At 39.1% G+C, this 72,089-nt stretch overlaps 2 protein-coding genes across 4 annotated transcripts in view; one reads left to right on the top strand and one right to left on the bottom strand.

The window, feature by feature from the left end:
* Cldn16 (claudin 16) overlaps window positions 1-13,868 on the top strand; it is a 19,296-nt gene extending 5,428 nt beyond the window's left edge. Inside the window, 4 exon segments of the mRNA NM_131905.2 lie at window positions 5,667-5,769; window positions 9,202-9,366; window positions 11,950-12,141; window positions 13,253-13,868. Coding sequence (NP_571980.2) covers window positions 5,667-5,769; window positions 9,202-9,366; window positions 11,950-12,141; window positions 13,253-13,386 — 594 coding nt within the window. The 3' untranslated portion in view covers window positions 13,387-13,868.
* Window positions 13,869-25,835: 11,967 nt separating this feature from the next.
* On the bottom strand, window positions 25,836-53,262 carry Tmem207 (transmembrane protein 207). Of its 3 annotated transcripts, NM_001432562.1 has the most exon segments (6): window positions 32,904-34,147; window positions 43,098-43,240; window positions 44,257-44,301; window positions 44,944-45,146; window positions 51,199-51,236; window positions 53,071-53,262. In NM_001432562.1, coding segments are annotated over 4 exon segments (447 nt in total). In that variant the 5' UTR covers window positions 45,072-45,146; window positions 51,199-51,236; window positions 53,071-53,262; the 3' UTR covers window positions 32,904-34,016.
* Between the last annotated feature and the right edge of the window lie 18,827 nt (window positions 53,263-72,089).

Raw genomic sequence — 72,089 nt, 5'->3', positions numbered from 1 at the left:
GAGATTGACGAATGAAGTTCCGGTCTTATTTTTGCTATTGATTTTCTTAGAGAAATGTTGTTTATTTCTCTGGGCAATGATTTGCCAGGCTTTGTACTTATGAGTGATTATTGCTTGACTCAAAGAGCAAGGCAGAAAATGGAGTCCCTTAGCAGAAGTTATCTATCTACCAATGAATGCTCACAGCGAACGAGGGTTAGGAGGATTAATCACATTATTATGATGCTAACTGTCTTGTAGGATATGTAGTTAGTTCTTTTCTTGCAGGGTTAGAAACAATACTTTCTTAAGAAAGTTGCTGGCCTCTCCATTATCAGAAGGGAAAAAATGTTTGCGTAGGATGATTCAATTTCCAGTTAATTTTTTGTTAATTATTTCCTGGAAATTGCTATACTCCGAGCACCATTATGATTAAATTTTTATTACTTCAAAAGAAGGTTGTTCACAGTAGAATTTATTTCATCCTCATAATCAGGTTTTCTCCCAGGACTTCTATTTGCCTTGCTGATGTTATAATTCTTCCAGACATAGAGTAAGTATTAGAATTCTTATGTATAATATGTGCTCTGATTATTTATATACCAATTTTGGGTCCTGTTTGATTTTAAGTTGTTTTAGCAGACATTTGAGACTATGAGTGGACTCTTATTTGTCTCGTGATTTCCTACAGTTCTGAGGTTCATGTTACAGGAGCTCAGGATGCATTTAGGCACATGAACTCATGGAGAAGTTGTTATGTATGTGTCAGATTACTGAAAGAATGAACAAAAGATGATTTTGAAGAGTCACATTAAACCCTGAATAAGAAGTATGTCTGTAGTGAAATGACCATCTTTTAAAAGGCTTGGTCTTATACCTTGCTACAACAAAAAGAATGAATACATGCAATTGGATCATCTTTTTAATAATAAAAAATTTAACAAAGAATTCTAATCCCCTAAAGTGTTTAATAAAGTTGCTGAAATAGTGTACTTGGACTAAATGGTGAGGTTTTTCTGCTTTGTACCTTGAAGAAAAAAGTCTTTATAAAGAAAGGAAAAGGCATCTAATCATTATTGAAATACAATTCGTGACCTCTGACATGGGTCAGTTAGCATTACTGATTGTGATGCTATGCTTTCTTAGAACAGCGTTGTAATACATGCAACAATAGTCTTATATCAAAATCTAAGGTTTCTATAGGTTCTACAATGTATGTCATGTCATTTAGCAACAAGAGTTCTGGTGGCCGGCGCTGTAGAAGATAGAAGCCTTAAGGGGCAATTGCTTTGAGATTACAAATGGTCAATCCCAGGATCAAAGACTAGTTTATGACACTATAGCTAACTGGTAAGAGTCTTCATTGATATGATTTCTAAGGGATTTCAGAGTGATGCCAGGTCAGTATAAACTTTACAGTTTGAAGAGTCATTTCAGCTCATGGATTTAATTATTGTAGTTTGCTGATTTTGCTTAGAAGCACATATGTACCCAGGCATGGGGCTCTAGCTTTGTAATTCGAGAGCTCATGAATTTTAGACAGAAGGATTACTACAAGTTCTAGGGGAGTTTGGGCTACTGACTCTTTGTTGCATCAATCCAGAAGAAAGCAAAGAATTAACAGATGAACATATATGTGCATATGAAGCGAAAAGCTCGTAGTGTCATGTTGACCACCTTGCACTTCAGATCAAAGCAGAGTTAGCTATCCATTTATGTGGATTAACAAAAATCGACAGACTTTGTCTCCAGTAAGTAACTATTGAGCATCTGTTGATTATCAGGATTGGGGGTGATAGAATCCTTGAAACATGGAGCCATATCTACCCACCTTGCTGCATTGCCAGCTTTAATTGGTATGCCAATTAGAACTTGACAAGAATTCAGTGACACAGATTAAAATGTAGCCTTGTAGACAAAGTCCTGTGGAACCACAGGTGGAGGAGATAAATGCCTGGTAGCAAGAGCATAGAGAGTTGTCTTATGGAAAAAGGAATGCCTTTGAAATGAGACTTGAGTTCCAGGTAGACATTTAACACACTGAGAGCAAAGGACATTGTTTTTAGTATAGATAATGTTTGAATAGCTCAATGACCTGAGGAACCGGATCTGTGCATATGTGAAGTGGTCTTTGCAGGGGTAGTGGAAACATGTTGAGAACATTCACATCTAGCAGCAAGTAGCCACTAACTGTGGCTATGTGCTACCATCCATGAAAAGGTCAGGAAACAAAGCTGACCAAGCAGACAAGGTTGGAGGGAAACCCAGGCGTCTGGCTTGTCTGTGGTATCTCTCCACTTGGAGTATCAGCAAGCAGTCAGGAGATAGATTAGGCCTTCTGCTTTGTTGGTGTTTTGGAAAACTTCATGTCTCTTGGGAGGGAAATGATCCATGTCTTACTCTCCAGAGAAATGACATCCCTGGACCATAAATACCTTCAACATTGCCACCTGTGTTATTCATACCCATACCGATTGCATGTTAAAAACAAAGAGCTCAAAATTAGAATTTTCTATTTCAAATGGCCCCATAAAATTAAAGTCATTAGTTCCTATTTTACAGTTTTCACCCTTTCAGAAAGGTTAGCCATACTATTTAAGCACTAGTTAGCTTTTAAGAACCTTATTTTAAGATTTCTAAGAACTTCGTTTGGCTTGCTTTACAAAACAGTTCCTAATAAGCCATGTTATCACAGGCAATGAGGTTGACCAAAAGCAATAGACTATAACACAGAAGGCTTTCCTAAAATGACAAGATAAAAACTTTAACCTTGTACTTGGTGCACAAAGGCACCTTTAAGGGTCTCTACAGTGAGTGGTGTATTAAACACACCGGTTTAGTTAATTGCAACCGCTCTTCTCACGTACCTTAGCTGAGTGTGAATACCAAGCAATTTAATAGTGTGCCCCTGGGCATTAATACCTAATGAAATTAGATTCCTTGTTTCCTCTAATGACCTCATTGCTTTTCCAAATATGGCCATGGCAGGTAAATGATCAATAGCCTTGAAATTGACACCCATACCGGACCATAGCTGAACAACCTAGTTGTTAAGGATTGTGTGGGAGTTACACCGTGCATAGCAGGATTGGTCACCTATAATGTAACAAGAATGTTTCCCCAGCTGATTTGGACAGTAGGAAAATGTGAACCATCATTGTTTGATTAGAGTGCCATGGTTTCATATCCACGGTGCACCTTTCTAATTAGGATAAGCTGAATTTATGAGCTGAGAGACCAAGTACATGGATACTACCAAGCCCTGCTTTTCATCATAGTATAGCGGGCCCATATGCGCCCTAACTGTATCAGGTTCCTAAGACTCCATAACAAATGACCTTAAGGAAATAATTTTCTCATAGTCTTGAATGCCAGATTTTTAAGATCAAGATCTTTGCAAGGTTCCATTCATTGTCTCTGTAGCTCCAGGGAGAACTGCTCTGGTACGTCCAGATCTTCATACTGTGGGTTGTCCATGACTTGTGACTGTGACCCTCAACACTACAGTGGTCCTGTAGCTCCATTACTGTCTCTCTGTGCTTTTCTGTTGTAAAAAAATATGATAAGGACACATGATCCATTAGCTCAGAGTCCACTTGTACAGCTGACACTCTTACCAGGCCTGTAACTCAGATGTATCTACAGAGTCCTAGTCATAGGTTCTGGGGATTAAGACAGGCTTGAGTCTCTTAGAAGGCTGTCAATTATTTCATTATGTCCTCATTTTTACCGCCATCATTTTTAATGAAAGTACAGCCAGTATTTAAGGCCTGGTATTTAGAAAGCTACCATAATTTTCATTTGAGCTAATAATTTATACTATACATTAGCAATTTTTAATATTTTAAACCACTCTATCATTATCTTACTTATACAGATGAGGAAATTGAAATTCAAACCAGAGAAGATCTTGACAAAGGTTACAGCATAGCTATTAAAATGTCAATCTGTGCTTTAAAATAATGGTCATGTGTGTGTATATATGTGCACGTCTAGCTTTGGAAATCAATGTGTCAGGTTGTACAAGATGAATTTTCCTCATTAGAGTTTTGACCTCCGTGTTTCTCTAGGTCTGATAATAAAATCAAGAGCATTATATTTTCAGACTTAACAATAGGGACCACCTGCCAAAGTGGTGATTTGAAGATAGAGCATTTGCATGAGAATCGAGTTAGGATCACTTCACTGAAGGTTGTCTTTCAACATCCAAGTACCAAGTCCAGGATACCTTAGCCTGCAATAGAGTTCTTAAATAAGTTGTAAGTACTCCATAAGCAAGACGTGGGAATCACACATGGGCCGCTCAGTTGGAGCCTTGTCTCCTGCATTGTTACTGACTTTGCTGTTACAGTATTTTTTCTTCCCTGAGCCTCCAGTTCTTTGTTTGTAAATAGACCATAACAGCTCATTAACGGTCTTTAAGAAACAAATGACATAATAACATACTTAGATAGTAGATACTTCAAAGGATATACTCAATATAATTGTTAATCATTACTAATTGTAAATACTTTACATACAAGGCAATAATGAGAGTATCAGGAGAGCTTCAGCAAGCCCCAAATAGGACACAGGGTAAGAGTTCCAGAGTGCTCATGTTACTATGTCTCAATGCTCACATAAAGATGATTTTCTCTGTTGAAAAGTGTTTTTCTGTCCTTTCCATACCTCTAGATAACATTTCAACACCTCTCCCTTTGCAACTCTTTCCTGCTCTATTATCTTATTTATTCTGTGGGGATGGGGTTTGGAAATTGACTTTCCACAATAACTGTGAAGATTTTCCAAGCTAGTTTCAGATTTCCAAGGTAATGGGATCTGTAATTGAGTCTGAAGAAACAATGATATTGTCTCCTCCTCCATATTCACAAGCTCTGTCAAGAATACTTGAAACTATTATCTGCTGAGATGTTTATTATTGTTTTAAAAAAGTTTGAGGTGACTTACAGTCCACCAATAAAGGATTGGAGGGGTCAGGACACTGATACCTTTTAGCTCTAAGTGGACATCATCATCTGCGTGCCAGCTCCAAGTAAAAGTGCTTTACAACTCTCCAATTATATTAGATTACATCCCAGTTCCTTTATGTTCATGCCATAGCTTAAAGGTTTGCAATATGTCAGGATAGCAGAGAGGAAGACAATTGTGGATGCTCAGTCATTTATCCTTGCCCTTTTTCATTTATTGGTTTTCTTTGCTAATTTTAAATTTATGAACCTCATATAAAACAGCATCTTTCTTCATGAAAGTCAATGTCTGTAATGAAGATGAATTAATGTGCATTGTGAATAGACATGAGACATTAACATTATCATCTATTGTTTTATAGATTTATTTATGAGTAAATGTTAGCACATAGAAGTGAAATAGATTGCCTTTATGTTAAATCACAACTCAACATCAGAAGCATATATTCAGTTCTGGTTTTATCCCCTCAGCCATGACTTATTTTTCCACACGACGTTTCTAATCAGGAAGCAAACTCATTTCTTGGCCCAGAAAGTCTTTAATTGGAAATGTCTCAGAGAACATACTCTACAGGCATTGCCTTATATAAAGAGAATTCTAGTTATATTTGTAACCACTGTACTCTGATAGCAAACATGATATCTGAGTGTCCATTTGATCAAGAGGAAATGGAGTTGGCTTTGCAAGGTGGTTCACACAGTGTATTTTCCAACCTCCAGGTGAGCACTAAATGCAGAGGTCTCTGGTGGGAGTGCGTCACAAACGCTTTTGATGGAATTCGTACCTGCGATGAGTATGACTCCATATATGCAGAACACCCCTGTACGTATACTCTAAACCTTTCTGTTTGCCAGGAAAAGTGTGCCAAGGGATCCTGAACTAGATATCCATTTGTCTGTTGTATGCTATCAAGGCTTTTAGTTTGAAATATTGGCAATTAGAAATGGGTACCATTTTGAAATATGAATTGAAATATATTGTATCATATTTCACCTTTCCCCCTGATTTTGTAAATCCCTTTATGGTCTCAAGGAACTTGACACAATGCCTGATTCATAGTAGGCTTATAGAAAATATTTCATGAAATGGGAACTTATCCTTTGGTATTCTGATTTTATCATAGAATTGCCAACCTACATGAATAGCATTCATTGATGTGTTTCAACTATGACTTACCTAAAGTTGAAAGTTTATTACTCTTTTTAATTGAAGGTTTGCTAGACAGACTAGCAGAGGCAGAGAGAAAAAAAGAGGGGGAGAGGGAGAGGGAGAGAGAGGTTAGAGGAAACTGAGGATCTGGGGTCCTTATATAAGAATGCCAGCTACGTGGGGAATCATTAGTCCAATGTTGGAGACAACTCTGTCATCTTCCTCCCTTTTCTCTCTCAATCCCACCTAGATATCAGCAAAGCTATGTTCCTATGAATAAAACGATCTTTTAAATTAACAATCCATTATTAATACCCTCAACCCTTCTTCACAGCATTGACTTATTTACGTAGAACTTTGAACTATGCCAAGAAGCACCAGTCTGCTGTTAAAGGAAAGTGCTTCTATGCTTTTTAAAGCCCGTGATGGGTGGTGGTGCCATGCGGCATCAAGATAAGTTAAATGTGGGTCTTGTGGATTGTGCCTTTTCTTTCACGCATCTATTTCAGTACAGGAAGAAAAAAAATACTTTTAAAAAAAGCAATCTTCAAAACATCTTCGTCTGCTATCTGGGAGTTCAGTGTCTGAGATAATTTTTGCCATAATTTATAAGGCATTTTAATTAATTTTTTGCTGAGAAATTTTTAAAACTTCTTATTTTCCTCACTATATTCAGCTCATTCTGTCTATGCACATGAACACACCACACACACACACACACACACACACACACACACACACACAGACAGACAGAGAGAGAGAGAGAGAGAGAGAGAGAGAGAGAGAGAGAGAGAGAGAGATCCTGATTTGGCGAAAAGGAAGAAATATATGCCAGGTTCTCATTCTATTTTAAAAATGAGATGTGTGGATCAAGCTCAGAAGACAAACATTAATTATTTATTTATTTACTGGTTTCTGTATGCACGTGTGTGGGCATGAGCATGCCCAGGTGCAGTTGTGGAGGTTAGAGAGTCAGTTCTGTCATTCTTCTTGGGTTCTGGGGTTTGAACTCGGATCTTCTGGCTTGGAAACAGACCTTTGTGTGCTGAGCCATCTTCTGGGTCTAGAAATCAAGCAAAAGTTAAAGCTTTTCAAATGTGAATGCTGGTATGCACAATCATGGAAAAGGCTTTAGAATCATTCATCAGGAAAATGAATGTTGATGTTTTAATATGCTCCTGCTGAAGCTTTACCTGTACTCTCTCATATTTGTCCACTATCCTTACGTATTGTTTACAGATGGTAAAGAACTTTCACACGTAAACATATGTTTAAAGACAACAATAATAAAGATGTGTTCTAGAAAAATAACATCTCTAGGTCCTCTTGGTTAGGAGGCTATCTACAAGGTGTAGACATTTCTTTTCATTTTCTACTAAATTCCTAGAACCAACGTAGATACCTTTTGCAATTTCTCCTGTATCCCCAGGGCCTGTGGCACCTGATGGATATTTGTAATTGGCGCTTCTTTTGTTAAAAGTGGTTTGAGGAACCCCAAGTATGGATGCTAACTGTTCTGGAAGCCAGAATTCAACCCTCGGAAAAAGAAATTCTTCCATAGACTGCACGAGCATTTCGCTTGTAACAGATATGCCCTCCTGTAACCAGACTAACCACAGGGCTCAAGTCCTAGAGCTTCATAGACACCCTCCATAGGAAACAGAACACGCAAGAATCTGTGGAGGAAGAGGAAAGCAGGGCCAGTGTAGATATGCATGAATATCTCATCCTAATGCACTAATGTAGCTATGCATGAATATCTCATCCTAATGCATCAATGGCTTCGGGTGGGCCAAAGTTTTCTTATTAGTAGAAGGCCCACGTATGTATTGAGTATTGAATTAAAGAAAAATTAAAAAAAAAATCTAGCATAAAAAGTTTATTCTCATAATGTTTCTCTTAGTTTATTTTTGGAAAATATAGATATACATTTGAATTTTTGGAAATAATGACAATTTTTAAAATAGGAATTTCAAGCCTCAGGATACACACATACTCATGTCTTGCTAATGCTCTTGGTTGCTTTTACAGTTGCTGTAAGAAAACCTTCTGACAAAAGCAATGTGGAGGACAACAGCTTTCTTTGGCTTACAGTTAAAGGGTTCAACCATGATTGTAGGAAAGTCGATGTAACAGGGACTTGGGGCAGTTGCTCACAATGCACTCGCCATGGGAAGCAGAGATGAGTGAATGCTTGTGGCCAATTCACTTCATCCTTTATATATAGTCCGTGACCCAAGCCCAGGAAATGGTGCCACACAATTCTAGCATGTGTTTTTCCACCTCAATTAATTTGGCTGATGAGTGTTTCACAGGCATACCTAGAAGCCAAATGATCTCTTGAAGGTGTGTCTAAGGGCTGTACTCTAGGCGATTCCATATCCTGTCAAATGCACATTAGTAGTAACATCATAATAATACACGGATATATAGAGTGTTTTACCTGCTGATAAGGTAAGAGGGAGTTTCATGTATTAATTTTTTTATCTTCAAGTCTATCATATGCATCTTCAAATTTTAAACAGGGAAAGTTGCCTAGATCTCCAATACACACAAACCAGAGTTCTATCTCCTCATTGAAAAAAAAACATAAAAGCAAGAGAAGGTCCCAGATTGTTATAAAAATAAAATATAAATAGTATAAAGTGAAAGAAAATATATTAATATTTTCTATGATTTAGGTAATGGAACAGCAGTTCATACTCTATTTGTGATGTAATTTTCATTCTTTCTAGCATGTCAGATCAAACATAAAGTCTCCAGCATGCCAGTCCATCGTTCTGCTCCTCAGCTCTGCCCCCAAACTGTCTTGTGCAGAACTCTGTGTAACTGCCACTCAGAGTTTTGATTTCACAATTACAGCTGCTTTATGGTAGTTTTGAATCCCATAAGGAATTATAGGCATCCATATTAACACTTGTATAGATAATAAATTCAGAATTCTATGTATGGCCTTATATTGCTGTGTCCAATCTTGTGTTCTGTGATGTTCCTGTGGGAGTTAACATGTCTGTTCCTCCTTCCCCTCTTCCTCCTTACACCGTTCCACATTCTACCTCCCTCTCCTCCTCCCCCCTTCCCTGCTCTGATTCCATGGTCTTGCAGTGAAGCTGGTGGTGACTCGGGCACTGATGATCACAGCCGACATTCTAGCTGGCTTTGGATTCATCACCCTCCTCCTTGGACTTGACTGCGTGAAGTTCCTACCGGATGAGCCACACATTAAAGTCCGCCTCTGCTTTGTTGCAGGGACCGTATTACTCATCGCAGGTACTGGGCTTGGTCTATTGCAGGTACTGGGCTTGGTCTATTGCAGGTACTGGGCTTGGTCTATCTGATTCAAGAACCCTGAGTCCCTGATAATCCATTGGTTGTGCTACACAAATTTATCATTTCTCCTCATGTAAGACAGTCTATCCACATCCTGTCTCCTCACAGTGTACAGCTCTTATACATATAGTTATGGTATATATATATATATATATATATATATATATATATATATATATATACATATATATATCAGTGAGTATATTTAACAAACAAACATACTTTTGTTTTGTGGAAAAAATCTTTAACACCACTGAATACTCTTTTTATAGATCAATAAACAAAAAGTCAAATTACTGAAGAAAATCTTTGTGGGTGTTACAGAAAAGGTGATCAAACTAAATGGCTTAAGATAACTGAGGGCTGAAACCATTACCTACAACTTGTCTGCCATACATAGATTTTTAAAGCATGCATTCCATTTTGTAGTTTTGGTTGTTTTTTTAAAAAATTTTTTTTCCAAATTAGTTAGTAAATGTAACAATGTTATAAAAATGGATGGTAACTTATACCTTTTTATAATGGTTACATGTTTGAATAATGTAGGTGAGCAATTAGAGTTATCAATCCAAATAATGTTTAAAATAGACATATACCAACTTTCCAGGAGTTGGAGTTAGTAATATGCTCCCTCTCCACCCCAAGACGGTAAGAATTTTTCAAAATGCCCTCTCAACATACTTCATTGGCTCCCGGTTATCACTTTTCTCTCTTATATCTGGCCTATGTTATACAATTTGTACTTAAAATAGTGGACCCAATATGTTATCATTTCAAGTGAGTCAATGTTGACTGTACGTCTGGGCAGCATGTATTGCAGTTAGGGCTACTATTGTTATGAGGAAACACCATGACCAAAGGCAGGTTGGAGAGGAAAGTGTTTATTTGCCTCTTACTCTTCCATATCCTAATTCATTAGTGAAGGAATTCAGGACAGGAGCTCAAACAGGGCAGGGAGTTGAGTCAGGATCTGAAGCAGAGGCTATGGAGGGGTGTTGCTTACTGTCCTGTTCATAATAGCTTGCTCAGTCTGTTTCCTTAGAAAATCCAGGACCACCAGAGACAGCATCCCACCCACATACTGGGCTGACCCCTTTATCAATCACTAAGAAAATGCCCCACAGCTGGATCTTATGGAGACATTTTCTTCTTTAAAGTTCCCTACTTTCAGATGACTCTAGTTTATGTAAAGTTGACATAAGACTATGTCAACACAGAGCCATTATATGTTCGACACTGAATTTGTGTTGGGAACAGCATAGCTTACGTATGCATGCTAGCGGTGTATCTGGGACAACATCATCATTTGGCTATTGACTGTTTATCTGGGTCAGCACAGTTTACAGTAAGGTACTTGGAATAGTTTCAGTCACAGGTCTTGGAAACACAGAGTTTTTTTTAAAGCATCATGTACTTTGAATTAAAAATTAATGTAGAAAGCTTAGTCTGTGGTGGCACATGCCTTTAATTTTAGCACTCAGGAGGTAGATGCATCTCCGTGAGTTTGAGGCCAACTGAATCTACATAGTACATTCCAGGACATCCAGTGCTATGTAAAGAACCCTGTCTCAAACAAAACAAAACACCCCAAAACTTAGAAGAAAATTAATTTAGAATGAAAAAGGTGATCTATGTTACTCATGTTTCCAAGTCTCCTCTATTTTCAAATGTATTTTAAGTAGTTTCATTTAGGAAACTGTCATGAGCCACGTACGACATTCTGTTGAGGGACAAGCCATGTATATAACGTGAGCCTCATGACATAATAATGGAGCTGATCGTTTCTTTTACCCAGAGATGCAGTAACTCCTTTCATTATAGCATAGGGGACTACTCACACATTTGTGGCAATGTTGACCCAGATGAACACAGACAACTCCGGCACATGCTACGTGGTGATGGTGATGGATGGTATGCTACAAGAGAGTACATTTAATATAATATATTTTATCATTATTTTAGGGTGCACTCCATTTACTTTAAAAACGTGTTTTCTGTAGAGTGTTGTAGCCTATTACAGCTGACTCCTGTTGCTCATGGATACTGAATTTCCTCACTTCATTATTTTTCTCTTGATATCGACCTTAATTTCATATTGTCTTGTTCACTATGGCCTTGGGAGAAATGAGCCATGATATTTTTGTATATGTGTGTATGCACATATGCATGCCATGTAGCTCAGGTGTACAGCATGTCAATCACACAAATTTCTCTGTTAAGTGATATGTGGCTGTACAAAAATGACTTTGGAGAAATGAGAAAGTTGTAAAGAGATATATCATAGTGATCATTTTAGAGTTACACAAGCAGATGAGCACTGTGTTATTTCGTCTCGGTGCTTTGTTTTGTAGAGAGAGAAGCTGAAAGGCAATGATAGACTCTGTCCAAACTTCTGTTGCCCATGAATCACTAGAGCAATATTACTGCTTAATCTGGCACCATGCACCTCTAACAGGAAGCAGATCCTTGGACTTTAACTTGGAAAATGCTCTGTGTCATCACTGAACCTCTCCTTTCTTTCAGGTACCCCGGGAATCATTGGTTCTGTGTGGTATGCTGTGGATGTTTACGTCGAGCGCTCCTCTCTCGTTTTACACAATATATTTCTCGGGATCCAATATAAATTCGGTTGGTCCTGCTGGCTCGGAATGGCTGGGTCTTTGGGTTGTTTTTTGGCTGGAGCTCTCCTCACCTGCTGTTTGTACCTCTTCAAAGGTAAGGATAAAGCAGAGGACAGGTCCTTCTTTTACTTTTACTTCTTTCCCAGTCCTAAGGAAACAGGACTCATCAGACCAAATAGCTCCGACTCCCGTTGCATTTACATTTGTTCAAAGACAGCTAAATTGTAGCACTCAGGGTTGGTTCCTCAGCCATTGATATCAGTAGAAAATGAAAGCCAGAGTTGCATCTTTGTCCAGTATTCAAACATGCACCAGTAGTTAATGTACAACAATCATTGTTGTGCATCTAAGTTCACTAAGTCAACTCCACTTAATTTTAGGGTTAAGTGGACAACTTGCCTGAGAGTCAGTCAATGTTTGTTGGTAAAGAATGTAATGTATGGTATTAGTTTTCTAAAAGTCTACCTAAAATACCAGGATCTCTTCATAATAAAACGGAGGAAATTATTCACCACATTTTCTTTTGGTTCTTTTTTTTTTTGGTTCTTTTTTTTTTTTTTTCGGAGCTGGGGATTGAACCCAGGGCCTTGCGCTTCCTAGGCAAGCGCTCTACCACTGAGCTAAATCCCCAACCCCCACATTTTCAATAAAAAAAGAATTTTCAGGTTGAAATACTCAGAACTTCATCTGAAATTTAGGACTCCTACATGATTCCATCAGAGATTTCTGTGTGTGCTGTGTGTGTGTGTGTGTGTGTGTGTGTGTGTGTGTGTGTGTGTGCTCGTGCGTGCATGTGTGTATGTGTGTATGAAAATGAGAATATGCATGTGCATGTATGTGAGTGTGCATGAGTGCAAGTTTTCATGTGTGTACGTGCATTTGCATGTATATACATATATGCATGTATGTGAGTGAGTGTGTGTTTCTGTGATAAAAGAGAATATATGCATATGTCTGAGTGCATGTCTTTGTGTGAATGTGTGATTATGTATACATGTACATATATGTGTGTGCATGCACGCATGTGTATGTGTGCCCATACATGAGCATGCCTGTGTGTGTGCGAACATATATGACCATGGCTGTGTGCATTGATGCATGCATATCCTTGTCTATTTTGGAGAAGAACATATAAAATGACTCTTTTTTTTTCATTTTTGAAAGTTAACTGGTTGTACGTATTTTCATTTAACTCTTTCAAACAGATGTTGGACCTGAGAGGAACTACCCTTATGCCATGAGGAAGCCCTATTCAACTGCAGGTGTTTCCATGGCCAAATCCTACAAGGCCCCTAGGACAGAGACAGCCAAAATGTACGCTGTAGACACGAGAGTGTAAAATCTGCCAAATATTAATCTGTGTTCCTGTGTTGTTTAATTACTCAATCAATGTGTTCAAGTTAATAAAATAAATGATCGACTTTGGGGCATTCATTTACATTTCCGATTCAAACTAATTAATTGCTGGTTCAATCAAAATGTTTGATTGTGCTGTCATGTCTCCTATGGCTTTCTGTACTGCACCCCCCCAAGTCTGCATGCATTTCAAGTTGACATTGAGAGAATGTAGAAATGTGTTTCAGGTATCTTTATTGCTTTTGGAGATTATGGCATAGTAATATTAAAGTGAAGTGATGCTTCAGAAATGCATAGCAATTTTAAGGAGGTTCAAGTCCTAATTTTGAAAGGATAGAGGAGCTCTTAGCTCACCCTGACTCGAAGCACAATTTTAATTCTCTGAGGGTATTTATCAATGACTTGAAGGAAGGTTATTGTTCTAAATTTAAACTTGTATATCAGAATCTAACATACTCAAATATTATTAAAATAGAAAAAGAAAATACCAGCCTCATGTACTTCCTTCCAGTGGAAGCTGCAAATAGGAACCTTCCCCTTCGCACTCTAAATGTCAAAGGCAAATGCTAAATTAACATTGGAGTCAAGGGTGATTCTCCTGACTAATGCAAGAGATCAGGGTACAATTTTCATAGCACCCAAAATCTACCTAGACACTGACAAATTCCTGTTTTATCATATAATAAGTTGACCAGAGAGTCACTCACATGTAGATTGAAAGTCCAAAATGTAGCACATTAGAATTTACCTGTTAAGATGTCCACACATCTCTAGATGCTCAGAATCCAGCTGCTTACGGCCCAGTATGTTATAAAACATTAAAAAAATATTGACTCTAATATACTACAGTTGATCCTCAAATCTATTTAAGAAAGTTCTCATAAAATATACACAGTCTGTTTTTTGGAAAAACAAAGAATAATATAAATGCATAAAAGAGTCAGTGTAGACTCTAAATGAGACACACGCGTCTTTACAACATAATCATTTTGAAAATTCTAACTCGTTGAGTTCTTTGAGAAGCTAGAAAATGTAATATCAAATTATTTGATTTCTTCTAATTCAAAAAGATAATATTAATACTCTTCTATTACCCTAAAAATTACAAAAGAAACTAAAATTTAGTTCTTTGTGGGAAAGAAAAGAGGGAAAGGAAGTTCTGAATTCCTGGACCCCTCCCTCGAGGTTGTGCTTATAACTCTAAGGACAATGAGAGCATGGAATGATGGGACCTACTGTGCATGATGAACTCATGGAGATGTCACTGGGTATCCTTGTACTACTGTCTTGTGGGGAGATTCTAATCTACTCTTACCATGAAGAACAGCTGACTCCTCCTAAGGTCTCCGTGGATATCATTAATGGGTTGGTTGACAGGTAAAACCTTGTAGATTATAGACAGTACCCACATCGATAGTCTATGAATTTCAAAATACTTTGTGCTTTTTTCCCCCTCAAATCTGTTTTCTTTTTAATTTTGAGTGTTAGTTGGGGGTGAGTGGATATACACCTGTGTGTACATATATAGTTGTTTTTAAAGTGCTGGTACCAACATCACTTCCATAGATGTATGAATTCTAGGTTCTACTCACCTGTGTAATCAGAGGCCAGAGGACCATGTCTGTTGGAATAGTGTTAATTCTCAACTTGACACAATTTGAATTCATCTGGGAAGGGAGTCTCAAAGCTGGATGATGTAGATCAGGTTGGCCTGTGGGCAGGTCTGTTGTGACTATGTTGACTCTATTGACTGAGATGGAAAGACCATCCTATGTGGGTGAAATCATTCCCTCAGCAGGGCTTCCTGAACTGTAAACGAGATGAGAAAGCAAACTGAGCTCAAGCATACATGTGCTAATTGCTTGACTTCTGCGCTTGACTCTAGATGTCATGTAACTAGCTACTCCATGATCCTTCAGCCTTTATTTCTCTACAGTGATGCACTGCAAACTGGAATTTGGAGCCAAGTAAACCTTCTAATAAGCTCTTTGGTTGGGATGCGTTACTACACCAACAGAAAATGAAACTAAGGTATCAGGTGCTCTTTGTCAATCTTGTTGCATTGGAACAGGGTCTCTCACCGAACTTGAATCTGGAAACAGCAATTCACAACAATCCCCCCATCACTGCCTCACATTGCAACCCTCCCTCACTGGGGATGGAATCAGGTGTGACCACTCCCAGGTGTGACTTTTACTTGTGTGTTGGGCACTCAATTTAGGCCTCCATGTTTGAGCAGCAGGTGTTCTTAGTCACTGAGCAGCTTCTCCAGGCCTTCAACCTTCTTATTTTTTTATTTTACTTTAATTTTGTCACAGTATCTATTATGTTTTTGATAATATAACAAGTTTCTTACAATTTTTTCTGAGGAAAGACCTGGAAATTAAAGAGATCTCTGGGCTAATGTATGGTTTTGAACTTTAATGATTTCATTTGTATGAGACTATTTCAAAGACCAGTTATAATTCATATGCAAAACTATTTTGAAAAATTTTCTTAATTAAAATGCTTTGTATGGTGTAGAAGTAATATCTGCATTTTGGACTTTGAAAGTTATTTGAAATATGTATTGTTAATGGACTATATTTAATAAAACATCACAAAACTAAGCATAAATTATTTTTGCATAGTTACAGAATTAAAAGATATTAAGTAGTTAAGAATTAATGTGACAAAATGGTTGCTCAAAATGCCAAGATACAAAAGGATACATAAGCCTATGTGTACACACACGATACTAACAGTTCAGGATGAGAACAGTCAGGAAGATGCTGAATTCGAGCATTCAGTGTGGCTGCTTTTCACAATAGACGGAGTGGGATAAAACTTTGCAGTGTTTTTGACCTCTCCCACCACATACATTAAAACTTCTCTTTTACATTTATACACTTGAATATGCATTACATGAAGATGTAAACTAAAGAAAATTGATAATACATTTTATTTAAATTCTATGTTGGGATTATTTTCGCTAAAACCAAATAACTGAGAGAAGCACAACAAGAGAAGCTTTGTTCATTTTGGTGCTGCTCCATGTTTATAGGTGTCAGTCTATCCCTACAGGGAAAGCACATCAGAGCAGACAGACTTCATCCTGATCATGAAGCAAAAGTTAGAAGAACAAGATGTAGATGCCAAGGACACAATTCCAGAGACACATTCTCAGGGACACACCCCAGGTCACCTTCCAACAACTCATCATCCAAATTGGGACACTCTAACAGGAAAAGTGAAAGCTGCTGATACTCAGAGGAGGAGGACTTGGGGATCACAGGAAGATTTGTTTCTTCATCAGCTGTAAAGAGTGATATGTGCAGGGTTTCAATAATATCCATTTTAAAATATCACTGGAGACACAGGTTTTTTTTGATTGAGTCTACTCAAATTATTTTATTTCTTAAATTATTATTCTTTGGTCAGTAGGGGCTTTATGAGCTTCCTCATATTCTTCTATTTGTGTTCCTGTTATTGATTCTTCAATAATGTTGATATTGAAGCACATACGTAAAAGAATACTTAATGGCCAGATAATCGCAGTGCGAGTTTTCCTATGTAGTCAGGACGATGCTATGTTAGTCACTCTCTTGCGCAGTGACAGAATATCTGAAAACATCTATGTGCTTTCATTTTGACTTTCAGGAGGGGTTCATTTAGACATTCAGTTTCAGTCCCTTCTTGTGTGGCAAGCCTCCTGGAGCCGAGTAGCTCAGGGCAGGGTAGACAATTACTCTCTTTAGCTTTCTCCTTTCTCACATATAGAGTAAGCCTGCCCAGATTCAGGGCAGGGTTTCCCTCCTAAGGAATCCTCTCAAAAAAAACATCCTCACAGGCACACCTAGAGATGGGCTTCACGATGTCCTTGGCAGTTCTCAAGTAGGTCCAGTTTTCAATCAAGATAAATTATCAAGGGCCCAAGAAGAGACAATTATCCAACAAGAGGTTCTGATTCTGTCCTCCAGCCATTACCCTCTTCATTCCTGGGGTAACAACCTGTTTCAAACACCACAGATTAGTTTTGTCAGCTTTTGAATAGTTGCCTATTTATCATTTCTGTCTGGCTTCTTTCCCTCAGTATCAGATTATGTGGTTTAAAATAAATCCGCATGTAGCATGTAGCATGGAGCAAGGCAGCTAACATAATTTAGGCTGTTAGTTTTGCAGTTTTACTTTGGTGCATGAACGTGATTGCAAACTCCACTTTAGCCGTGAGAGATGTTTGAGAAGCTTCCAGTATCCAGTATCTTCCTCTAACACGTGACGCTTGTGATGAGCATTCCTGATTGTGGTTTTGGTGACATCTGCATTCGCTTTCCTTGGAAACATACCTGGGAGGGAGGTTGCTCTATCAAAAGAGCCTGTGTGCTCATCTGTAACAGAATTAGTTTTCTAAGTGGTGGCACCAACCTCGGACTCACAATGTGTGAGAATTCCAGTTGCTCCACATCTGTATGAACACCACTGTTCTCCCTATAGCCATTCTAGTGCTTATATAGTGCCACAGAAAGACAAAATTAACATTATACTTAATTCTAGTCTCCCTACTCAGTAGTGGACTACTGTCTACTTTGTAAATTGTTGGTCACTTGGATATTATAAAAATGAATTTAATACTCAATGTATTTACAATTTTTCTATTGTGTTTCCAGGTTTTAATATCTTATTGAAATTTAACCAGCTATCACCTACTTTTGACATAAGGTCATGATCAGGGATATAAAACAGAAACAGATTAAAAATTTTTTTAAAACTCTATAAATGGTGCTACTGAATGAAATTATTTTTAACACAATCCGTCTCTTTATACTTCTTTAGTAGATTAGTTTTTTGTGTTCAAATTAAATGTTCTTGACTATCTGAGGCTATTCTCTGCTTTTTGATTTCCCATTTTAATAATCTTTTACATTCTATTTAATCAAACTGCAATATGTTTACAAAAGTTTATAAGTCTGAAGTTCATTAAATATTACTTTTAATAAAACTAACGTACTATATAATTAGCTTTGAGATATAGGAACAATAATAGAGTAAAACTCCTGACTTATTATTTATATGCATTCTGCATAATTACTATATAATATGGTTAACAACTGACTCAAATTTGAAAATCATGTTAAGTAGCTGAGAGAAGATAATTTCCATGAAATTGCATTGTTGTACAACTGCACAATTTTCTTTGTATACTCTTTGCCTTTAATTTCCTTGTTTACAAAATTATGAACATTACATTTTTGAGATAATCTGAATTACAATGTAATGATAGCATATAGTTCAGCTAAATGTATTATTTAAAAAGGTGATTGAATACAAATACACACATGCAAATCCATATACATACTTGTGTTGTTTGTATTAATGTTTTGTAGAGTGCTAAGTCTATAGTATAAAGACAATTTCTTCAGTGTGCATTGTTAACACCTTTGATAATTTGCGTTAGAGAAATTCTTCATACATCATAGAGCCAACATTTTATTTTATTTGAAAACACAGCTGTTTGATGAGGCAATCCAGTCACAAAAGAAAACATATGGTGTGCACTCACTGATAAGTGGATATAAGCCCAAAAGCTTGGAAAACCCAAGATACAATCCACAGACCACATGAAACTCAAGAAGGAGGAAGAGCAAAGTGTGGGTGCTTCAGTCCTTCTTAGAAGGGGAACAAAATACTCACGGGAGGAAAGATGGAGACAAAGTGTAGAGACTTAAAAAAGCGCCATCCAGACACTGCTCCACTTGGAGATCCAGCCCATATACAGTCACCAAACCCAGACACTACTGCGGATGCCAAGAAGTGCATGCTGACAGGAGCCTGATATAGCTGTCTCCTGAGAAGCTCTGCCAGAGTATGACAAATTCAGAGGCAGATGCTCGAAGACAACCGTTGGACTGAGAACAGGGGCCCCAATGGAGGAATTAGAGAAAGAACTGAAGGAGCTGAAGGGGTTTGCAACCCCATAGGAAGATGTAGATGACATCATTATGCAGCAAGGCAGGTCCAGCCTATCACTGGATGACAAGGAAGGTCAGACGGGGAAAAGTCTAGGAAGGACAGGGGAGGAGGAGTGAGAGAAATCAAGGTGGAAACAGAGGAGAAGGACTATTCCAATCGATGTGGTCTAGGTCAATTTTATCTTGTCAAGGTGGGAGGTTTCTATCTTTATTATTTGCCAGTGAATTTATTCTGTGGATATATTGTGGATTGAGTAACATATAAACATCTAATTGCTAAATTGCAAGTTTTGGCACCTTTGATTTTACCCGCCAAGAGGACAGTGTGTGAAAGCAGCTGGCAGAGAAAGCGCTGGGCTCCTATAGATCCGCTCCGTGTGAGAACTCACAGCTCAGGAACCCGCTCTGGCTCCGGCTCTGGCTCTGACTCTGGCTCCGACTCCCCCACATTTTTAATCTTAGCACAACAGAAAGAAGAACAATATCAAACAACCAGACCCACCAGACCTCCCGGCAACAAAACCATCAACCAAAGAGTACACATGGAGAGACCCATGGCTCCAGCTGCATATGTAGCAGAGGATGGCATTGTTGGACACCAATGGGAGGAGAGGCCCTTGGTCCTATGAAGGATTGATGCCCCAGTGAAAGAGAACGCTAGGGCAGGGAGGCAGGAGGAAGTGGGTGGGTGAGTAAAGGAGGACCGTCATAGAAGGGAGGGGGTTAGATGGGGGGTTTGGAGGGGAAACCGGGAAAAGGGATAACACTTGAAATGTAAATATAAAATCCAATAAAAGGAAAGAAAAACTATCATTGTTGTTATTACTATTAGAAGAGAAAGCATGCATGGCACCCTGTGAAGGTCAGAGGATAACTTCATAAAGTCAGTTTTCTGTTCCAAATTTTATATGGGTTCTGGGGTCAAACTCAATTTGTCATATTGCCAGGCCCGTTTCTGTTTAGGTATGGTTGAAATCTCAACCATGAATTTTTTTTAACACTCAAGTATTCTGCTTGGTTTCAACATGAGTACATTTTAATAAATTTATTTAGAAAACGAGTGGTTCAGTGATGGTTTGAATGATTATGGCCCCCATAAGCATCTATATTTGAATGCTTGATCACCAGGGAGCACCACTACATTAGAAGGATGAGAAGGTGTGTCCTTGCTGGAGGAGGTGTGTCACTGGAGGTGGGCTTTGAGGTTTTAAAAGCCCATAGTAGTCCTGTGCTGTTCTCTCCATTTATGGATCAAAATGTAATTCTCAGCTACTGCTCAGTGCCATGAGTGCTACTATGACCCCATCAAAATGTAAATGAACTAGCCCTTGAAAACTGCAAGTAAGCCTCAGTTAAATTCTTTCTTTTTATGAGAGTTGCCTAGGGCATGGTGTCTCATCACAGCAACAGACCAGTGACAAGGACAGGTTCCATAGCTGAGGAGCATAAATTCTCAATTCACCTTAACCTTTCAGCTTACACAATGGAAAAATAAGAATATAGAAATATGCAAAAAAGGAAGACACAGTTCTTCTTAAGTTCCTTTAATAAAATATGATGTGGGTATTATCTGTTTTGTGGTAGCCTACCACATGACGTCTCTGTTAAATATTTACAGAACCTTCACATGATACTTACTTAGGAAAGAAATGATCTTTTTTTTCTTTATTAACTTGAGTATTTCTTATTTACATTTCGATTGTTATTCCCTTTCCCGGTTTCCAGCCCAACATCCCCCTAGCCCCTCCCCTCCCCTTCTATATGGGTGTTTCCCTCCCCATTACCACCCATTACCCCCCTCCCCCCAACAATCATGTTCACTGGAGGTTCAGTCTTAGCAGGACCCAGGGCTTTCCCTTCCACTGGTGCTCTTACTAGAATACTCATTGCTACCTATGAGGTCAGAGTCCAGGGTCAGTCAATGTATAGTCTTTGGGTAGTGGCTTAGTCCCTGGAAGCTCTGGTTGCTTGGCATTGTTGTTCATATGGGGTCTCGAGCCCCTTCAAGCTCTTCCAGTTCTTTCTCTGATTCCTTCAACGGGGGTTCTATTCTCAGTTCAGTGGTTTGCTGCTGGCATTCGCCTTTGTATTTGCTGTATTCTGGCTGTGTCTCTCAGGACAGATCTACATCTGGTTCCTGTTAGCCTGCACTTCTTTGCTTCATCCATCTTATCTAATTGGGTGGCTGTATATGTATGGGCCACATGTGGGGCAGGCTCTGAATGGGTGGTCTTTGTGCCTTAGAAGTAGGAACAAGCATCATTATAGGGTGTTTAACATGCTCTTCACCAAAAAATAAATTAGCACAAACACTTATTATATATTAATAGTATAAGTAATAGCCAGAAATCCAACTTTTTTTTGTCATACTTGAAAAACATAAAAGAAAAAAAGTTGGAGAAGACTCTATTTAATGACTTAGGAGTACAGAACAATATCAATACAGCAGTGGACAGAGGTTTGAGGTTGTCTTATTTAATACTCTGATTTTATAAAGGTGCTCTCTTGATATTTTTATGACATGATAAAGTAATTTATAAGATTTAAAAATCAATATCACACCCAATCATACTGTGTCTAAATACATAGGAATCTGAGCATGATAAATGAGACGAAATTGCAGATACATTATGATCAATTGGGAAAATCAACAGGTATTCCTGAATTCTCCTATCGCCTTCCTTTTTATTTAACAAAACATTATGCAATTATGGTGGTTTGAATATGCTTAGCCCTGGGAGTGGCATTATTGGGAGGTGAGTCCTCATTAGAGGAAGTGTGTCACTGTAGTGGGCTTTAAGACCCTTGTCCTAGCTACCTGGAAGGCAGTCTGTTCTGGGTTTCTTTCGAATGAAGATGTAGAACTCTTAGTTCCCTCTCCAGTGCTATGACTGCCTGGATACTGCCATGCTCCTGCCTTGATGATAATGGATTGACTGAACCTGTGTGCCTGTAAGCCAGTGCCAATTAAATATTGTTCTTTATAAGACTTGCCTTGGTCATGGTGCTTGTTCACAGCAGTAAAACCCTAACTAAATCAGCTATAGACTCTAACTCTTTCAAAACCTACTTAACTATTTCCTAAGCTCACACCATTATTTGTATCCAAGTCCCAATCCTTTTCTCTTTTGCCATTGGATACAATAGCCTCTTTCCCCACTTCCTCTAACCCCTGCTAAATGTTGCATACAAGTCACATTCCATTTTTTTCTTGGCATAAGGTAGCAAAATTATAGGCATGTCCCTTGGCTTCTCCTTTTACCTCTCAGTTCCATTTCTCACTCCATATGGGAGGCATCTCGTCTACTTCCCTTGCCTCTTGCTCTAGAACGCCTCTCCTGCTTATTTTCCACCAGGCATCTGACTCATCTTTAACAGCACATCATTTTAGTGAGTTAGCCCTTCACTGGACTGAGTTGAGTGCAAGCCCCTAACAGCCCAAGGCTCTCTTTGAACTTAGGAGTAGCTTACTTGTGTTCCATTTCAACTCTAGAAGGGTGTTAGTTTCAAAAGGGCAAATCACTTTCCTTGTTACTGCTTCATCCTGTGTCTGCCTTGATGCCTAATGTCTGCCTTTGATGTCTGCCTTTCAATACATATTTTGAATAAATGTGTTAATGAATGACAATAATATACTGACTGTGACCATCTGTCATATACGATGATTTGTTTAATGGATCATTCCTTTGTTCATACATACACTTGTGAAATTGTATTGCAGTTCCCACCTCTGTGTTTTCAAGCAGAATAAGGCACAGATAGAACAGAGGCACAAGCTGCCTGTCATAAAGTATTTGTGTGTGTGTATATATATATATATATATATATATATATATATATATATATATATGCTTCCACAAGACTATTTCTACACGTTTTGTAGAAGAAAGCTTCAGATAAAAAGGGAGCCTTTTTTAAACACAGGAATATTATAGACATTTTCAAAGCAAAGAAGATAAAGGGAAGAGTTTTATGCTAAAACAACAATGCATACAAAGGAAACAGACTCAACAGAAGCAACTTAAAATGTGTAAAACTACAGGCAGTTCCTCATTTTCAGAGTACAAGTAAGGGAAGTGGGCTTTGACAGCCACGATTAAATTGCAACGAAGACCATGACAAAATAGTATTCCTATTCTTTCTTATATAGAAAGATTGAGGCTAGAGTATTTATGTAAAACAGCTCAATATCACTACCTGGATACAATCTGGACCATGTGTCTGTATTATCCATGTAGCAAATTCTTCTTAAGCCAGGTTTTACCATCAAGGATGAAACTCTGATTCCCTAATACATCACCTCACCATATGCATTCCTTTATATTTTAATCTTCTTAGAAATCAATTCTTTTATCTTTTTGTTTGTTTTTTTTTGTTTAGCTTAACATTCTCCCAGTAAGGGAATAAACTTGAAATTAGATGTAAAACCATCCCTGGAGTAGGTTTTGAAGCCCTTCAGCTCATAATCTATTGCTCTTGTATAAGCCAGACCCTGAGAAGCAGTAATTACCTAAAAAGTATTAAACACAATCAGCATTGTTCATATTTATATTTTTAAAAGCTGGTGATTTAGTCATTATTAGATTTTTCTGAAGGCGTATTTATTTCCCTAAAGTGTAAAATGATAAAGTACAAAGTAAATTAATCCAACCTTATCGGCTTCATTAACAGAAGAAATAGTATAAACACAAGGTGTCTAAATGAGGCTCAGGGCATTATAGCAGTATTATCTCTCTTACCCATTCCAAGCTCCTCCCCAACACCTCTCTCTCAAGAGGTTTACCTGCTTCTGTTTTCTTATATCCTCCCAAGAAATTAAATAAAATCACGGCACTGTAGACTCTTTGAAATTGCAAATACTGTATCATTACTCTATATTTCCCTTAGTGATAAAACTACTAATTAAACATGTATTGTGGTCTTTTCTATTCCCTTCTTTGTTGTGGTTGGAGCTCTCACTTCACATTTATTATTCTTTACCTATTCTGTCTACTCAAATACCTACATCACTGAAGGATTTTGCTGCCACAAGCAATGTTAGAGTGAATGTAATTTTTAATATATTCCTTCTCTTTTTAACATGAACTATGGGTCACATATTATTATATTACAATTTTTATACTGCCATTCAAATGAGTCTTTCTGAAGATGGAAAATACATGTATGTTGTTTCAGTCTATGTTCTTTTGCTGTAAAGATACACTATTCACATGTCCATTCTTATAAAAGAAAGCCCTTATATCGGGCCGATCCACAACTCAGAGGGTGAGATGGCACGTAGGCAGGCATGGTCGCTGAGAGGTCAATATCTGGATCCGAAGACTTCGCAGTAGACATTTCTGGTTTCTTTGGAAACGCAGTTGTGTCACGTGATGTTTGTCTGAAAGCTGTCATATGAGACAATGTTTTGCGTGGCAGACACTTGAGAAGATGTGTGATCTTTGGAAAGAGGATAAGTAGAACCCAAAAGACAGTAAAAAACACGTTTCCTTCGGTTCGCCTTGCCGTGCTTTGCCTGTCTTTGTTTATCTTTATTTGTTGTGACTTTGTAGAGAGAAAGGCGCCGCAGAACTTCCTGTGGTGTTCCAGCTGCTTTTTGCCCCTTCTGTGGACTCCTGCCAACTTGGCAGATTCTAGCAGATTCTTCTGGATTGAGGTGTGGCTACTGATTCATGTTTTGGAATTGCCCCAAGAACTACTTCCAAACAGGTCCCCACTCCCCCCATCCTACTAACCATCTTCCTCCCCACCTTTGGTAGTGGGCTGGAATGGAGGTTGAAGCATTTAAGAACCCTTATTAAAGTGGGCTTTAAAAAAATCTAGGCCTTATAGGGCTTGACTTGGGGTTTTGAAACCCCAAAGCCCAGCACTAGTAGCACACTTCTACGAAGCCACACCTACTCCATTAAGGCCACATGTCCTAATACTTTCAAATAACACCACTGCCTGTGGGGGCATTTTCATTCAAACCACTGCAATTTTTTTTCTGTTTTTATTTCTACTCTTTGCTGTGTGTCCAGTTTTAAAAACGTGAAAACTGAAAACCTGACACGTATGGGCATGGTGTTTGAAATATGTTCAGGTCATTCGATGTTCAATTTTATAGTCACCTATTTGTTTCCATGTGGATTTGGAAGAACTGCCAGTGTTTTCTTTATGATATGGCGTAGAGTTTATCTTGAAACGTATTAAAAATTGAAATGTATTAAGATGTCTTTCAGTTTCCTTGTGAGCAACTGGAGCTTGAATGTTTAATGAGTTAATTCATATTATTCTTATGACAAAATAATCTCTACAAAAGTAAGAGAGTTTATTAATTCCCATTGCTCATATAGAGTTATAAGTTAAGATTAGTATTAACAAGCGTAAGCAGATTTATGCTAAAATTCAATGCAGAACAATTATTAAGAGCCAAGAAGTAGGAAAATAAAAATATTTATTTGGTTACTTAAACCAATATCAGAAGCCATTTCATATCATGCATAAATATGTCCCTTTCTTGAAAGGAGTTAATAACATGGCTAGAACATCATTGTCACAGCTAACAGTGGTAACATTCAACATTTCCTTGCATGCATTATTTTTCCCAAGTGTTTGTTCTGATCTAAGTATCTGAAAAGTACCCTTGTCGTTGTATGGAAGAGTCCAATATCTAACATGGCCCATTCTTTGGAATCAATAGGACACAAATGATACATTGTAATTTCAATCTCTGATTTAATTGAACCGAGACATAGTTAATCAACTTAATACAGTGGAAAGTGAAGTTAATGAGACTAGTCACAAAAAACATTGTGGAAAACTAGGAATCTACGTAGAAGAGGATGCAGAAAGATTGTAAGAACCAGAGGTGGTTATGCAGAAAACAGCTTCTTCCAGACATCACAGGACTGATGCACACACGAACTCGCAGAAACTGTGGCAGCATGTGTAAGGCCTGGACAGGGTCAAACCAGTCAGTAGTCCAGCACAGCAAAGAGGTGGTTGTCCCAAAATCTCTCTCTTAACAACACAGTTATTTGCAATTAGAAACGGCTGTGAAAGAGGAACTCGGTTTTCACCAATGGAGTGACACTGCAGGTAGACAGCCATGCTCTAGCAGGCACCATGCTCAGGCATTGTTGACCAACACACAATGGACGCTGGTTTTTTATTGTGCTTTTGTTTTGCTTTGATATCTTTGTCTTACTGATTTTGTTTGCTTGCTTTCTTGCATATCTTTCTCTTCCCCTCTCTCTCTCTCTCCCCCCTCTCTCATCTATCTTTCTGTCTTCAAGCATAACAAACAAACTGAAAGTCTTACACACTTAGACCTGCACTCAAGTCTGCACACGCACGCGGTGTCCAGACTCACCCTTATCAGCAATCATTTGTTGTTAACCTACCGTGTCTGTGAATGGCTGCCCCTCCCTTTAGCAGATTACGAAAGTATTACTTTCACCTGCATATTCTCCCTAAGGCAACCAAGCTACCATTTTAGTGATACCTACTTTTGGCGCTAGAGAGGTTGGCACCGCACTCCTAATCGAGGTTGCTTCATATGGCACTAGTGTATTTTGTTATCCATTACAGATGAGAATCGGCTCACAGGTACCAGGTAAGAATACAATTGTCCATTACTTATCTCAAATGAAACACTGAACTGTCTTAGATTTGTTTCTCGAGATCTTTCAGGGGAACGCACCAAAAACAGACCTTAATGGAGAAGGCAGTCAGTAGTAGGTAAGACTTTGAACATCATACATTTGTCTGGATATGACGCTTATTTTCCTACTCAGCAGAGGAAGATTATAAATTGATATTAATTATGATAGAAGATAAAAGTATATGACTTTACTTTTTATAGTCTCTAAATAGATCTTCAGAGTAAGACCTTCCCAACAAACGTGAAAAAAAAAAAAAACCAATAAGACAAAACAAAACTAAACAAAAAACCAAGCAGCCTACGTGCATTGATGATTTCATACATTGATGATTTCATACATTATGATTTCATACATTGATGATTTCATACATTGATGATTTCATACATTGATGGTTTCAATAATCCTGAGCATTGTGACTCTTCATTTTGATATCTCAAGATCTGATATCTTTACTGATGGGCAGTGGTTCTGTTATAAGTCATCATGTCCACTGACCTAACAGGTAAGGGAAAGATCTATTTTCCATATCCACAAATAAATAAATACCTTGTGTTTACCATAAAAGCAACCTATTTTGTAAAGGGAAACTATTTTTATTACATTTTCTTAGAATTTCAGTTAGTTAAATCTTGTTAAAAATGATATTATATTACCAGGACATAACATGGAAATTTTTAAAATGCCAGTTATGGAGTTATTTTATATATAACCACAGAGCAAAATTAATTTCCAAGTGAGAGTTTCTCTTGCAACATGCATTCTATTTCTTTTCTCCTCCCCCCTTTTTTTGTTCCTATCTATAAAACAAAATCTCTACCCAGACTAGGGTCTCACAGCAACACGTTTTCTCATTGTTTCCTTTGCTCTTATGCAATTCCAGAGGATTCCACATTTTGCTTTATTGTGATATTTGAGGCCAGTTTCATTTCTCAGCCCACACAAATGCTATCCGGGCCGATCAGGTCTCTATTTTATTTCCGTGAAAAATATTGAATTTTAAGGTTGCTTTTCACAAAAAGTTGCACTCCTCACACAAATAACACAAATATGAAATTACAAAATGGAAAATGAAGGGAGTGAGTGGTCAAGTAAAGGAGGAAACGAACAGACGCCTAGCCTCATGCTGTGGTTACTGTGCCACAGGGACAACATATCTAGTGGTTAGCTAGCCTAGGCTGTGAGCGCACACTCCGCGTCTGTCTGGTCCTCTGAGTGTGACTATTTCGAATTCTCTACTCTCTTTGCTGGCAAGTATCACCCCGTGCTCCTTTTCACTTTGGTATTACTTAATGTATCAAATACCTCTTACTAAATCTGAGCTCCATTATTCCATCTTCCAAATCTTAACATCATTGTTGATTTACTTTGCTCAGACTTGTTAAGAGTTTGGTATCTCAGTAGAATGAGTAGAAATAATAACCTAACTTCAAACTTAACCTATAAGTTAAATCCAGCTAATTGACTGCTGACTGCATGCACAGGTTTTCGCCCCCTGGTGGAGGCTTAGGGAATGAGCTCAACCCTTTAACCAGAGAAAAACTAAACCATTCCTAAACATAGGGGGGGAAAGCGAAAAATACAATTCCATTCAAATTAAAGTCAGAGTCACACAGATGAAATAGAAAATGTAAGTAGGCATCAAGCAATCAAAATATAGGAACAGATTCTAAAGACAACAGAAAAGCAATGGGCTTTTCGTTTTGAATGCCTATTTCAAGTGTTACGATAAGCATGGGATCTAATCGATATTATTTTAATCGACACTGCTTTTCTATGGATCATATAGAAGAGCCACCTGGAAGTTAGAATAATTTCCATTAACCACGTGTTGTTCAAAGTGGCAAGTTTCTTCAAATCTCATTATTCTGAATAATCACAAGTAGTAACATTCGCTGCCAATCTAATTGGAGAAAAATTGAGGCTAAACACAGCAGACATTCGGTCTCTCATACATCAAATGAGAGTGCCCTCTAGAATTTGTTCAGAGAGCTTCAATGAAACAAAACAAAACAAAAATACAAAACAAAACAAAACAAAAAAGAAAACAAAAATAAAACTTCTAGGAAAATAACCTTTTTTTCTACCACCTCAACCCACCTGCATGTGCCTAGTCCGACACGTCCTCCCGAACTATGTCTGGTCAGGAGAATACCAGGACAACCGACTCTATACCTAGTGTGCCTGTTGACTAAACTTGATTGGCACACGTGTGCAATAGATTTGGCTTAGATTTACCTCAGCTCTGGTGTTCGTTCTTAGACCGAATCCAGCTGCTGAATCCTAATCCCCCATCTCTAGATTTCCCCACTATGGTCAAGGCGTGGATTAACACCACTGGCTGAGAATCACAAGGAATGTCTTGTGTGATCCCTATTACATAAGATATAAATAAGAATTACTTTCCTGAAGTTATTTTCTTGAAGCGAATTTATTACTCACATTCTCTGGTTTAACGGGTAATCAATTGGTATTTATTTGTAGTTGATCCATCACATTGTACACATTAAAAAGGTACAGAGTATTTTAGCCCATACATAATGTATAGTAATCATACCAGAGTTGGTGGCATGCCCGTCTCTCCACAGACTTAAAAAAGAACATGGAGCTTTTTTTTCCTCCTTTCTCTCCTCCTCTTTTGTCCTTTTTCATTTTCCTTTAGACAGAGATTCAGTATGTAGCCCAGGCTGGCCTCAGAACTTCAGTTGGAAGTCCTGTCTCAATTGCCCAGTGTCCGACTTACAGGCATATACGATCATATCTGCTTAAGATTTTCAAGGGAATAAGTAATTATCCAGATAACCAAACCCTTAGTCCTGATGCATGTGTGAAGGTTGAAATCGCCTGTATTCCCACCTTGAGTGCTCCCATAACATTTCTGTGTTTCCTTGTATCCTGACCTCCGCTGTGGGCTTGCACATGAGAATTATCACCATCATGGCACTGAGTTGCTTAATTGCACGTCTAAGTAAATCAGCACATACGTTTAAGCCAAATAACACTATAGGCTGGAAATTAAAACCTACCCGAACTCTCTGTTGCGTGTTATCCCACACACCGTTACACTGGAGGACCATTTCAGGAAACCACACTTTACAGTTCCCAGTGTTTTGCTGCAGACACCCGTGGCCTTACAGATGATGGGTGTGCTTGGTTGGTTTCCTTCAGCATTCTTGTTCTGTCTCTCATCTGAGATCCAGGATTAGGTCTGATGCTATAGTCGGCCACTTTACTCGACCTGAATTTCCTGTCCTCACTTGGCAACCTATAACACCCTTTAAAACACTAACGATTATAACTGATCTAAACAGTGTCAGTTATTTATCTATAGGCAATCATTTTAAAACAGTATCATTTATATTAACCCCAGATTAATCATTTCTTAGTTAATTCATCTTCTGGATTTTGTGGTTTTAATAATTTTATACTTTGTTTCTTATTTCCATTTTTTTTCAATCAGCTGTATACGGAGAACTTTGCAATCAATTTCTCTCCCTATCATGCCCCCAAGGCCCCTGTTGTGTGCTGCTGCTGTGTGTGTTCTCGTTGCAGTAACTCTGCTCTGCTTGGCTGCAATGTTGCAACCCTTAATTGTATTAATTATAATATGTGGATGAGCTCCACACTCCCGCCCTGGTGCTTCCGCATGGTTTCAGTAGAGAGCTCGCTCACCCACTCTCAGTTTCTTCTCTGACGGTACTGAGGAGGTGAAACAATGTGGAAGGCACAGTCAGCTCTGAGGACGATTCTGCAGTCCTCATTCTTGTTTTCAGGGACCACCATCCTGTGGCTGACCCCCACCTGTCATCTTTTTGCTATTGTTAAATTTTTCTGTTGACTTAAATGCTTAAGTGCATTATTTTACACCTTACAGAAATCATAGTGGATTTCTGAAAGCAGGGCATATCTACTCTACCATGTATAGCTTGACGTTAGGAGTAGGCAGGTCAAAAGATTACATGGATCATAAAATCTGATGGTACAAACACAAGGGGTTCATACAGTGTGAAGTTCTCCAGGTCCAAGAGGCAGATCATAGCATATTGATAGTTTCCTCTAGACTCCTTTTGTTAGTAATTTATGACACTGGCTTAGCAAACCCTGATTTCTACCCATGCGTACACACACAAGATCTTGTCCTATCACATGCCTGTGCATTTATTTCTGAGAATTTCTAGACACAGGAAACAGAAATGATGAATTTTGTTAAAATACATACTAAGTTCCCAATAAGCTGCTTTCAACATGCAGTACAAATCAGTGAATTATGATCTCTCCATGAAGAATTGCCACTCTAGCAACAGAACAAAAGACACGTATCTGTCCACTGTTGTGCACTATGATTTAAATGCTATTAAAATCTAAAACATATCTGGGATAAAGAGGTGGTGTTTGGTTAGGAAGAATGTGGCTGCACTTAAAAGTAATTAAAATGGGTCCTATTGAGAGGGTGACGTATTTTAAAGACAAGAGACAGTATGAGGTTGCAGACATTTTGGTATATTGAGATGGTCGAGCAAAGCATTAGAGATCAAAGTAGTGGCTCTTGACCTTTTTAATGCTGGGACCCTTTAATAGAATTTTCTCCATGTTATGGTAACCCCCAACCATAAAATTATTTTTGCTGCTACTTCATAACTGCAATTTTGTGACAGTTATGAACTGTAATGTAAATATCTTTGTTTTCCAATTGTCTTATGTGACCTCAGGTTGAGAACCTCTGGAATAAAATCACAAAGAAATAGATTAATACACCATAACCTTCTGAACTGTGAACATCCAAAGGAAGGAAAAGCAAGATAGGGCCAAATTTCATGGTGCTTGGACTCAAAGATCTCAAGTACTTTGTCCTATCTTTCACTGAGCTGGGGTATCAGGAGAGAATCCGATTGCTAACATTGCAAAAAACCTCTTTGTATCAGGACATGATGTGAAGACCATGAATGCATACTTAAAACAATTGCACTCCCAGACACTGGCATACTACTGAGGCAATGAGCCTCAAGGCACGAAAGACACAGAAGAAACATATGAACATTTTAAAAATTCCAAGGAGGCAAGTTTAAAAACCTACAGCTGGATGGTTTCAAATAAATGATTCACTGAAAAAGTAAAGCAGGAGATACATTAAAAAAATCACTGGTGGCCAGGAACTGGAGTGGAGGAAGAAACCTGGGTAAGGAGAGAATGAGGGTTCTCATGGAAGTGAGTTTGTAAGGTTTCCTGATGGTAGCGTTTGATGCCAGAACAAATCCATCAAACCCATAGAATGTACAATACAGCATTGACGGGCTATGATACATCTATGTAGGCTCGTCAGGTGAAGAGCATCACTTCAGGTGAAGGGGGTTCTACTATGAGGCCCTGTACATGTGTGGGAACAGGAAGTGTGTTTCTCCATCTTTGAAAGATTTTCCTGGCTTCTGTGTTGTCAATATAATACCTGAGGTCTAAGGTAAGCCTTGTGGAGCAGTTTGGCTCTATCACTGGACCCCAGCAAGAACTGACAGAGATGTGCTAACAGGAAACCTTCCGAGTCTGGGAATTCTGAAAATAGGAACAGAAACCTTTTCAGACGACAAGGTTATATGAAGTAATAAAAACAGAAGGCACAAGGCCTTGACTGAGATGTAGGAAGTTTGGAAATACTTTGGTAAGGCAACTGAGAAAAGACTGGAGTTAGATTTAGCCAAGTTAAATTGACAATCAAGTGGATATGCCAATGATTTTATGAAACAAACTCACTAGCTAGTGTAGAATCTGGCATGGACTTTCTTCCTTTCTTTCTTTCTTTCTTTCTTTCTTTCTTTCTTTCTTTCTTTCTTTCTTCCTTCCTTCCTTCCTTCCTTCCTTTCTTTCTTTTTTTTCTTTCTTTCTCTCTCTCTTTCTTTCTCTTTCTTTTTTCTTTTCACTGCCTCTGCCCATGCGAAAGAATGCTTGGAAATCTCTCATTGCTACTTTTCCTATTAGAGTCTTCAAGCTGAAAAAGGCATCTGTTATAGTTTGTCTATGCTCAGCCCAGGGAGTGGCACTATTAGAAGGTGTGGTCCTGTTGGAGTAGGTGTGTTACTGTGGATGTGGACTTTAAGAACCTCATCCTAGCTGCCTGGAAGTCAGTATTCTGTTAGTAGCCTTCAGATGAAGATGTAGAGCTCTCAACATCTCCTGCACCAGGCCTGTCATGTTGCCTTGATGATAATGGACTGAACCTCTGAACCTGTAAGCCAGTCCAAATTAAATGTTGTCCTTTATAAGACTTGCCCTGTCATGGTGTGTGGTCACAGCAGTAAAACCCTAACTAAAGCAGCACCTAAAACAGAATTTCTTCTTATGTTTTTGCAATAAATGCAAATTCCAAGGGAACCGGAAAAGACTAAGCTCTAGAGATCACATTCAGCAAGGACAACAGGACCCTTCCCCCCTTTCCTCTCCACAGTATCATTACCTACAGTTGATGTCTTGACAATCTTCTACTTTCTCTCTGCTCCAGTTGGGGAATGAAGCTTCTTGTATTGAGCCTTGTGATCTTTCCCCTTTCATTTATTTTCGTCCACCACTCTCAAACTGGTTTTTCTTCCTTTTCTCTCATTTCAGCTTCAACTCAAATATTCTCCCTGTATCCACTCTGTGCTTGAGCCATCGTTAAATTATTCTTTTTATACTGACTCTCTAGTAGAGGCTGGATGAAGATGGAGATATCAGGACATCAAGTAATATAATGTGGAAGACAGTAGGAGGCCAAATTAATGTAAGTGACTCCTAGCACCTATTTCTGCCTCCTTAAAAACTGCAATGCCAGTGTTTTCTGGTCTAAAAGTGTAATAGAGCAATGCTGCAGAGTCTGATCACTCTCTGTTAAAACATCACAGGAGCCAGTATTTCTTCCTGCCATCCACTCCACTCTTCTGTCTGCTCACATGTGTTCGTCCTCAATAGCAGGTCACCAGGAATTTCAACTAAGCCAAAGAATTGTGCCTAAAATTGACTGTGTATACCAATCTAGCTACTGATTCTGGGTAAAATCAATTTGTTTTTAGAATTTCTTCATATGGAGGTGGAGGACCTAATGCACCCAAACTCGGAGCAGGACACAGCTCGGTGTTCTGAGTAGGAAGGCAGATTCCAGCTGTTGGACTTCCAGCCATTTCTGCACCTGGGAAAAAAGGGAGAGTGTCATCTCTCAGGTGACAGGCAGTGTGTGGAGGAGATGAAATCTGTCCTTTCTCGGATCACTGGAGCAAGAGAGATTTATTTGTGCCCTTGAAAAAAAAATTTACAGCCATGTTGTTCGCCACAGTGATAGCTGAGTCACTGTAAGGAACAAATTTCCCAGAATGATCAGCCCACACCATTACTGATTAATCCGCCTGGATACATTTACATTGGAGCAAGTGGAACCAGAAAGAAATGTTCTGTGATAGGGACCACGAATATAATTCCTCTAAAGACTAGTACTGTCTTGCTGAAGGTCTTGTCATAGGAAACCCAAGTGTTACTAGAAACATTAGTCTACTATTAAAGTCCCCCATGTCTTGTTTATGTTTTCAAAATGCCATGAATACCAATAGTCCAGTAGTAAGTAGTAAGCAGGTTGACAGAAGCTGGGACAAGTTTTCACTTAAAATGCACACATAATAAAGACAAGACACTCTAAGTTTAAGAAAAACTTTTGAATAGATGTTCTTACAACTAGATTATATATAATACAGCCATTAAAAAAGCATTTCTTTTCCAAAGTCGTAACCTTGAGAGACCTTGAGTTCTTTTCCAGTGGCTCTTTCAGAAATCAGTATTTCCTTGAAGGACTATTTTTGAGTCACTGGAAAAAAAAATCAATCGTAATATTTTATAGCCCTCTCTTTTTGCATACTTATTCTTTTTATCCTGGGTATTTGTCTAACTCTGAATTTCATTGACATTTTTATATATTAACTTTAAAGGAAACACAAGCATGCCCACATATTTACATATTGATTATATCTGCTTTTGAATTATAATGGCAAGGTCATTACTCCCCCTGGAAACTCTACAGGCTACAAAGTCAAAATTGTTTCTCCCTGTCCTCTTCTAGGAGAGGTTCACTCATCTTCCTTGAAGGCCTCAGACCTGGTAGCATCCGGAAGATGACAAAGATGACCATAGTTACCAATAGAATTCAGAGTGCTAGACATTAGCTCACTGCCGGAATCTCTATGCATACTACCAAAAAATACTCTGTATGGATTATGAAATGTATTAAATATGTGTCACTTCTTGCTCCAGTGTTTTTCTTAGAATAGATTTTTAATTAATTAATCCAACTCCATGCTGACATTATATTACATTTACTTGGCTCACTTTTTTTCTCTTTTTGGGCAAAAGAATAAGAATGGTGTATATCTCTGAAACAGAAACATTGTCTGAAGGAAGAAACTTAGAAAAAGTTTCTTTTTTCTAAAGTAAAAATAAAGGTAAAGCATGCATGTATAGTGTTTAAAATAAGCCCAGACACAGCAAAGGATCATTGCTCTTCTGTAGCGTCAAATAGAGTGCCATGTTAGGAGCATGTAGCAAGTTAAATCTGTAACACCATTTTTTTTTAATCAAAGCAACTTTAATGTTCATATAATGATTTACATCATCATCATCTTTAGATATAACTCAAATCACTAAGTAAAAATATAGTAAACCTTTCAAAGTGCAGAAGCTTGGACTGAGATTACCTCAGATGGTGTATGCTATCAAATGGAGTTAAAGCTGATCTCCTCACCTCAATAATTACCTCCATGCAGAACATATGCATGAGTGCGAGGTCTTTTCCTGGTAGACTGCTGCTGAAGTGAGTGCAAATTTATCAGTAACAGCCTGCAGCTGGGGAACATTTGGCCAGTGCTTGACACATAGTATTTATGCTACTTTTAATTGATTTATCCTGCTGACATCAATATTGTGATCTGGGTGATGGTGATGTGATCCTGACAATTTGTCCCTGTGGTGAGAAAATGGAATCTCTATACTCCAAAGTTCCGTGTTGTTTTTAATGGTCGTTTTGAAAACCATAGGTGTTTTATTGATAAGCTAATTAAACCAATAGTCTTAGAGAACTTTGAAACAGTATGTGTAAAAACAAATTCACGGAGTTAGAAGCGGCTGGAATGGGGGATTTATGTATTTGTTTGTGTGTGTGTTTGTTTATAAGGCATGTATGGAGGTTAGAGGACAATTTGCAGAAACCGCTTCTTTCCCTCCTGCCATGTGAATCCCCAGGGATTGAATTCGAGTCCTCAGGCTTTAGCAATGGCCGTTACCCAACCAAGTCATTTTGTCAGCCTTTTAGCAACCTAATTCAGTTTAAACTTATTGCAGAAACTCTATAGCTTTGCCAGAAAACTGTTGGTGGAAGGACACATTTATTATTCAATTCTGTTACACGTTCATCAATGAAGTATTATAATTAGAGTACAGATTTCATATGTGATTGATAATAATTGCAAAAGATTTGACTTACTTTAGCATACATTTCACTTTTTCCTTTTTCCCTTCATTGGAGCACTGGGAAATGCGGAAGGAGGAAAGCTCCACCTGGCTTTGAACTTATTATGTTGGCCAGGCCATGCTGGAAACATACAGCCTTCCTGCTCATGTCTCCTGAGTGCTGTGACTATAGCTAGGATCACCATGTTTGGTCATCTTTCCCTGCTTTCTTGCTCTCTCTTCATGTAGACGAGAGGCTAGAAAGTCTGGATGTGAGTCGTAGTTCTATGGTACACTAACTGGAAGGCTTCCTCTTCAAATGTCTCTGTTTCTGCATCTTCAGAGTGTTGAGAATGGTAGCAATTGTTTCTCAGAGAGCCCTCTGTGAGAGCAAATGGGAGTGGTCTGCACACCTAAGAAACACTGACTCATCTGGCATTAGCAGAAATGTGTGAAGGAAGCATGCTGTATTCCCTTCCTAACATGCCATCGGATATTTACATGTGGTTTATAAACCATACAGAGAAGCTCTAACAGATCCTGTAGTAATAGAAGGCTGAGCCACCCACAGGGAGGAAGAATTGACTATAGGAAGGCTTGCTACCCGTCCAGGTCTCTGGAGTCCTTCATGCTCTTCCCAAGTGAGGACACTCACATTTAATCACTGCTGGGAAAGCCAGCACTTCTTTTTTCCTTCTGAAAGAGGAAAAATAAAAACAACCATCTGTGACATTGCAGAAAAGGATGGGGTTAGAGAAACTGCATAGCTGGAAGGCCGGGTACCAGGGCCATCAGCCCTGAGGGGCTAAGGCAGAGTGAGCATCCCCAGAGGAAGCAGAGTCAGAGGTCTTTACCAGGGATGCTACGCAGACTTCATGGTAAACTAGTAGTGTTCATTAACGTGTGGACAAACAGAGGTGCGGTTGTCTCCTCCTGTCTCTTCTAATGAATGTTAGGCACTTACCTACCCCCAGCCTTATCTGTTTTCCACTTATCTCTCAACCCTCCAATTCATTTCCCATTATAACATTAAATGCTTACTTCCTTATTAAAATGGGCTTCTAGTCAGCCTTTCAGCTCTACAATGTTACCTTCCATTAGGTCACAATTTTACTCTTATTTTTAGTGAATTATTTTTGGTGTTAATTCATTGTAAAAGTCACTTGGCATTACTTTTCAAATATAAACTAAAACACAAACTAAAATTCACATGCACACACACACACACACACACACACACACACACACACACATATATATATATATATATATACACATATATAATTTTGAAATCACTGCAATGACTCTTTCACTATTTGATGGTCCCCACTCTACAGTACGGAATTTTCTAACCATAATAGATGGGATCCTTGCTCTGAAATTAGTTAAAACTTGCATGGATTCCTTTAAGAACTGTCTCACTGTATGTTCTTATTCTCCACATGTGCTGGGAAGTGAGGAAGGGAAAGGGAATGTGGAGAAGGAAACAGTTGCAAATCTTCTCTCCTTTCTCTTGGATTATCAACTAGAGACAAGCTCCCAAAACATGATTAAAATAACAGGTAACATTCTGAAGCTGACAAGGAGTTCAAATAAGGTGTCATTTTACTCCTCATTCAAGTGGTAGGGGAAAAAGAAAAACAGCTCCATAGCTCTAGGATTAAAGCCTGAGAGAAAAAGGCAAGAGCAAAGGAGAAGCTGGCTCACAGCCCATCACACTCTGGAAGACCTAAAGCAGAGACGTGACTCAGAGCAGGACAGGGAGGCGGTGCAGTGTAGGGATGAGGATGACCAAGAAAGGAAAACTGCTTATGAGAGTCTGGCTGGATCCTGGAACAGGAGGGGTGCACACAGCAGAGCAGAAAAGGGCAGTTTAAAGTCTCTATGAAATGAACCGATGACCCTGAGTCTTCTCGCACCTCCAATACCAAACTCAGATTCCAGTTCCTTATCTTCTGCTTCCTTAACTGCAGACCTTCTTGAATCCTTCTATTCTCAGGCAACCCTTCCCCTGCTGAGATTCGGAATGAGTTTGCTAGGGCTGCCACAGAAACATAACCACAAGCTGGGTGGCTGTATCAGCAGAATTCTTTCCTCCTGATTCCGGAGGAGATATTCAGGAGTCAGCAGGGCTCCTGTCTCCTGAGACCGCCCTCCTCAGCTTGCAGATGGCCATCTTCCCCTCTTGTCTTCACAGCATCTTCCCTCCGTTCTGTTCCTGTCCCTGTCTCTGAAGTAGTCTCCCTTCAGAGGAATACCAGTCAGACTGCATTAAGATCCACGCTGCTTAACCTATTTTTAATTGAACTGGATCTCTAAAAGCTGTAACTCCAAAGATTTCCATGCACCGAAGTACTAACTAGTTGGACTTGTTAAGATGAACTCAGTGGATACACCACATGGCTCATGGCAGGATATAACAGATTATTTCTTCTGTTCCTGTGAATAATGAACTTCATGCAGCAAGCATGGTGTCCACAACAGGGAAGGCTGAGTGCATTTAATGTCAAGGTCTCCTGCACTGGATCCAGTGACCACACAGGGAGGTGTCTGACGCTAGAATATCTCATGCAAGTGCCAAGGTCCTAGGACAGAAGTGGGATCCACTTATGTGAGCACTGAGTCAGCAGAGTAATATGAAAAGGTGCCATCGCTGGACCAGGAGATTTTCCATGGACCTTGTGTGTTTGACTGAGACCCCAGGGACCTTCTCTGAGTAACATCTCATCAGACATTGCTATGGATTCCGCTGAGAACACCTTCCTTTACATATTTTAAAAGGATGTAGAGCCCCGTGCTTACTTTTTTTCCCCTTCCGTCTTCCTAATCTAATAATTTGGCAACCCAAGCAGTGAAATAATGGCAGGAAATTCTATATATATATATGAAATTGCCCATTTTATATATTTTAGCAATAGCAAAGTTCAAACAGTTTTAGCCTTTAATCATCAGTTAAAATTTTCCTCTTGGCTTTTCGTTTTTGAGGGCAATGTCTGTGAGATCCTGAGTGTCGAATCTTTGACCCTTATGTCAGAATAACAGAGCAATTCCAATTAATATATGCAATGAGTGGTGGTATTAACGTGAAATAACTTTTGAAGAAGTAAAATAAAGGTCCAGGAGTAACTGAGGGTTAATACGTCAAATGCACTGCATCCATTAAGATGTTTCCGGTGACCTACTTTCTGCATCTTGTGTCCTGGGCTAGGGGAACATCCTCTGTGTGTCAGAGTGGAAGAAAGTCAGAAACCCTACTCTGATGAGTTAGTAGCTCATCAATGTCACTCAAGCCATCTTTTATCTATTTATTTCCCTTTTTTCTTAATAGAGGATGTGTATAAAACTTACACATCAGTCTTTCTGTGAGCACATCCTCTGTAGCAGATGTGGAGGTAGATAGAGTTGGTTTTGTCCTTACTGTGTTTTGCAAGAACTACGAGATCAGGGAGGGCTCTCACTTCCTGGGATAGTAAATACTTAAAAAGGAAACGGGTATGTCCAGAATGTGAATATATAACAAAATTCTCATCTTGTATATAAATACAGCGTGGGTCTAGGCTGCGAATTGCCTCAAGATAATCTCTGGAATTTACTTCCTGAAATTATTAGCTAACGATCCCTGGGATGATAGACTTTACCACTGTCTAAATTGCTCTCCTGTATTCTATCCTAGCAAAGAGAAATAAGAATAGCAAGAGGCATGCCTCTAGGTCAACATTCGCATTAAAGATTGCCTTCTCAGCAAGATGAGCAAGTTTACTCTAAAAGTGTAGAGACAGGCTGAGGGAGGAGCCGAAGAAGGTGGGGCTGCCTTCTGCCCACTTTGAATTGGCAAGAGAAACACAGATGAGAAGTGAGAAGAAGCAATTACGCTTCTGTCCTCCAAGATGCGGAGAAATAGAAGAGCTACTGTAAGGGGGGCTAAATACGTCTTTAAAAGTAAGAACCAGAACTTTTAACACTAGGCTTGGGAGAAAGGATGGAAAATGGCAGGAATTCAGATCACAGAATGCGGTCTCTACTCTCAGGGGGTAGCCCTGTTAATATCTGAATCTTTGTATTGTGGGATAAGGGGGCTAGGATAGGAGCAGTCACACCTGACTTTAAAAGCTACCTCCCCCCAGTTCATAGCAAAGGTCTACTAATATATTAACTAGGGGCGAGAGAGAGAGAGAGAGAGAGAGAGAGAGAGAGAGAGAGAGAGAGAGAGAGAGAAGCCCCTAGAGAACTGATGAGTACTTTCTGAAGTTCACATTTATGAAATGGAGATTAAGTCTGAAAGGTCTGAAATTATTGCTTAGGACTTGGTAGATTTGAAATAAACATTACCTTTTTTAAAGACAATCTCTTGCTTATTTATTTATTTATTTATTTATTTATCTATTTATGTTATATGACTTCAGCCTAATCAGAGGCTGTGATTTTAAGGCCCCAGTCTCAGGGCCATCTATGCATGTTTTTGAGGCAATGTGTTAATGTGTGAGCTGTAATGTGCTTCCCCCGTCCCCAGTCAGGCAAGTTTAATATCAGGTATGTGAACCACCATGCAGCAAGCAGAAAAATATCACACAACCGTTGCTAAAACACCAGCCTTTAACAGACTGTAACACAAAGTCCAGAAGTAAAATATTTAAAATATAGCAAGCGACTTTCTAATATTTAAGGATGCCTAATGGAAGAGTTTTCCTCAGAGTGAGAAGGGCCAAGAAATAAGGCTATGTGCTCTCCTTTAGAAATAAAAGTTTACTTGGAAGAAAGAAAATCACATTTTTAAATAAGTATTTAATGAAGAAAAGGAGGTCAATATTTCCATGAATATCCCTTTGACAAACATTTAGTTAGGTTTAGTGACCATAATTCTCTTGATACTACATGAAAAGTAATTTTTATTTTAGGAGAAAGATCTATTTGTTATTGTAGAATTTAATTATCCTTCCCAAACAACAATTTCTGAAATTGATAGTGGCTTATCCTTGTTTAAGTAATGACTTCAGGCTGGGAAACGTATAGAAAATAAGAATCACTAAATATTTTTCTTTTGAATATATTTTTGCTAGTCCTTTGATAATTTCATTCCTGGGTAAATAATCCTAATTACTTCAACTCCTTCTAAAACCTACTTCCAGGTCCATTCCCACCTCCCACCATTCCCAGGTCCACCCCCACCTCCCACCATTCCCAGGTATACTACAAGCTCACCACCATTTCCAGGTTCACCCCCACCTCCCACCATTCACAAGTCCACCCCCACCTCCCACCATTCCCAGATCCACCCCCACCTCCCACCATTCCCAGGTCCACCCCCACCTTCCTACATACTCCGAAATTCCTGTCCTTCTTGTTCATTGTTAATATACCCCTGAGTCTCATTTCTGACTCATGGATAGAGACCATCTATTGAAGCATGGTTGATCTACCAGGAGCCGTAACTTTAAGAAAAATTTATCTACCATCCCAGAGAAGACATTAATTGTTAATAGCCCCTCATCTAGGAATGGGATCCTGCCTACCTCTCCCCTCTCCATGCTGGAATGGCTTGATCATGTGCAGGGAGCCACAGCTGACCTGGATTGCTGAGTCCAGAATCCTGTCACCTCTAAAAGACACTGTTTTATGCCAGTTCTCCCTGGCCTCTGGCTCTTACAATCTTTTGGCCCTCTCTCTGCAATATTCCCTGAGCATTGTGAAGGGTGGTGATGGTGGACTATATGTCCCTTTTGTGGCTGAACACCCCACAGGCCCTTAATACTACATTTGAAAGTTAAACTCTCTTAGGTTTTTGGTTTTGTCTTTTCCATCAACTTACTTGTTTGCTTCTGTGTTTTAGATATCAAAAACTCCACACTGGCCCAAGTTTCTGAAAGGTAGCCAAGATCATTTTTATCAAGAACTCTTTGGTCATCTGTGTGATAACATAAAATTTGGAAGGGAAAAAATCTCAACCACCTCTAGATAAAAGGACAATGCTTACAGGTGAAGAAATGATGACCAACTTTAGCCACAAAGAAACCGTCAAGTGTTTTCATTCTGCTGACAGATAAGACTGCCTGCTACAACTAACTCTTCTCTCCCCCCTTTCCTTCCCGGTGTGAAAACTGGAAAATGATGACCAGGCTATAATTTTGGATAGAACCTATAGGATGGGTGATGTTATAATCAGGACTCCTTAGAGGTTTTGCAAAGAAGTACATTAGAGCTGACTGTCTTGTGCCCAATCCTAATGGTTTCAAACTCTCCATTGGCAACTGTTACTTCAGAGAACATGGTTCAGTGTTTCTTGAGACGAGTTAAATGAGTTGGCAGGGGCTTAGTAATTAAGACTCTAACTACAGGGTAGGAAGGAGTGATATCAAAGCAAAGAGACGCTCTTCTGAACTCTAAGTGCTCCCGCTCGTTTGGGGTGTTTATCTTCGCACATTTTGATTCGTTTGTTGACTGAACAAGCTGCTTAGGTTCTTTCGCCATTCTCTGCGGTGAGTCTGTGAGGCACATGTTCTCTGCTGTCTCTTCTCTTTTTGGGCTTGATCCCTCTTTAATACATACCTTTGGCTCTCCCAATAGTTATGTATTTTCTAAGTGTGTAAATCTTCCTTGGAACGATAGTTTTTCACGATTTCACAGGGGAACCCAGAAGGATATCAGCAACTCACCATAAACGGGATCCAAGTCTCCAACAGCAAAAACAGCCATGGTGCGTCTGGGGCGATCAGTTCCACAGCTTTTCAGCCAGCACTGCAGACAGAAAAGCACTACTCCACAAAGGAGAACCACTACGACAGTCAGCAGGAGGAGCCTGGCACCAAACATAACAGAGGAGAAGTGAGGCGGAGCATGTAGAAGTGTGAGTGTCTGGCACTGTCTGGGAAGTACACAGGGCCTCAGCTATGCGTAGGCTAACGAGTGCAAAGGTGAATGTCAAGTTCTTGGAGGAATCTGTTATCACTCTCCATTGCCAATATCCTCAGGGAGGGCTGGTGCTGAGAGCTGGTGGCAATAATGCGTTCCTTGAAACTAGAGGGTTTATCTAAAAAGTGAAGTCACTCTTTCCTTTTCCCCTTCCTTCTTTCCCCTTTCTTTTCCTTCTTCTTTTACTCAACATCCTATTCATTTGATCCATTAGTATTTAAACAAATGTACATGTTTGACATATCGGGATTAAGGATTCAAGACAGAGAGGACAGGATCTCTGCCCTTGAGGAATTGAGTGTTTTATTCACAGAATTAATGTTGAGTTTGGAAAATTATGCAAGTTTTGATTTAGGGTATTAGAAGAACTGTTTTAAATGTTCTGTAGGAACATCTCATTAAAGACACATTTGGCTTTTACAACCAGAGGTAGAAAGGATCTCTTGGAAAGTTTTCAAGAAGGAATAATTATTTTATCATTAACAAACTCTAGCTATAGAATTAACTCTGAGTCTTGAGAACCATGGATACTTTATCATAGGAGGCATTTAGCAAACACTGGCCTGAAACTGATATTCTCTGGACGTTGACTCATAGTTGCCCAGTTTTCCCTCAGCCGTGTTTATCCTCAGGACACTGACGTTCGTCTTAAACCAATCACTCGCCAACTTGTGAAGAAAGAGACCGCAGAGTGTGCGGATCTGAGTTGGGAGGTGTGTTCTACCCGTGTCCCCAAAGCTCAGGGATGCTCATGGGAGGAAAGAAATAGGAAAAATGTCAGAGGCAGAGGGAGCAAATGTCTGTAATGAGACTGCATCTGATGGACTTGACTGTCTTGAATTACCTAAGAGGAGAAGTGTGCACACACAGCCACGTTTTATAAAAGTTTTCAGAGAACCTTACCAGATAGACCAGCCATCAGGATATTGTTCATCATAATTTACACACCTAGTAATATAGAAAGAGCAGTGAGTCTCTAATTTGAGACAAAAGAACACTATTCCTTGGGCTTTAAACTTTATACTCAACATATCTATTTTTCCCGAATACCTACCTGCTCACTTTCCTACAGATTAGTTCCCAATATACTAAGGAATATTTACCCTATCTCTACATCACTCAAGACACTCAGTACACAAGTAGATTTGCACTAGATGTGTAAATAAAATACCTCATTGTGATAGCTTTGATTCTAAAAAGTAGATGATCTGAACCATGGAAAAATTAGCTTGGAACATTTTAAGGACAAAATGCTAGATGCATTAGGTGATTGTCATTCTACCACGCTTATTCTGTATTTTCAGCTGTTCAGATAGAGCCCTTTATAATTCGAATTCTCTATGGTGGGTTTATAATCAGTGGAAATAGCTCCTAGGATGTGAACATGCATGTGGTATTCAACTCAAGAGTTGATACCAGGGACTAGGATATTGCTGTGATAGACCTGACCATGCTTTTGTTTGGAAGAATGTGGATTTTGGGATTTTGGATTTGGAAAGCAGTGGAATTATTTAAGTGGGGGAATGAATGGACTATTCTAGTAAAAATATGAAAGACTTTGTTGCTGAGAGTGGTTTAAACTGTGCAGACCTGGTCCAAGTAGAGAAGAATTTCAGGATGTGGCCTAGAGACTGTTTTGTGGTATTTTGGTGAAGAATGTGCTTGTCATTTGCCCTTGTCTGTGCTGGGAGGCATAGCACGCTGAATGTAGAGAGCATTTCTTCAGAACTCACTGTGCTGACGCTGATCCTGGGAGTGCACAATGATACTGGTCACTAGAGCCTGGTTGACTTCTGAAAAGAAGATATTCATAGTCATGCTGCCCTTCAGGCAATGTTAAAGTCATGCTGAACATGATGTAGCTTGAAAGCATTCATAATACATCGCCCCCAGCACTCTTCCTAAGGTAGTGCACTAGGTGTTCCAGGACAATAGTCAGAAATCATATATGACATATCATGTTTTTTGTTTGATGCTTGTTTGTATTTGGTTTTCTTTGTTTTATGCCAAACACAGAAGACAAAAATCATTTACTATCTCAGAATCTGGCTTATTTTTTTTTTATTTTTTGAGATTTGGATTTGGGGTATGTTTTTATTTGGGGGTACCTACAGAGGCTAACAATGTTCATAAACACAAGTGGCTAAGAGGAAACTGGACGCTTGAATGTCACTTCTAAAACGGATTCTAAGAAAAGTTAACATCGGAGAAGAAGCTTGAAAATAATCAATCACAGATCTTATAAGGGGACATGATGTCATCTTTACCAGTTCAGGACTGAGCCCAAGTGCTAATGCCTGTGCCGTAAATGTGCTACCAGCTGAGCACAGAACGTGACTATAAAGACCATCGGGTAAAGCGTTGGAACCATTTGACAAATAGTAATTTTTCTGGTAGAGACTCATCTGAGATACTGTAATATTTTTATAGTTTGAAGTTTTGTATATCTATATACACACACATATTTGACTTTTGAAGTCACATCTATATCTATATATCTATATCTATATCTATATCTGTATCTATATCATGAAACTCTAAAGTATTAAAATGCAACAATCTAAAAAACATGGTATGCTACTCAAACTATGAGCAAACCATGAACTCTTGTTTTAGATCCTTGACCTCTGAGCTCCTGGCTGGGAAATGGAGTGTTTCTTCCTCAAACAGAAATCTCTGCCGTATCCTTTTTCATTTAAGGTGGTCTATAGAGTGCAAAGTCAACCATAAATATTGAGTACCTTGATTTGTTTGTTATTTAATACCGTTGAGCCACTTAACATAGATTTCAGGGTTAACACCTATCCAACCTCATTTCATTTCCTCCTTCTGAGCCCATTGCACCCCCTTGTGGAGGTTCTGAAGAATAAAAGCTTGGGAAACTTCACTGGAGAAATGAAGTTATAGTGTATTTTCACAATGGCTGGCAAGGAGGGGCCATGTATTTCGTTCTGATCATGCACACCTGAGATTCAGAGTATGATGGACATCAGTTCCCACACTTGAAGAATTCAGGAAGACCTACAGAGCTATTCAGAAGGAAAGAAGATTGGTCTTCTGGCTGCAGGGACATCCTTTCTTCTTCCTGGACTCCAAGTCTTACTCAAATTGTGTTTTTCAAAAATAACTTTTGAGTTCTAAAATAAACTCTAACAATATTATAATGGCTCCAATTTTAAATATAATACTTTCAAAGTAGAGAAAGGTTGTATTCTTTTTAAAAAGTTATCATTGAATAATATTCTGCCTAGTATGCTGATATTGGTCCTAAACCAGCAGACCAGTCAAGTTACAAAAGAAAGAGAGTACAGTGTGCAAGTTTAAATGGGTTAGCTGTATCATACTGGTGTCTCCAAGGCTCAGAGATCATCATAGAATTTGGGGGCAAGCAGAAAGTGTGCAAGACCAGTGGTAGAGCATACCTCTAGTCCCAGCACTTGGGAGGTTGAGGCAGAAGGATCTTTGAGTTGAAGGTCAGCTTGATCCACACAATGAGTTCCAGAAAACAGCCAGGGCTACACAGAGAAATTCTGTCTTGAAAAAAAAAAACAAACAAAAAACGAAAGCCAAACCAACCAACGAATCATCCACCACAACAAAAAGGTTGTAAGAGCCAAAAGGAATGACCATCTATAATAAAAGTATTTGATAGAAGTGGCTGTTGGACACATGAACTCACAATGGCTGGGACCACATGTACAAAACCTGGAAAATATCACAAACAGGCAAATTCCTGGCATGGCTAGGGGATGAGCTCATGCCATTCCACACCACGTGAGGAGCTCCTGACGGTTGTTCACTTTTGATTTCTTCCTCTGGAGAGAAAGAGCTACTTTTCCTGAGCCATACAAGCTCTAAGAGGCAGTTCACTCTCCAGGAAATAAAGCTCCACACCCACCCAGATACAGGCAGCTCTAACTCAACTCACTGGCTATGAAGAGTCAGAGAAACCACAGATGCGGAAGAGAAGTGTGAGAAGTTAGGAGAGTAAAGGTGGGCAAAGGATGGGATGGGTAGGTTGGGTTCGAACATTATATGCATGTATGAATGTTAAAGGAATCAATCACCTAGGCCTCTCTCACATATGTAGTAGGTGTGCAGCTTATTGTTCATGTGGACGCCCCAACAATGGGAGCAGGGGCTGTCCATGACTCTGTTGCCTGCCTATGGATCCTGTTCCCCTATCTGGGCTGCCTTGTTGGGTCTCAGTGGGAGAGGGAGTGCATAGTTCTGCAGTGATTCTATGTGCCTGGGTGGGTTGGCACCCAGAGGGGACCTCCCCCTTCTTAGAGGAAAAGGGGAGGTAGGATGGGAGAGGGGACCATATGAAAGGGGAGAATAGGAGGAAGAGAGGCTGAGATTGGGATGTAAAGTGAATAAAGTAATTAAATTTTTAACTTAAAATTTTCAACTGAAAAGGAAAACTGTAGAGAAAAATACAAGTCAGGAGTTTTTAAGATTTAAGGAAACACTTGATATTAGAGGTCTCTACAAGTAGACGTCAAAGGAAAAACACTGTATACAGAAGCCCCTAGACTCTTTTTCATTTGGATGTTGTGGAACGATTCCTCCTTGCACAGATGGCTAGACAGATCCTTACTGCTCCCCCTTGTGCTGTAAATCTATGGACCGAAGTCACAAATTTGTTCATGTGGTGACTTCAGGAAGGAACCTGGAGAGCTGCTGGGCTCTCCTCTGTTTCCATCATCCAGTGTTTCCCACAGCAGAAACTGTTCTGGACCAGGTGCATAGCTGCATGTGAAATATTTTACTTTCAAACATCAGTGACATAAGGAGGGAGCACATTACTCTGCTTCTCCTGTAAAATTGAGAAAACTCAGTCACAGGCGAAATGACCTGGGTGGCACATCTTTTTGAGGGGAAGACACAAGAACGTAAATAGAAATGAACTAGCAATACACTCTTTTCCTTAGCGCCCTGTGATACTGCAACTGGGCGTTGCAGACTCTCTATCTCCCTATGGAGTCAACACCCAGGATCAGCAGTGGGGCTGATCTCCATCTCTGGCTTATGGTTCCTGCAGTTAACAGAACAGGAGAAAGTCCTGCGGAGAGGAACAGAGGAAGGAGCATCGCTTACCAATTGTCCAACCACTCCTTGTTATAGAAGCCGGAGTTCCGCTAACAAGAGAAACAACGTCTTCATAATAGTCTTAGAATAAATGAATAACAAATTCCACGGGCTATGTTCTTTTGAACAATAATTTCTCAGCATGAGCCGCCGTGCAGTTCAGCTATAATAGTTTGGAAGTGGGAGCAGAGCGAATCATGTCGTCTAAAACTTGACTGGAAATTGCGTGGTATCTACAAAAAGCACAGACTGCTTATCCCTCAGTTATTTCACCAAGTACACAAAATTTTGAATTAAAAGTTACATGTGAATATTCCCCTTTTTTGTAAAAATACTGAACACTGAATTCTCAGTTCTGGGTGCAAGTCTAAGTTTTGTCTGTTAGTTGCTTTCCTGTGTTACGTCCTTACCTTCTATGGCAAGGTCTTACGCCTCCAGGAGAGCCATGGACTGGTTATGTAACCCGAACTAGCATTGACTTGAGATCTTGATGCCTCAGCCTTCCCTCAGAGTTCTCAGGTTATAGCATGTACCATCACACCTTGACCTTTCCCTAATATTAAACAAAATGTTCAACTCACTGAGCCAAAACAGATTGTTGACATCTCATTAGGAAACCTATTCTGGCAATTAATTTACAAAGTCATTTATATTTATATATCATATTCATATTTTGTTAATTACCATGTATTCCTGGATGGTGTAATCAGTTATGTATAGGGAGAAGAGTAGATTAAAAATATAACTAATTAAAATGAAAGGGTGTGTAACATGTTTTATTTCATACACTCAATTATAAAATTTGGATTGTATGTAAAGCAGAACAATGTGTTATTTACATTAAATATTACGTTATAAATGCAGCTAGAAATACAAAAAGAGTAATTCAAACCAAATTGCAAATATCCAGTGGTTAAAAGCAAATTTAAGAGAAAGTGATAATAGATCGTTTTATAATGGGTATAAACTGTTTGTGAATGTCTTCGGCCATAGTTGATATACTAAAAAAAAAAAATGACTGCTAGGTATTCAGAATGTGTTTAATGTAGCCAGGCCTCCATCAGAGTGAGCCTGCCCCTTCTAGTTATTGCCTCTCCAATATTCTCTGTTATCAAAATGCATGTCTCTGTCTTTGTTTTGACCATGAACTTTGGGCCATTTTTTTCTTATGTTTTTTTTTTCATTCCTAAACACTATTTAGAGCTAACCATTCTGTGATTCTTTTTCTCTAGTGGGTTTGTGTTGCTCGTTCACTGTGTAACTGGTAATTGATTCCTTCCTTTTGGTCAGGCAGGCAAAACAATGGTCATAGGAATGCAGGTGAAAAAGGAGAATCTTGTTGAGATGTGGGACTTGTGTTCTCTCCTAAAATAGCACGTCTTTTATTGCAGACTCATCCAGCTAACACCGTCTTGTGTACAGTATTGTGTCTAGCTTCAGTGGATGTACTTTTTTATGATATTTCCCTGGAATATCAGTCACTCTTTTGTCTTTTCTACATTTCTTCCCTGCTATTTTGAATGTCAGCTGAGGCAGTTTTTTTTTTTTTTATCTTTACTCAACAGAAAATAAATGAAGCTAAGTATAACAGATGCAGAGATGTAAAACGGCTCACAACGAAAGCTCACACCTACCCATCAGCTAAAACCATGCTATGGACTGATTATCTCCCTCTTCTTCAGAGTCCTGTCAATATCAAGGGAAAGCTGCAGCCCCAGAGCTCTAATGCAGCTTATAGCTTCCCGGTACCGTCCTTCCTGGTTGTAATGATTGGATACTAGGGTCAGCAATTAAGGCTGTCAAAGGCAGAAAACAAGGAGACTAGATGTGGGCAGCCTTCAAGTCCAGAGTCAAGTAAACACTATGAAGAATTGCTCAGTCATGGCGCAGCAGAGATAGCTGAATAGCAAAGCCAAACATTAATGCAAAGAAGCAGCAATGAAGGGGCACGCACCAGCTCAAAGAGCCACGCACACTGTGAACAAGAGGATTTGAAACTGAATGATTCCACGGCTGAGGACAGCTCCCTCTTGGCCTGTCTCCTGCTTCAGAACCCCTGCCCAAAGATGGGGCTGTGAGAGTATGAGGCAGTGGTAACTGGAAACAGCTGGCTGGCAGAGTGCTCCACCCAGAGTGCAGCGCTTGGCAGAAGTGCTTTCCTGACACTTGCGCTCAGTCGCACAGCATTACAGTTCCCATTCATCATCATCAGTCTTATCAATGGCACCTCCTCATCTTCGGAATAGCATTCTGAGAACCATTAGGTCTCAAAAAGCAGCGAAATGAATCAATTATTCACACAATTCGCATCCGATGCCCTTTGAAACGCACACACAACGCAGGATAAAATGTGGGCTCATTTAGTTAGATTTGAAAATGGACTGCTTTGAAACTGGTCCTTGAAATCACCATACTTACCAACTTGGGGGCAAAGGAAGAGGACATCACAGTTCTTTTCTGTGCTGAAAACCTGGAAACCTTACAGGAGGAGAACCCAAGAAAACCGAAAGGCTGGAGATCCATGAGTTTCTTCTTTATTTACTCAACAGCGATCACAATGACAATTGCATTTCCTGTTTTGTTGTTGTTGTTGCTGTTCTTGTTTTTTTTTGTTTTGTTTTGTTTTTTGTTTTTAGAAAGCGGGGAATTTTTTTTTTAACATGATTCTCTTTAGGGCTTTTAAGTGACTTGAGTGTGCTGATTCTTTGAATATTACAAAAGCTAAATAAAAACAATATTTTGGTATCTACTTACATTTCATTGTCTTCACAGGATAGATTCGAGAGCGCTAGCTGAAACACATATTTAGAACAATAAAATTCAAGGCTTGCATTAATTTAATCCTTTAATGAAAGCAGTGCCTGGAGACAATGTGATTTTACTTCTCTCTCTCTCTCTCTCTCTCTCTCTCTCTCTCTCTCTCTCTCTCAAATTAAAAGCTTTGCAGCAAAGTTTATTGTTGGTACACAGAGTTTTAATTGAAAAAGAAATAGTCTCTGGGTAGATTCTTAAATTCAGCAGGAGCAGGAAACCTACTGACGTTCCTGTCCATGCTACAGAACACAGATTTGAACGGTGTATTGTTTTCTCTGTAGATTTTGCTTGATCTAGAGAGCCACTGGGACCCTTGAATTTCTTTGTTTTGAATTTCAGTGAGAGGCAGGATGGTTATTATTTGGGTATTATTTTCATGTTAAGGGAAAACATTCCCCAGTCAACAGAAACAGAAGTCAATCCTGAAGGCTTTTAATAATAGTTAAATACACATACAAAGGGAGTGCTTTTAATTACTGAAGTAAATGTATGGTCACATGATATTCCTGTATGGGGAGAAAATGAAATATATCCTTTTATTTCACAAAGAAGAAAAGAAATAACCTTTGAGAGGTCCAAAATCTTCAGCAATCTAACAAAATTATCTTAGTTCTAGGTGCTGAAAGGTAGAGGCTACATTTTCCACCCACAGTCTCAAGAAAAGAGATGTTTCTTTTTAGAGACTGTGTTTGTATGCTACGTTGACTCTCAATGGACAGTGCTTTGTACAATGAGAAGACTTTTCAAACATCATTTACTTGTAGCACTGAGGGGCTGGTTAGGTCAGTTGAAGCTTTAACTTTCCTAGACTATCACATGTAAAGATGAGTACAAATAAATTGTTACAAAATTTCAAGTGACAGGCTTGGGGTGTTTTTTGTATTTAATATGTGATTTCCCTTTGATCTCAAATGTGCCTTTTTTAGCACCTAGTGTTTATGCCATATGGAGCGATGGATTGGCCATCAGAGAGCATGATAATGAACAATTTATAAGTACAGAAAATGAGTTGTATTCTCTTTTGCTAGAATGCTGCAAAGAGATTTGCATACTAACCGGGAGCAAAATGAGCATTCAAATTCTGTCTATAAAGAAACTTTGTTTATGATTAGATGTAAACCATTTGGGATCTAGCTTAACAGATAAAACAAATTAAGCCAGCCTTTTCCTTTCAAGTCACTACCTAGTCTTCTCTTTCCATTGTACCCTAGTAAGGAGTGCGTGGTACCTCGTTAATACCACCAAAGGGCCAATGCATTAGCTGCCAGGCTCCCAGGTAGTTATGAAACAGAGAAAGAAGGTCTTAATATGTTGTGCTCTTCAACCTTTCAGATGCCTTGCATTCAAGTAACAGAAACACAAGGATGTCGGTATTGGTTCCAAAAAGATTCTGCTACAGACTAGCCACATAAAACTAAAAGTTGGCTCTGTCTGCTGCAGGAGGAGCTGAAAGTCTGTCAGGATCGAGTGAGCTGCAGAGATTGGCAGACATTTTCTAAGTTAGTACAGCTATAGCATTTCTGTGTCCATAGCATTTCTGAGTTTGAAAACAGCCCAAAGTATAAGAAAGTAAAGCACAGCGTACAATTCCGTCAGGTCTTTCAGCAGCCGTGCAGATAGGAACAAAGGAATGAGACTTGAGGTCACGAATTTGCTGGGTTTCATTCTCGGAACAATAACTAATATAAAGCATTGGGTGCTGGTGGCACCTGGAAGAAATTACACGCAGCAGTAAAATCACGCAAAGGACAAATTCTCAGTGTCTCAACCCCATAGAGACCCCCCAAAACTACCAGAAGTATCAATTATTACCTGGAATAGTGGCAAACACAGGTATCCCATTGTTGGGATTTTGGAAGCGACACGGAAAGGACTGGATCTTGACATACTAAAGAGAATGATGCACCCAGATCCGTAGCTCACCCACTCTGATTAGCTTCCTCAGAATGCGTTAGCTGCTCTGTGCTATGCGTCCTGCTGCAGCGTGCATTAATGATGGAGTATGTGACCAATAAAGGGCACCCGGGGACGGAATGTAAGCTACACGCTCACAGGGACTAGGAGCTCAAGGAGTTGAAGGTCAGCACCCAGGGACTGTTTGTCAAGGCTTTTAAAGGCTGACCTGCAAAGCCAGCCGGCTGTTTGAATGACTTTCAGTATTCAAGTGCGGACTTCATTCCAGGGAACATGTTTTCTTTCTTTCTTCTTCTTTATTTATTGTTGAAATAACATCTTGGACCTGTAAATATGACTTCAATTGTCGACGCCTTGCAGAGCATCTTTGCCCTTCTTTCCCTACCTATCATTTTGAGTAGGACATTGTGCTCCACCTTGTGCCTTCAGTGATCAGACAGCACATTTAAAGCTTAAAAAGGCAGTGGCAAGGAGAGGATAAGTAAATATATCTTTCAAGTATAACTAAAAATACTAGAAGGTAATTATTGGGCAATATTTACTAAATTAAAAAATACCCTTTGGCCACGGCTCTACTTTTCTAGAAAGTATCTATATCTGTACATTGTTTAAACCTATATATGGTACATATAATAATTCACAGTGCTACCCCCTAAAATACCAAATGTCCATCAGCATGATCAAATACAAAATGGCTAATTCCATGCAGCAGAATTGGAGAAGGTTATTATGGTTATTTCCAGGAATTATGTTTAAATATGAGGACAGACACAGAGTGATGCAGAGAGGGCTTTTAATGTTATTTTTAAATGAAATGTGCAAATGATAGGAGTTGGCTTATAGCATGTTGAGATTTTTATACAAAGGAAGGATAGTGGGTTTCGGCTGTGTAAAATGTGCTGTATAGGCTTGTGTGTGCGCAGAATGTGACACAGATTGTCAAGTGTTTGTAAAAGAGAACTGGAGACTGATGAAAGAAGTGAGGAAAAGATTCTACTATGAGTTTCTTGTCTGTTTGCTACATGTACATCTTGTCTATATGTCATTCAAATGTTTTATGCACTCATGCTTAAAGGGCCATATTTGACATCAAATATCTAGAATTCAAAACATAGTAAATTCCACGACAGTTTACCAAACTCAATTTTAATGATTATATAGGAGCCCATTTATGATCACCTACATAGATTATGCTGGAAACAAATGGACCGTCTCAGTTAACTAAAGTCCAGCTCTGAACTTGGAATTATGGCTTCTGGATTATTTGCACTGCATCTGGACAGGCAAAGCAGGCTCAGTGACAGCCATGGTCTGTTTAGTATGCAGACACAGACACGGCCATGAATTTCAAAGCAGAGGAAGGGCTCAGTGCCAACGCCAACAGGAGAAAAGTAAACCAAGCCTACAGTATTATTTGTGCCTCAGACAGCCTCCATTTTGAGTGTCTTTGAAGCCTGTAATTAAACAGAATGAAAAATAGGCTTTTCACTGGTGAACTTATTTATTAGTCGGTCAGAAGCCTGACTTCCGTCAGCGAAGTCAATGATCTTAAGAATTTCTGGGAAGAAATGGAATGCTAGATGATGAGAAAAGAAATAGAATGGAAACAAGGGCTCAATGCTTGGGTTAGCCTTAGAAACTGGCGCAATGACCAACCAGATACAAGGAGTAAATAGTTCTTGTCTAATAGCACATGACTGTTCAGCAGGGGGCTAACTAGAGGCATAGCTACTGAATGGAGATGCAATCTACGGGCACCGCGATACTGAGAGTACCTTTGCTCTGTGTCTGCTGACTTTAAAACCATGCTCATCACTCCATTTATCTCCCTTCTCTGTGAAACTCTTGAGATCTGCATGGACCAGAGATGGAGCATGGTCCTTTCTCTGTGTATTTCCTCACAAGCATCAGCACAGGCCGGTGGTCTTGTGGGAAAATGATGGTGATGAAAAACAGTTGTCCTGAATTCTTCACAGATGTTCTATTTGAAAGTAGTTGGACAGCCACATACAGGAACCAGTATGGAACTTGTATCTCGTTTTCGCCCGGTTTCCTTAGTCGCAGCATCTTGCATAACAAACTTTGGTACCGCAACTACAAAAGTCACTGGAACAGATGAGCCATCCACAGAGTTTTTTCTTTACTATTTATGCTGCATCATTTAAACATCTCTGTGACTGTGCTTGTGAGCCTGGACATGTATTAGTGAACTAATCACAGGGAACTCTAGTTGAGCATGGACTATTGATTTTGCTACTAATGAGGTCACTTAGGTTCATATGCACTTACATTTGCATATAAGGATCGGGGGAAGCAAAGCTCTCAGGAAGAATGGGAGAGAAGAAAAAAAGGACACATGTTGTTATTGTAAAAACAGAGGAAACTGCCCTTTGGAATTCCTGAGTGCTTGCATGGTGAGCCTTAGATCTTTAAGTTTGTAACAAGAGCACAGGCCCAAAGACATTTGTCTGTTCAGTTGTTTTGGTTTGCCTGGACCTTCTCTTTGCTAAGGAGGATGGCCCACACGGAAATGGAATGGAGACTATTGACTGTGAAAACCATTGCTCGTTTCTGAGCCTAGCAAAAGCCCAAATTCTCAGGAGCTTAGAAGTCATATTGATGTTTGTCCTTAAGGGTCATAGAATCCCAGCTGTTCCAAGGGAGCTAGGGACCAAACTTCAAAGGATCAAGTGGGAATAAAAAAAAAAAGGTATTAGTCTGTGTCACGTGAATAAAGGAAGGTCCAGACAGCCAGAAAGGAGGCATCAACTACTTTCTTCATGGAAAGTGGGGGGACTAGAGCAGGGCTCTAGGAATTGAGAGACCTCCGCTGAAGTCACCACTAACCATTGGTGTAACAGTGGAACAGTTATGTCTTTTAATGCTTCGTCGATTGATTGGTTATCCTTACAGGGGGGCCCCTCCAACCTTCTCTTTGTCTTCCCAATTTTAGTGTGCATGCTGCTTAAGCAAGGGCCCAAGGAGTTGTTAATCTTTTGCTTCAGCGTTTTCTTTCTTTAAATGTTCCTGATATTGCCTCACCAAAGGGCTGGATTCTTTTTTCAGTTTCATATCTTTGTTGTTTGGTTTTGGAAATGCACCTCTTCATGAATCAAAGTGACTGACTCCCTGGCCTCTTTTGCTGTGGTACTGCATTATCTGCTAACGTTTCCCGGTCACTCTGTGTGACATGGCCAGCCAATAAGTCTGAGTCTTTCTGTGATCTGTATTTTCCCAGAGAATTTTTGAGAATGCCAAGTCAGAACACCAAACGGATGATTTTGTTGTTGTTGTTTTTCTCCCTGCTCTGGAGTGGAAGCTTGATAAGTAGATGAGTGTTTTCTTGTTTTACGCTTGTTTATCTGGAGTACCTAGAACATAGTAGAAACTCAAAAATATTTGGCGATGGCATAAACTACTTGATTGTCCATGGAATTTTCTAGAAATTGGGAGAAAAGGAGAAGCCATTCTATTCTTGTGATTTCACACTCCAGTTGATGTGAGAGGGCCAAAGGGAGCTTTAATTTTAAGTCGCTTTTGTTGAAGTTTTATGACACTAAAGCAATAGAAAAATGAAAAGGTATCAGGCAGATCAAACTGAAGAGAATTAGGAAAACAGAGCATTAGGCTGCTGTGAAGGAAAAACAGTCAGACGAATCAAACAACAGCTTGGGGACACTGTGTGTCTGTTGCTTTTTGAGTGGAAACACTTGACATTGGTTTGTTCTACACTCATTACTAGATTGTACCAGCAACTAAGAGAGCAGATCTGAAATGAACCGTTAAATGTAGTCCTCTGCAGATTTAACACAAATTATATCACTTTGAAAAGTGCTCTGACATAACTTAGAGTTAAACATTTGCTTCAAGTGCCGATGCTTATGGTAATAATTGACAAGCTACGCTTAGTCTAGATGGGTGAGGTTGCTTTATTAACTGAGGACATCATTAAGTTCCTGAAAAAAAGTGAATCCTGGTTATGTTTTAAAAGCTGTTGGATAACCACTGTTGTTGCTAAGTAGCTGAGCTGATTGATGTATTACACATTATGTGACCAATAGTGATCTCTAACTTCAAGCTCCTGGCACAGACGTCAGGAGACTTTCCCTTTTGATCAATTATTTAAAGTACAGGATTCTAAGTTCCAAAATCCCCTTTTTAAAAACACTCCCCAAACCTTTGCGAGATCATGCTCTCAGCTTTTTCCCTCCTTTATCACCTGGCTTTTCCCTTTAATCTCAGCTAGGGGGCTGGTGTTCCCTTTCCCTCATAAATTGTAGAGTCAGTGTTCTGTAGAAGGGTTAAAGAAACATTCTGGGATATTTTGTAACTTCGAGATTAGAAGAGATAATGCAGGAGTGTAGGGTTTAACAATGGTATTGTTTATGGCACTTAGTAATGGCTACACAAGACTTGCTATTCACATCTGCTGTTCTGAAACTACCTATCTTGGATTGCACAACTCCTGGAAATTTAATTTGTTTCTATGGCCCAAATTGATCTAAATAACCATGCTTTACTGATTCAAGCAGGTCATTTTAGCTATACTTACTGTGTGCTGAGTCTCTGCCATCGGGGTATGGAATTTTTTCATGCTAACTCACATGGGCTTTTCCATAGCTGATTACATAGAGTCACTCCTTTTACAGGTTGGGGGGTGCTCCATGGAACTTAGTCAGCTTGAGCTCAGGGGAGTAGACATGGAAAGTACAGAAGAAAATACTGTGTCTGTCAGAGTGTGCGTAACAAAACATTCCCTCTTTAATTTCAACTTATTGTCTCTCACCTACCAGATATACACTGACCCATCGTCTGCTTCTTGAGAATAAATGGAATAAATTAGTAGATTTATAGGCCTTTTTGGCTCCTATTGGGTACCAGATCCTGAGGATCAAGAGATGAAATCTTAGGAAGTACTAACTGGCAGGAGTCTTCTCAGGGCATAGTGAGTGTTTTAAGTGTGATGACTGTTTTGCAGTGGATTTTAAAGAAGAGATGATATTGGAGATGAAGTCTGACGAACACAGAAAGTTAAGAACTGGAGCAAAGTTTAGATAAGTAGACTGTTTAAGGATTGCATGGTGAGGCTATAATATAGGAATGGGCAGGGCATAAGGACAGCTCTTGAGGTCTTGCATTATCAGAATAAAAAATCAGGCGTGCTTTTCGCTTTATGAAAGACATTGTTCAAAGCGATATCTTGTCAATATACTGTCTAGTTAGGGTTCAGGATGAAGAAAATACCTTGAAGAGCTTGCCATCATTAGCATCTCAACTAGAAAGTGGTTGTAGATACATCAGACATTATTAATAATTGGCTAATAGCCATTAATAACGAATAATCACATGATAAATGGTTTAAATAATCAATGAATAATTAATGACAATTAATCAGAATTTGTAATAAATCATAGAGTCACTTAGCATTTATCCAGATGTTAAACATAGTAGTAGTTGGCCTGATTAAACATACTTTAGACTTTAAACATAACAAAATGTCCAAGAAGTAAAATATTTATTTTATTGCCTTATTTTGCTAGAAATTCTCATGAATGATTAGTGAGAAAGGAAATGAAAGACTGAATAGTCAGTGCTCCAGGGAGCAATTTCTGCTCCGTGAGTTTGCCATTCCACTGTGGCTGAGGGAACGAGCACTTTGTCTTTGTAATTTAGACTATAATTTGGGTTGTGATAGGGTGACACTAAGTGGCTGGAAATGGAAAGACTTTGTCAATGGAAATCAAAATAAGGACAAAAAAATTACACTTGTAGTGACATTTATGACTCCCTAGCAACAACAGGAGAAAATTATAATCATAGTAACTCAGAATCGTTTAAAAAATCAACAGCTAGAAACTTCCTTCCTTCTGTGAAGCTTATGACCCTTAGAAATAGTTGGCAAAAGCCAACGAAAATGGAGTCATTCAACCTGAATGGGAAGATAAGCCCTTTACTTTTAAATGAAGTATTAATATTTTTCTGCATTGTTCTGCTACTATGGCCAGTACATATTTTTGTTGTTCTTAGTCATTTTCAGAATATTTTTCAGAAATAATTGCATTGATGTCCACTGAAAGTCACAAATCCTTCCTAGTCTAACATTCATTTGTCTCTTCAATGAACATTAGCTTCAATCAATAAGCATGATCACTTTCTGTTAACTTGCTCAGTATTGGAAATTGTGCCTTATTTAATGTACTCCCTGCCCTGTAAGTTTGTCAGATTGACAGTGACAGGTATATGTTCTGTCTACAGATGGACCATTGCTATCAATGTAGTAGTAAATGTTTTCACACAGACTCCCACTTAACCTTCGAGATATTTTCTCCTTACACTGGGGTTCTTTGTAAAGGTTCTATACATTGGTTATAATTCTGGCCTTAGGAATCAATAAAAACGGTGTTTGGTGAGTCTTCCTACAGTAGGCCTCCAGCTTCATACAGATTTTTTTTCTCCACCCTGTTTTTCACTTCTGGATTCACCACTTTTCTTGCCTTACCTGAAATTTGGTAGCCGCTAATTCATGTGCATGGAGAAAGTTGGCAACTTCATTTCCTCCAATTTTTCTAGTCTGCACTTCTGTCATATGACTCTTGTTTGGACTTCTTCTTGCCTCTCGGGTGTGGGTTATTACGTAGCTAACACCTTCAACACAATATTCTGAGGAACACACCTTAAATTGTCGTGGTCATTAGGTAGAACATGGATAACTTGAACCGGCCCTTGGCTTCAATTGTCAGCTACATATTAGCTGTACTTACAACTCACACTGACTGAGGACTCTCTAAGCAACAGTTTATGGCCTCATCTATCACACAGCTCTATCCATCACCAAGCAGCATATACACTTCCAGCAAAATAGCCACAGGATTTTATATACATTCCTGTATGTATATAAAGGTATGGAATCATTCACTCCATATTGTCTGTATGATATTTCCCCATCTACCTCCTTACTCAGCAAAGAAACATATATGACTTTCTGATAGCCACGTGTTCTGTTTGGTAAGTATATATTATTAGTATGAAATACTGTTTCTCTGTGAATTTTCATAGACATAAATAATGTAATTTAATCATAATTCATCCATCATTTTTATTATTAGTACTCTGTCTACCAACACATGATTTGCCTTGCTTCAAATGTCTCTTAAAGCCTCCTATTGGTCCTCCTATTTGTACTAATTAAGGGCTAGTCACTTCAATCACTTATTACTTTCATTATAGCTTTATTTTGTTTTTAACCTATTTTCTACTTCCTATCAATCTCTTCATCACCCATTATAATTTCCTAGGCCGGCTGAATTTTCAAAGCTTTAAAGTTGATCACATAATTCTGCCCCTTAAGAAACTGTATTGGCTTCCAACAGCTTCCAGAATTACATTTCAGTCTCTCTAATTTTGTGCATAAAAGAAAGAAGTAGGAGGAGGCAGATCAAGTGTTTCCGGACCTTAATGAGCTGATATAATCCTTCTTAAATATGGATAAGGAAAGAATGTAGCAGGAAAGGGGAACAGAGGGAGAGAGGAAAGGAGAGAGAGGGAGAAGAAGAAAAAGAGGGAGAGAGAGAGGTGAGGAAAGAGAATCAGTGGCATGGAGTGCAGAGGAATAAGAGTGTCTGTGGGGATAAAGGACAACATAGAAACAGGACACAAAAGGAAAGGGAAGAAAGAAGATAGCACAAAGCTAAGGGAGACCTGAGTGAACTTTTATTTTGTGTTTCTCAAAGCCCTTAAGAGAGAGGAATGCTCCTCACAGCTGGAATCAATATGTGGTCAGAGTCAACTCGTCCACATACAAACTTAAAGAAGAAGTTCCAGGAGCAGAGCTAAATATCTGTCCTTCTTTCCATGTGATCTCATCGTTTCCCAGGTCACTGTTACAACCTTGACATCTGTCAGTCTAAACAGAGGTGAGGGCAAAGGCTGGGTTAAAGGCAAAATGGAGAATTGATTCCAGCTGCTTTCATTTCCAACCCAGTATGACATATTACCTGTGCTTTAGCTATCTAATAAATCCATCTAACTTTCTGTCTTGATTAAAGACTACAAAAGCTTGTGTCAAAACGCACCAAGTCTTCATCAGATCAAACAACTGTAAGGAGTTGCTTGAAAAGTCACATCAGATAAATTAGGAGGGACTTTAATGAGTAGTTTGCATCAATCACCTTATTTTGTTTCGTTTTACAAGTTTATTATAGCATGTCGGGTACTCAATAATTTACAAATCATTTTAAATCCACAGTTCAATTTTTACATCTTAGGTAGCTGTGACCCTATTGTAATAAAGATATTGAAAAATTCCATAGATCCTCAACATTCTTGTAGCTTCTTTGTGGTATGTCTGCTCCTCTGAGTTCTCATGCTCATTCTCTGGCCTCTGATACACTGATCACAAGAAGGCTTCAGGATCTTATGTAAATGGAGACATATACTATGGGTTTGTTACGTCTGGCTCCTTTCACTCAGATATATACAAGTACCTTCATAATTTGACCCTCTATTTTTCCTTGCTGGTTAATATCCCACTTGCCAGAATTTATTGATAGAGTCACTTATTTGTAGTCACTAAGTCACTCACCAGTTTTATTGATTAGAAGTAAAACTTACATAAACATGCAGAGACAAGATGTGTACAGAACACATGGTTCTATCCCTCAGTAGCAAATAGCATAGGGGTGGAATGGTATGTGATGGGGAGGTTTGCACTTAACATATATATGAAAAATTATTCCTAACAATTTTCATCATCACCAGAAGTAGATGACTATTCACACCGATCAACATTTTTGTCCAAAGTGGATGCATGTAGTTGCTTAATGACAAGTTGTTTGAAAGGACATGTGTTGACATACTTTATTTGTGAAAATTTCGTTACTGTAACAACTAAAGCTATTAACCACTTTTGACATGCTTATTGGCTGTTTGTAGACAGTGTATACATATACTAGTTTATGTTAACTTAAAACAAGCTATAGTCATCAAAGAGAAGGAAGGCTCGATTGCCAAAATGCATCCTTAAGATCTTCAAGCCTGTAGGACATGTTCTTGGTTGATAATTATTATAGGAGGTCCTAGCCCATTGTGGGAGGGGCCACTCATAGGAGTGTGATCCTGAGGTCGTTCAGAAAGGAGTCTGAGCAAATCGTGAAGAGCAAGGCAGTAAGCAGCACTTCCCCATGGCATCCACCATCTGTGGATTCCTGCCCTGACTCCCTTCAGTGATTCGAGATATGGAAGCATAAGCAAAATATACCTTTTCTTCTGCAAATTGCTTCGGTCATGGTGTTTCAGAAAGGCAATAGTAAACACAACTATGTCCTACATATATACCTTTACTACGTCTGTTCAAAATTTACCATTGTAAAGAATGAGCTGCTGGTTATATTGAGTTATGCAAGCTCTTATGTATTCTGAACACAATCTGATAGGCGGCAAATATCAATATTTCCTCTCAGCTAGTTGTTTGCATTTTTATTTTGTAAACATGAGTTTCTGTTTTTATAAAATTCAATAATTTTTTATCCTACGGTTCATGATTTCTGTGCATTTTCTAATAAAATTTTGCCTACTCTCACTTAGCAAAGAAATTGACCCATGTTTTAACCCCAACGTCTCACATTTATTTTAAATTTAACTGTTTGCAGGACTGATAGAATGTTCCCTAAAGTGGCTATACCATACCATGCTCCATTCACACCAGTGACTGATAAAGGTTGAGGATTCACTTCCTTCTTGCATGTTTCTCCTGAGTCAGGTTTTTACTTTGTAGTAGAGGCTGACCAAGAACTCATGGCCTCCCTGTCTCAACCTCTACAGAGCTAGGACAACATAGGCTGACCGAACAGTAATCCAGAGAGCTGAAGTGTTCTACAAGGGATGTTTTCACTATACATTTAATTTATGTTATAGATCAAAAACTGTTACCAGAAAGTCAGTTTTCCTTATTGAGTTTTTCTACAATTGTAATCATTAAATTGGTTACAATTCAAATATTTCTGATCAGGCTGGGGACAAGAGTACACGACTTCAGTCCAACAGTGAGAGGCCCAGATGGATTGCTGTAAGTACGAGGTTAGCTTAGTCCAACTATTGAGTTCCAAGGGGAGCCAGAGTGGTGTTGAAAAAACTCAATTTTAAATAATGTTTATATTAACCTTTGAGAATCCCATCCAATGACTTTTGATCATGTTCATCAATCCTAACTCTTCCTAGGTCTACATCAGACCCACCCAACTTCATTTTCTCTCCCCAACCCCATGGGCTGAATTATTTATGTTTCTAATATATTCTTGCTTGGGGAACACTGTGATTTTCTTTGTACGTGTGTTCTCCAGAGAAGCAGAAAGAGAAGAACATATAAAAGCATAGAAGAGGGGATTTATATGCAAAGCAGCTCATGACATTACAAAAGTCAGCAGATCTACTATAAATCATTTGCAATCTATAAATTTAGTAAGGTCACTGATGGGATTCGACCTACATCCAACTGCTGATGGCTAGTCAAGCCTCAGTCTCAGGGCACATGCTTACAAACTGTGAGGCTGCCAGGCCCAAAGGCACAAGAACATCCCCATCGTAGGATTAACAGGAAAACTGTCCTTTCTCTGCTGCTTGAATCTAAATGACTCAAGGATCAAGGGTAGGGGGAGGGGGATGTGCTGTAATTTTCAGGATTGTGTTTCTATTTTCCCTTTTTAGCAGGCCTTCAATCTAGTAATATTTAATTTATAATCGTGTCTGGCCTTCTAAGAGTGATGGATCTACTGAAGTTTAGTTCTTTAACAACGACCTCTATGGTTTGGATCAGTCCTAGGCATATAGTTAGGTAGAGACTTGTGCAGGGTCACTCTTTTCTATAGTTCTCTTCCCTCTGTCTTCCTCCCATTCCTCCTCTGCTCCCTTTCCCATTTTCTATGGCCAGAAATCATGGCGTGTTGTTGGAATTTGAATGATACTGGGCTGTTCTGGAACAGGGGCTTGCCTTCAAATTTTGACAAAGGATTAGGAGCTGAAAACTTTTCGCATGCGTACATTGGTTTGTTTCTCCATGTGTCAGTTCCTCTCCATATAGTACTCCTGATTGCTGTGCTGGTGACCAAACCCAGGGCCTTGCACATTGCTTGCAAGTTCTCTGTGAGTGAAGATACATTCCCTGCCACATCTAATTTGGTTTATTCTCTTTTCTCAAACAGTAAATATTAAATTATGTGGAGTTTAGAATTATCACAAACCTTTGGGGGGGGGAACTCATAGAGCCACCCAGAACTGACACATTCACAGTTTGCTGTGTAAAGTGTTCTGTTCCTTTTTTTGTCATATAGTCTATCCATCATTAATTACACCCTAGATTATAGGGAAAGAGAAAGATGAAAGTCAAACCATATCCTCTCTGTGAGAAGGTTCACAGAATAGAAAAGTCTGTGTTTAGTTCTATCTGAACTGTGCATATCTGAGAAAATCACTTTGCTTCTAGCTGTCAGTGCGCAAGGATTACATGGGCAGACCCCTCTGTGGCCATTCTCCATGGGTTTCAGACTTCTGTAGCACATGATGTAGCACTTACAATCCCAAGTAACGGGCTCTGTACACAATTCTTTTTGCCATCTTCAATTGTTCAGATGCATTCAGAGTTAACCCAACCCTTTTGCAAAACCAAAAGCTGTTCCTAAGAAGCCCGAGGGGGGCTTGAGTTTTTGTTTTTGTTTTTGTTTTTTTGTTTTTATTTTGGTTCTTTTTTTCAGAGCTGGGGACGGAACCCAGGGCCTTGCGCTTCCTAGGCAAGTGCTCTACCACTGAGCTAGATCCCCAGCCCTGGGGCTTGAGTTTTAATTGGCATTGCGGTCAACCCCACAGCTGTGGACAAAGTAACATCTACTGATGTGCTGTGGCCCTCAGCGGGGTTTTCTTTGGCTAGAATTCAAGCCAACTAGGAAAGAATCTAGAGCAGAAATCATTGTTTCTGATAACTAACGTATAAAACTGCTTTGTTTTCTAGATAAAGCAATTAAGAATGTGATGAGCCCACAGTGAAAGAGGCTGCTGGGGAAGCCATTTTCCTATCCCCAGCACACAGAAGAATAGCAGTGCAATAAAATACAGCTGAGCGTTAGGGATTTAAAGCTTAAAATGGTGACTATAATTCTGGGTCCTAATAAGCTTTTTACTCTTCAGCACATGAGTAAGGAGGAATTTTTAAATTACATTTGATCTTTCAAGCAGTTACTTTTCATTCTGCCTTCCCACACCATGCCCGTTCGTTCATTAGAGTTTGTACTCAGATATAGCTTATAATTGGCATATGGGAACAAAGCTAGCAAAAATAATTTGTTTGGAATTTGCAGCTTTAAGTTTCACTTAATCCTGCAGAGGAAGGAAGAGAAGGGATGGGAGTGACTTCTAAAAACAGAAGAGTTATGATTTTTATTCCATTTCCGAGATACTGATGGAGGTTTAGTCTGGACTTTGAAATCGGATAATAATGGCTGGCACTTTTCATGAGGCGTTATCTAGTCAAGCTTCTTGCCAAAACCATTTAGCAATGAATACTTAACTACATTCTGTTCTAGGTATTTTATCAGCTAATTCATGCATAGTGTATTTGAAATTTCACATTTGTATGGTATATGAGTACAGCATGATAAATACCTAAGAGATGGTTGGAAACTGCAGAATTTCAATAGTGGTGACTAATTTATTTTCTTTTTCATTTTGAGCTTTCAAAGAAGTTGTCCATAATTATTCTGCTAATACACTTTTACCATCATTAATTGTACTGGTGATTCTTTTCTTATAAGCATGCCTGAAAACACTACATATGATTGGCTACATTATTATGAACTGACATCCATTTCTACTCTTGGAAATTAAGTGATGCATGTGAAATCCTACCAGTGAAGCCAGAATTTCTTGAATACTATCAATCAAAAGCCTGGGCAATGCATGAGAGGGAGTTCCAAGGGAGAGTGGGAGGGAGGAAAAAAAGGAGGGAGGGAGAGAGACAGAGAGAAAGAGAGACGGAGACAGGTAAAAATATAGAGACAGAGACACAGAGACAGAGACTGGGAGACACAAAGAGAGACAGAGACAGACAGAGATACAGAGAAAGAGACACAGAAGCAGAGGCACAGAGAGACACACAGAAAGATATTGCTCTCACAGAACTATGAAGGCAGACACTTCTCAAGACCTCCAAAGGGCTAATGCAGTTCCAGAAGCCACCAAAATTTCAGTATGAGGGAGGGAAGGACCGAAGTCTTAGACCAAAGCAGTCAAGCAGCTTCTTTTGTCTATTCACATCTCTACCTTATAATATGTGGCCCCCTACCTTGGGAGAGGGAAGGGAGAGAGAAAGAAGGGAGGGAGGAAGAAAGAAGGAAGGAGAAAGGAGAGGGGGAGAAAGAAGGAAGGGAGAAAGGAGGGAGGGAGAAAGAAGAGAGGGAGAAAGGAGGGAGGAAAGGATGATAGAAGGAGTGAGGGAAGGAGAGAGAAGCACAGAGAGGAGAGAGAGAGAGAGAGAGAGAGAGAGAGTTTTACTCAGTCTACTAGATCAAATATTAAGTAAAGCCACAGACATGGGCAGAATTCTGGATCAAGTGTCTAGGCAATCTGTGGTCCAACAAAATCGACATATGAAATTAATTATCAGAATTCATAACAAACACACCCCTGTCATTCTTTGTCTACCCAGCACAGAGTAATTGAGAGAGCTTATTTTTCTCTGGTTGGGAGGAATTAAGATCTTTTAAACAAATCATAACAATTTGGAAGCTGTTTGCCCTATAGTAATTTTGAAAATTTGGTTTCACTATTTTGGTTAGATACACTAGAATTTAAAAACAAAATTCAGGACATAAATATATATTTGATCACAGGATTATTTTCTACCAAATCAGAATTTAATCAGACTTACACAAAACTGGAAGATTTTCTAGAATTCTTTTCTCCTGGCTTCTAAGTGTTGCCTATGATGTTATTCATATATTCTCATAGTATTTAATATTCTTAGTATTTAATTTTTATTTATACAATATTTTCTCTGAGATTTTACTGTTTTCTTTCTGTGAAGTTTTTAAAATTTATATTTATTATCTCCAGTGATGATTGATATTTACTTATTCATTTATTCGTCAATTAATTTATTGGTAGGGTTTGTCTATGCAACTAAGCCTTGGCACAAACTCATATATGCCCTGTCTTAATGTTTACATATATTATTAGTGTTTATATTAGTGTATATGTTTGTGTTCCCCTAATTTCTTTCATTTTGAAAGACTTATTTTTATTAATATTTGATTGCATATTTATTCACTGGAATTTAGAAAGCTTTTATATAATTTTGTTGATATTTAAAACTATGTGTCAGGCTTGAAACAATGGAATATAATGCATTATTAAGGAAATATTGATTTAATTATTCCTAAAAATTAAAGTATAAGCTGCCTGTAAATATGAATTTATTTTCATAGCTATGTTGGTTAAGTCTAATATTTATATGGGAAATTTGATAAGTAAATACTTATGAAAACTAGGAAATGTCAAAAAGTAAAAGATCAGTACTATATACATGAATTTTGATATGACTATATGACTCTAAAATATTTATTAAAATAAAAATGAAGGTGAGTGTGTTTCCTCCACACTATTATAGATGACAAAATATTAAAAGGTTACAATATGCACAATAAGTCAGAGAAGAACAATGAAAAGTTTATAAATTATGTAGTAGTTTATAATCCAAATTATGAATGTGTGTAGGTGTGCATACACAAAATGGTAGGGAGTGGAGCTGCTTTTCCTGAAAGCCAAACACAATAATATTACAGCAGATGAAGCTGCAGTTATTTACATTTCTAAAAACTTAAGAAAATAGTTAATTATCAGCCTGAGATAATTGCTGACACAAACCCAGTCATTCAGCTTTTGCCTTGTCAACCGGTGATTTTCTACAGAGAATAAACTCCTCTTCTTGAGTGGCCTTATTTCCAGGATCTTCAGAGGCTCTGCCAATGCCCAGGAACTGACTCATCATCCGGGTTCCCCTAGGAAGACAGGACAGAGAGAGTCCTGGATGCCTTCCCTCCAGAACATTTCCCACACTCCTTGTGCATTTCTCTGTGACAGTAAGGCTACATAGTCATACAGAAAGTTCTAAGCAATTTAATTTAGAATCTACTAAATTAAATTAAAATTAAAGAGACAGAACATTTTTCTACTGCAGGTTAAAACTAAAGTCATTGTGAAGACCTCTATGTGAACCCATGAAAAAAGCCCAGGGTCAGCAGGAAGACTCCATCTTGAACCCACTGAAAAACATGGGGTCATTATGGAAGAGGGGAGGGTCTGTAGGAAGATTCTACTGTCTTCTCAAGGTGGGGTGGTGAGCTAATGGATTCTGACTAACTAGCCTATCACTAGAGGTGAACAATTGATCTGGAGTCAAAAGAAGACAGAACCAGGGCTAGACATTTTGGATGGGAAAGGAGAGGAAAGATGAGGATTAGGAATAGTGGATGACACTTGAGGATGTTACAGGGAGCTTTGAGGTTCAGGGTGTCAATACTGAGATGACATTTGGCCTTTATATGTCATCAAGATTATTTAGATTAATCCCAGAGTGGTTAAAAGACTACTTGAGTTAATGGCTTTTGAGATAGTCTATTCAGTTTAGCCTCAATTTCAGAGTATCTGGGATTAAAGGTTTGTGACACTGTGTTCAATATTTCTAACTTATTTGTCATCAAACAACTTATAAAATACACAAAATCTTTAGAATCTGTGTGTTTTGAACAAATATGTACTGTACACAGTATTTATATATTCTTTCTTTCAATATTATATAAAACATTTATAACCATATCCAATCCAATATAAGCCTAAGTCATATTCATAGTTTGAAATTATTTTCAATATCACAATTTTTAATTAGTCACCTCACTAAACTCAATTAAGATCACTGTTTTGATGCATACTGTTGACAAACACAATGCAACTCTTGCAGAAGAGCTACACAGCAAGTTTAGACCATGTAACCGATGACAGATAGTGGAAGGCCCAGAAACAACTCTAACCACATATTTTTGACACAGGTGTCAAAATATATGGAGGAAGAAGTGGCCTCCTTGTTAAATGATATTGGAAGAACTATGTACTGAGCTGCAGAAGGTCACAGTTAGATCTCCATATCTTCCTCGGCACATAAGTCAGTTCAAAGTGGATCAAACACCTTGATTTAAAATTGGAAACACTTAAATGTATTTATTTATTTATTTATTTATTTATTTATTTATTTATTACATGTATAGGTGTGTGATGGTTTGCATATGCTTGCCCCAGGCAGTAGCACTATTAAAACGTGTGGCCTTGTTGGAGGAAGTGTGACACTGTAGGGGTGGGCTTGGAAACCCTCCTCCTAGCTTCCTAAGGATGATCCATCTGTTCCTGGCTTCCTTCTGACGAAGATGTAGAACCCTCAGCTCCTCCTGCACCATGCCTGCCTGGATGCTGCCACGCTCCTGCCTTGATGATGGTGGACTGAACCTCTGAACCTGTAAGCCAGCCCCCAATTAAATGTTGCCCTTTATAAAACTTGCCTTGGTCATGGTGTCTGTTCACAGCAGTAAAACCCTAACTAAGACAAGGTGTTTGTCTGCATATTTATCCATACACTATATGTGTATGGGGTGCCCAAGAAAGTCGGAAGGAGTCAGATCCCTTGGACCTGAAGTTACAGAGGGTTGAGAACCACTAGTTGTGTGTTGATAATTGAACCCAGGTCCTCTGCAAGAGTATTCAGTTCTCTTAGCCATTTTTTCCAGTCTCAGTTTTGGTGGAAGCCAAAGTAGAAGATAAACACACACACACACACACACACACACACACACACACACACACACACACGCACATTTACCCACACATGCACACGCACATGTTCATGGATTATGAAAGGTAGCAGGAGGCGATGACAAGTTGAAAACATAAGGGAGAATCTACTTCACGTGGACAAGTCATAGGATTCGTTATTTATTTTTTATTCTCTTTCACCCTCCCACTCCCTCCTCTCCTCCCAATCCCATCTCCACAAATTCCTTCCCCTTTTACTCCCTCCCGCTCTCCTCAGAGAAGAGGAATTCCCCCTTCTCATAGGTCTGACCCCACCCTGGGAGATCCAGTGGTCATATACCTAAGCACATCTTTCTGCTGAGACCCAACCAGGCAGTCCAGCCCAGGGAAAGGGATCCAGGGGCTGGCAATGGAGTGAAAGGCAACCCTAGCTTCAATTATGTGGGGACTCACATGAAGTCCAAGCTGCACATCTACTACAAATGTGTAGAGGGCCTAGGTTCAGCCCCGTCATTTTCTTTGGTTGGTAATTCAGTCTCTCTGAGCCCCCGTGGGCCCAGGTTAGCTTATGTTAGGTTATTGACTCTATGTCTTCTTCTGGTTTCCCACCAGCTCTCCCAATTCTATCCCCTACTGTCTCAAAACCTCCTGAAGCTCCACCTGGTACTTGTCTATGGGGCTCTGCATCTGTGCCCATCCACTGGTGGATAAAACCTCTCGGGAGATAATCATACTATGCTACTGTCCATAAACATAGCAGAGCATCATTAATAGTGTAAGGGGTTGGCTCTCTCACATGGGCTGGGTCTGGAGTCGGGGCCGTCACTTGATGACTGTTCCCCCGGTTTCTACTCCATCTTTATCCCTGCACATCTTGTAGGTGCCAGTGGAACCTAAACAAATTTTGGTTTGAAGGGTTTGTGGGCGGATCGATGTTCCCTCCCTTCACTGGAAGTCCTGTCTGGCTACAGGAGGTAGCCCCTCCAGTCTTTATATCCCGTGCCGGTAGGAATCTCAGTGAGGGTCACCTGCAGAGACTCTCTGTAGCTTCTCCAGTCTCAGGCTTCCAGCTAGTCCCAGAGGATTTTAAGCATCTTGGGAGCACAGCTCATCCTTCTGTTGTCCTTAGGAGTTATGTGCTGTCCTTCTGAATCGTCTTCAGCCTAAGCAAACCCAGGGCCATCTCTGGTTCTAAATCCAGAAGAATACAACCCACCCAGAAGTAAGAAAGCTGGTGTTAACAGAAGATTAGATAAGGCTGTGATGTAAGCTGAGTAGTTAAAAGTTCTGTTAGGTAAATAGCATGCAATCTAGGAATTACCATGGGGCTTGTGAGAAAGGCACAGAGATCCCAACTCCGCAGATTGTGCAGGGAACCAGGAGTCTCCCTTTCGCTTGATTTCTTCAAGGATTATCAATCAGCATACCTGTGGACATTTAGTGAAATTGTGACACGTACTGTTTTAATGAAGGGTGTTGAGACACTATGTATCATCTGTATATAATCCAATACAGCAATAGAACAGAGACCAGACTTACTTTCTGCTAAAATATTCCGAATAGAAATGTTGTGTCTATGGCTTCCTTATTCCAGGGCAATTAAACACAGTTCTAGAGATCAATATGAAGATTAGTGCATGTGACCCACAAATCCATTAACTATCCAACGCCAGCTCAAAAAGACCTCTAAAAATGCCTACTGCACGAGACAGATATGGGGTTAGCTGAAACAAGAACTGATGGTATGAGAAATTAGGTCTTAATCCTGAGAAATCACTTAGGCAATTAAAGAGGTGTCGAATGTTAAGGTAGAGAATGGGCAAGCAGAAGGAAATAGAAGTGTAATAGAAATGGTTTTAAATATAGGGCCACAGTCAGACATGTGGAACTGTAACGGTTGCTCATTAAGGGTAAAACATTTTTTCTGCATCCCCAAACATGCAAAAAGATACAGCGTCAGCAAGATTGCGAATCAGGCCTCTGCAAAGAGCAAAGTAAACAGACGTAAGGAGACTTCCTAAGTTCGAGACTTTTATTCTCCAATTAAGATTGTGAGGCAAACAATGAGAAAAGCA

The sequence above is a fragment of the Rattus norvegicus genome, chromosome 11, assembly GCF_021556685.1.
Source record: "Rattus norvegicus strain SHRSP/BbbUtx chromosome 11, alternate assembly SHRSP_T2T, whole genome shotgun sequence".
Taxonomy (NCBI): Eukaryota; Metazoa; Chordata; class Mammalia; order Rodentia; family Muridae; genus Rattus; species Rattus norvegicus.
Note: the sequence above shows the minus strand (reverse complement) of the source record. Positions and strands in the feature narration are given on the sequence as shown.

Excerpts from the sequence above, each read along its gene's own strand:
- Tmem207 (XM_087575193.1), bottom strand. The coding sequence starts at position 45,071 with ATGCTCTCTACATTCAGCGTGCTATGCCTCCCAGCACAGACAAGGGCA. Across the intron at positions 44,302-44,943 it reads TTCTTCTCTACTTGGACCAG|GTGTGTAAATTATGATGAAC; the intron begins GTCTGCACAGTT and ends CTATATTACTAG. Across the intron at positions 34,148-43,097 it reads AGACTTGGATCCCGTTTATG|GTGCAGAAATGGCTGGAAGT; the intron begins GTGAGTTGCTGA and ends CTTTTTTCCCAG.